The 71,422-nt window shown below is 40.2% G+C and overlaps 3 protein-coding genes across 3 annotated transcripts; all 3 read left to right on the forward strand.

Moving 5' to 3' along the window:
• The first annotated feature begins 3,744 nt into the window (after positions 1–3,744).
• SNX6 (sorting nexin 6) lies at positions 3,745–32,181 on the forward strand. Its single transcript, XM_084207132.1, has 14 exons — positions 3,745–3,817; positions 3,978–4,025; positions 9,401–9,505; positions 11,229–11,339; positions 12,883–13,004; positions 14,979–15,102; positions 16,273–16,368; positions 17,623–17,728; positions 20,101–20,176; positions 21,428–21,467; positions 22,587–22,673; positions 23,569–23,728; positions 24,769–24,854; positions 31,287–32,181. The coding sequence occupies exons 1-14, from the start codon at positions 3,812–3,814 to the stop codon at positions 31,338–31,340; spliced, it is 1,221 nt and encodes a 406-aa protein (XP_084063258.1). The 5' UTR covers positions 3,745–3,811; the 3' UTR covers positions 31,341–32,181.
• Positions 32,182–33,239: 1,058 nt separating this feature from the next.
• On the forward strand, positions 33,240–38,360 carry EAPP (E2F associated phosphoprotein). Its single transcript, XM_084207133.1, has 6 exons — positions 33,240–33,501; positions 33,960–34,141; positions 34,782–34,880; positions 35,208–35,331; positions 36,169–36,288; positions 37,765–38,360. The coding sequence occupies exons 1-6, from the start codon at positions 33,428–33,430 to the stop codon at positions 38,027–38,029; spliced, it is 864 nt and encodes a 287-aa protein (XP_084063259.1). The 5' UTR covers positions 33,240–33,427; the 3' UTR covers positions 38,030–38,360.
• Positions 38,361–43,181: 4,821 nt separating this feature from the next.
• SPTSSA (serine palmitoyltransferase small subunit A) lies at positions 43,182–48,721 on the forward strand. Its single transcript, XM_084207959.1, has 2 exons — positions 43,182–43,316; positions 46,617–48,721. Exons 1-2 carry the CDS (start codon positions 43,214–43,216, stop codon positions 46,718–46,720), a joined length of 207 nt encoding a protein of 68 aa, XP_084064085.1. The 5' UTR covers positions 43,182–43,213; the 3' UTR covers positions 46,721–48,721.
• Positions 48,722–71,422: the final 22,701 nt, after the last annotated feature.

Genomic DNA, 71,422 nt, shown 5'->3' on the forward strand with positions numbered 1-71,422 from the left:
GCAGTACTAAGCTATGTTTCTCTTTCTTCTCTATAATATTATACAATTTTCCCTGTCTGTTTGTTTAATCCTACATATCACATCCTCTTTGTATTTCTAAGGAAATATGATCCTTTTGATAGTAATTTTTTGTGATAAAGTTATCTATCTCCATAACAGGTAAAAAGCCTCTATTTCTAACTGAGCTTCTAGACAGATTTTATAATAAGGTTTTGAAACTTTTTTCTCATTCAGCCTTTAACTTCTGAGAACATTACACTTAAAAGCCTAGTTTTCCACAGAAATAAAAGGTAAATATTGATTAATATTTTACAAAATGTAATTATCTGGTCTGTCATTAAAAAAAAAAATTAAAAAGCACCACCATAAAGCGTTAATGATAAGGGGCCTTAATACAGTTTCAGTTAGTATCAGTAGAGAAAAATGGAATGAAGTATGTAAGGGAATAAAGTGCTTTTATCTCAAAGAAAAAACAAAAGAGGAATCAATCTGTTACTGAGATATGGGAAAGCTGGTCCTTACAGGCAGTTTGACTGCAAGATGCTGTGTTTGAGCTTCACATGAACAGTAGCACATGAGGTAGTTTAAAGGAAACTTTGAGTAATTAGATTTAGAAAGGGAAGTCGACAAACTTCTCAAAAAGAAAAATGTGCATGAAGAATGGTTCCTCACACTTAAAAAAACCCCCCAAACCCCAAACCATATCAGCCAATGAAATACCAGAACTACAGCCCTGGCCTATATAAAATGCTTGCATCCATTGAATTACCCCATGGTAAGCCATCCAGGGCAGACAGTACTATATGACATGATGCCATGGAGTGGGAAGACCGAAGATCTCCCCAGTGATTCTCTGATAAAAGCCAAATATTTCTTGAATTGTATGGCTTCTGATTTTCCAGGGATAACACGCTCAAACACAAAGGAAATGCTATTGGTTGAACAAACCTCGGTCGAAAAGAATTCCGAAAAATATGCATATAGCACCATCTACTGACATTATGGGTCTTTGCAGGTGGTTGTTTTTTAAAAATAGGACGGCATCGTTCCCCTAACTTGCACGCGTTCTGTTCCTCTTTGTGTTTACAGCTCTGTAAACTCGAGGTAATGCTGACCCTTGCCTCAAGGGTTTAACATCTGAAATGAGACTAAGAAAACATGGTATCTGAATAGAAAAAATGAGGAAAAAAGGGAGGAAAAAATGAGACCAAAAATGAGTAGCTGAGTGAGTCAAAGTGTGTCCTGGAGCTAAAGGAGGATGTTGCTAGTAAAGGGAGTAAGTTCTCAAGATGTCATTTGAAAGCCCCAACACTTTCCTTCCACTTGGTTTTGAACTGCATTCATATGGGCCATCCATACAGTTTAATAGAGTCAGTGGAACTCACTGTTAAAAGAGTTTCCCCCTTCTCTATCCCATGTAATTTTTCTGCTGGTGAGATAGGTTGACAGGGGTAAGGGCCTGCTTGGAGGCCAGAGTTGGTGTAGACAGCCTGATGTATGGAGGAGGGCAGGAATGCGGTCATACCAAAGGACTGTCAGATTGTCTCAGTTGCAACTTGTAATTTCATTCTTCCTGGGTTATATTTAGTTCATTGACTTGATTTATCATTGTTACATAGACATAGAAAAGAGTGTGCAAACAGCCAAGATGGAAACTCTTTAGGTAGGGTGAGCTCAGCTGTCAAAGGAAACTGCTCCTGGAGCTGCAGAGCAGGTTTATTAAGGTGTCTTGACAGAAGAGCAGTGAGAAGAGGTAATGCTCTTCTCCCCCCTCCTGGCCAGGGCGTCCCCATGGCATATAGCACCTGTGTTGGCTGCTGAAGCAGAAACAGCAGGCAGCATGCGGTGCTCGGCCAGCGGAGAGGAGCATGGGGAGGAAAGTAGGGCGAGACATGGACCTGGGATAAGTTGATCAGGACAGGATGAGAGATCAGTATTTTTTGTATCAAGTTTTAGAGCCATAGTACTGCTGCTGTTTTGGAATACTCTAGAATCACAGAAACATAGAATAGGCTAGGTTGGAAGGGACCTTAAAGATCACCTAGTCTGAATGCCTCTGCAGGCAGGGACACTTTTTACCAGACCAGGTCCCTTATGAGCCTCTGTGCCAAACAAAACATGACCAGCCCATGCTCCCAGAGCCACATTGGAAAGCTATATAACCTTATTTTTTTGTAGATGGAACTGAGATGGTCATCCTGCTAGATTCATACTGATCTACTGAGTAGATCAGTCAGCTGATCTATTCAGCTCTCCCCTGTAAGAAAAATTCATGTCATTGTTCCTCGTGAAGCACTTCCTCAATTTTTTGACCTGGATTCTTTGGTTCTAATAAAATGTGTCAGCAGTAAATAATAAATATTAAGAAAACAAACTCAATCTCTCACCAATTTTTTTTCCCATAAAAATAGATGTTTGCTGAGTGGAATGGTACATGATACTGAACCCAGAATAGGATACTAATACAGGTGAACCCCCAGAAACCAGTTTCCTCTGTGGCTTTGTCTTTAACCCTTTAGAATGACAAAGATCATTAACCAGAGGTCTTTCATACTTTTTCTGTACTTCAAAAAATATTTTTATTTCTCTCGACCTCAAAAGTAAGTCAGTATTTTGGATGATGTTGCACATGTCTGTACCAAGACTGAAACAGGCTGCATACTTGAAAATTGTTTCAAGAACAGCTTTTAAAATTATTTACAAAATACATACTCAAATACATTTCCCCATACTAAGAACAATTTTCAAGAGACAATTTCCTTTTCCGAGTCCTAAAGCAGCCTTCTAAGCCGTGTGGAGTTCCAAAAGCGTTATCTTCACTTATCTTGAGGCTACATAAACACCATTTCTCAAGGAGCAGTTTCCTGATGGGCTTAATTCCGCCTAAATACATGGTGCTGCTGTGGCACTCGCGCTTGTAACTAACGATGGACTTGGCTAGGGAGCCAGCTGGGATGGAAAATACGAATTTGTTGCAGTCTTAATTTGCAGGTGGGCTGGTGCCCTCCTCTGCGCGAGTGCAGGCCCACGGGAGCGCTGATGTCCGCACCTGCCCGCATCCCTCGGCAACATCGAGACCGGAGTACGCTCATCATGAAGCTCCACCCTGGGGCCATTTCTTGGCCGTTCTAGCTCTGATTCACACAGAAATGCAGTCTCAGGCATAGACTCCCTCCACGCTTACACCCGCTTTAGCTTGCGGATGCTGACCTTTTGCACTGTCATTAGACAAAGCGGGATTTAAAGGCTCCACTCCTTGGTGTGAGACAGGTAGTTGTCAATCTTAAATCACGTAACTGCCCAAAAATCAAAGCCATATTATAAGCCTCTGCATTTCTCGCGCTGTCATCGCACAGGCCTGCACAAACGGGCGAAGCCCGTCTCCCGCACGACCGCCGGGGAGCAGCGCAGGGCAGCGCGGAGGCCCCGGCCTGCGGCCGGCGCTGCGGAGCTCGGCGCTGCCCGCACCTCCGGAGGCCGGCGCGCCGCTCCCGCCGCGTTCCAGCGAACAGAGCCGCTCCCCCGCGCGGGGCACGCCCAGCGCCCTCAGCACCCGCGTCCCGGCAGTCGCCAGCCCCAGCAGCACCGCGCGGCTGCGACACAAGCAACCACCGCCCTGGCCGGGTCCAGCCCCGCTCCCCTCCCTCGCCCGCAGCCGCCGCCGAAGCGCCGCCCGGCGCCCTCCCTCCCTTCAGCGGCCGCTCCCTCGCGAGAGGCGCCGCTCGCCGCCGCCGCCCCGCCCCGCCCCGCCCCGCGCGCCGCAGCCCCGCCCGGCCGCGGCTCCGGCGGGCGCAGAGCGCCGCGAGCAGCCATGATGGTGGGTCCGGGGCGGCCGCGGAGCCGGGCCGGGGCGGGGCAGGGCGGGCGGCGCGGCCGGGCACTCGCTAACCTGTGCGCTTTGTCTCCCCTCACCCTCCCTGCCGCCGGCCGTGCCCCTCCGTGCCCCCTGCCTGCGCCGCCGCCTCGCCCCCAAGCAGGAAGGCTCGGACGACGGCCCAGATTTCCTCTCGGAGGAGGACCGAGGTGTAAGTGCCGCGGGGAGGCGTCGAGACCCGGCGCCTGGGGCTGGGCGTGGGGGAAGCGGGGTCGGCCCCTCTTCGGGGGCCTCCGGGCGCTGCTGGCCCGAGCCCGCCGCGTGGGTGTCGGACGGAGGCGGGATGCTGGGCTGCGAGCGTCCGGGCTGGCCGTCTGTCTGTCTGTCCGTCCGTCCGCCCGCCGGGATCTGCTCCTGGCACAGCCTCCCGCTGATACCGGCGTCTCTGTGCGTGTGCTCGTCGTTGTTCTGTCACCCAAGTTTTGGAAGGACAGTTCTTCCATGCCGCGGTTGGAATGGCTGGGGAGGGGGTTGTGGCCGGAGATGGATGCTCTCTCCGTGCGGCCCCCCTCTCCCGCTGCACACGCCCGGCGGGGCCGCTCCTGCCCAGGCTGAGCAGCCCTGGGGAGCGCCAGGTTCCATCGCCAGCCGCGATCTAGGGCCTGGGTGATGCAGTCCTGCCATCCCTTCAGGCCCAGGGGGCTCTCCCATAGATAACAATGGGACATTTACATTGCAGAGACATGCTACATAATAAACTCTTTATTGAAGAAAAGTTCTGTTGTTGGGACAGGATGCCACAATTGCGTTTCTTACTGAGAAAACCTTTTTCTCTGCCTGTTTCTGGCCTTAGTTTCTCTTCTGACCACTGCATCCATCTTTATTTAACTTGCCTGCCTCGCTTAAGCAACAAATCAGCTAACCCAGTATAATTTAGTGAGACTGATAATCCCTGTCACTTAGTATCTTGAGAAAGACCAACTGTGAGCAAGGTAGGAGAGCAGCGTCAGGGTCGCTTCGGTTCACTTGGCTGTTGGTGGTTATTGAAGTGACAGCATACTGTATATTAGTAAAAATACAAAAATCTGAGACACACTGTGTTGGTGTGATGTTTTATCCTGCACACCGTAGTGAGATATTAAATTCAGTGCATTTATGTTCCTGTTTATGGCCAGAAATTTAAAAAGGCATTCTAATATTGTATTATTACAGTGGCCAATTCTGGCTACTGTAAAGCTTTTGCTTTTATGGGTACAGCTACTTTACTAAGAATATCGGATAAAAAAGAGAGGAGGTTGTTGTTGTTGTCCTTTGAGTGTCTTCAGAGCAAGGATTGAAGAGCTTAATAACTGTGAAATTTCATTTATGTGGGTATTTTACATAGGGTTCTCCCTGGTACTTAGGAACAGCCTTTGATGTTAAGTTGTGCACAGTTAAGTTGCCTTTATCTGAAGGGCAGGTAGAACATAACAGTGTGGATCTGACCTCCTGTGAAACTTGTTTGTTTGGCTGGTTATTAGTTTTCCTCTAAGGCTACAGGTCGTTAGGAGTTCACAAGGTAATTTGAAAACCTTAAGAAATCTCTTAGCAGTCTTGTTTGTACTGTTGTAAGACTTACCATCTCAGTTGGCCAAATGCAGTAATTTTTTTTCTCTCCTGGTACATCTTCATCTGGTACTGAGGAATTAAACTAGAACAGTGGCCTTCTCATTTGCCTAATTTTTTTAGGGTTTCTTATTTTCAATCACAGATCACTGTGGGGGTTTAATTTTTTCTCTTCTGTCTAAATGCCTGGGGTTAAAACACAGGGTATCTGTATGATTTTGTGATATAGGAAGTTAATCAAAAGCAATATGGCAGTCTGTTCATGAATGGATTTGCTGTGCTTTAATCTTCAGAACTATAATACATTTTTCTGAGTAGAAGTAGTAAAAATAAGCATCTTTTCATCAAGTGATTCCTTAGCTCCGATTTGTTGCCTTTCTCTGCAGTTAAATAATGAGTAGGTCAAGCCTTTACTTGAAAGCATGGATGGCAACTTCTAGTTGGAGTAATCGAGCTTTTAGTTTTGAAAATCAATACTCTTGCCTCTGTTGAATTCAGATATTGCTGTGACAGCTGTACTTCTGCTGCAGGAACATGTTTGTTTGCTGCAGTTGTGTTAAGTTTAATCTTGGGGTGGTGGGATGAAAGAGGGCTGGAATTTATGCTGATGCCACACAGAAGAGTAATTCTCAGACAATGGTGTTGCACCATATGGAGCCTTTTCTGGAGAACTGTAAAACAGAGCACTGAGAATCATCTTTGAGGAAGTAGCAGTGGGTGGTCTGTAGAAGGAACTTATTATAAATGGTCTGCATAAAATGAACTTGTGGGAATTGCTTTTCTGAATTTCACTTAAAAAAAAGGATAGGAATGAATTTCCTTGGTGTAACTTGGGTGCTGTTGAGATTTTGGTACTCTCTCTAACATAAACAATACATGCTTTGTAAAGTGGTGTAGTATTGCTCCATTAGTACTGCCTTGTGTATTTTATATCTATACGATCTTTAGGTAACACTCATTCAGTGGAAATGAGCTATCCTTTAGAACAGGTCTGCTGGAAGCTTAATGCCGTGAAAACACTTCAAAAGCATTTGTTGTAAAGGTATTCTTTGTCCTCTTGTTTTGTGTATTTGTCTGCCTGTAAAGAACCAGCTGAAGATAGGGTCCTTTTTATTCTAACTTAGAGCAGGGAAGTTGCTGTTAATGGATGACATTACCTAGGAATGTAACACTTGGTTGTCTCCCTTGTCTGTACCAGATTCCTTCCATTATCATTTGAAGTATAATTGATCCTTAAGGAAGAGCTTAGATGTTAAATCCTCTCCTTGCATTGAGTTCTCAGTACTGTAACATCGCTTGGCCTGGCTTTTGGCTTCCCGTGTTAGACCCTTTGAACAGAACAGGGACTTTCTCAGTATAGCATAGGAAACTGTAAAGTAATTAAATCAGGTTTGTTTTGCAAGTTGTTCAGTATGGATGTAGATAACATATGTAAGCATAAAATTATTATGCAATGTTGTATATATTAGACTTGCAGGGGGGCAAGATAAAGATTGCCCTATCTCTATTTTTTCCATACTTTAAGGTACTTTCATTTCAGTTTTCATCTCTATCAGACTTATTTTATTTTTTTCATTTTCTGCTTCCTTTGTCACTAGAAAACCATCCATGGGTGGCAGTTTTATTTTGGAAGTAGTGATGCGGAGTTTGTTTAAGTTTGTGGTGTGGTGATGTTGTTTGTGAATTAAATTTCCAGTAATGCAGTGTGATTCGTTGTGTCACATGAATACATTTAAAGTCCTTCAACTTTCTGATTGTCTTTGACACCTTTCATAAATGCTTCATTACCATTGCAGATGAAAACATTCCCTGTTGGCAGTCAGGCTACATGGCATAACTTAACATATGATTAAACTCTTCAAAACTGTTACAAACTTAACTCAGTATAAATCAAACAAATTGTCCTTTACAGCTGTATATCATGGGTGAAGTTGTCATATTTAGTTCTTAATTTTCTCAGCACAGATAGGACTTTTGTATCTGAAGTTGAGAATAGTGCATATGATCAGGCTGCACTGCACTGATGATATGCTCTAATGCCAAACTTCATCAGCTGTTACACTGAATTCTAGAATTTGTATAGTACCACTTTGAAGGGAAAAAAAAAAAAGAGGTGCAAAAGTATTTTGGTAGAAATATTTGTGACCTGTGAAAGATTACAAAAATACCATTTAGATAATTGAGATTATTTGCTGAGAGTACTCTGTCTGTTAATGTATTCTGGGGGGACTGGAGAAAAACAAGCAGTACCCCAGACAGTGTAACCACAAAAACCTTTTTACACACTGAAAAATGTGGTGTCATGACATAAGAGAGACATTGGTATGTCATTATATTTTTCTTTCCTAAATTAGATGCTAAGCACTTTGGAAGCTCAGTAGGAGCTAGGAGATTCTGCCTCCGAGAAGTGATCTGCAAGAAACCCTTGCATGATAATACGCCTTTGTGTGAGGCAGTGACCCTCTAAACCTTGGGAAAACAAAACAAAAGGCAATGCCTGGATCACGTGTGTGAATATGTTACTGTGCAGTCATTTTAATGATTTCCAACTTCACTGTAAGGAAAAGCTATGTGTAAGAGCTTTTGAACAGTTACATTTTGCTAGCCTTAGCAGAATATGCTAGACTGCACGATTCTGGTTTGCTTCAACACACTAATTCTAAGATCCATGAGTCTGGTTGCTGTTACACAGGCAAGAGTTGTGCATGCATCAAGGTTAACAGCAAGACTGGAGTGAGATCTGACCACTGTGATTTAATATAAAGGTAACTTATGGAAAACAAGATGTGGCAGTTGATGCTTCTGTCCTAGAGCTTTTCTAGTACCTCACAGTGTTACCTTCAAAATCTGCTCGTGTGTAACTTCCCTACTAAGTTGAGAATTCTTAAAGCATTTTTGTATATAAGTATTGACTTAAAAATGCAATCCTGAAAAAATTTATGGAGAAAAGTCCAAATCTCTGTATAATAAAACATTTTTTGACTGTTGAATGGGATATTTGTAGAAAAAAATGCAGCATCAGAGAAAACACCATGTCTCAGTAAAAAGTATGCCTTGTGAGCGTGATGTTGAAATATTTTTTGACAATGTGATTGGAAAAGATTTCAGGGTTAGCATTAGTGCTTGTAAAAACATTCCAAATGTCTGTTGGCCATGATGATGAAATTGTCATGGGACAAATTCCTCTAGAACAACAAGGGTACAAGGGTGAGGGGACTTGAATTTCCAGTTGGGCTCTAGATGAGGTTACACCAAGTACTGAAGCCTTTGGTCCAGTTACTGCCAAATATTGTGGTGCTCAGATAACATTTCAGTTTTGCTATATTTGATTGATGTCTCTTTTTTTTTTTTCAATGTGACTGGAATTATTTTGTGAAAGAGTTCAGGTTTCATGTCTTGTAGAAAAAAATGCATGTATTCCTTGCACTTTTGCCATTTCTCATGCTCATTTTGAAGATGTCAAAGTCTTGGGTTTGAGTGTTTTGCTTTGGGGTTTTTCAGAAAAACAATACTTCCAAGAAGACTTAGCTCTGTGAAGTTCAGGATATTCTTTTAAGCTTTTTCATTATATGATGAGATATGTTGAACAGAATAGTGTAAGACAGCGTGAGTAAATCAGATCTATAACTGCTCTTGCTTCTTTGAAATATAGAACCACTTTTCCCCTTAAAAGTACTTTTCCAATTGTTACTATCTTTATAATTACCTTTACAAGTATATTTAGAGCAGCTTGTCAGTTCAGAGGAATGGGGACAATAAAAGAGAAAAACCTACCAAACTTGTTGCTATCTGTAAATGTACTTTGTCTAAGGAGTACTACTGGAATTTCGTTTTCTGCCAGAATTAATCTTTTAAAGTTGGGGGGTTTTGTGATCTGTCTTCAGCATTGCAGGATCAGGGTTCATTTCAAAGGAAGAATAATGGAAATATAGTTTGCTTTTTTTTTTTTTTAAATTTTAAGCTAAATATATTTTTCTTCAGCTTAGAGCAATAAATGTAGATCTCCAGACTGATGCTGCTCTGCAAGTGGATATCTCAGATGCACTGAGTGAGAGGGATAAAGTGAAATTCACAGTCCATACAAAGGTAAAACCTGGGTTTGTACACACAACAGTTCTTAATTATATACAAAAGAGTGTGCTTAAACTGTTTGTTGAAACAAAGTGTAACACAACACAATCCAGAGGAAATGAGAAAGTAGAATTATCTCATGTTTATGAGACTGTATAGCTGCAGTGCATAAGAAAAAGTTGACTAAGAGTTAAAAAACTTTAGAAGAAAGTTATGTTCATTTTTTTTAATTGATGTGTTGTTATGCCATTTCCATGCCTATTAATTAGCCTGTTGGCAGGTAGAATCTTTAATATACATAAATATACTTCAGTATAGTTTTTTAATTTGATTAGATTGTATTATACTTTCAGGTTCCAAAAGCATATTTTGTAATTGTATTACATTCAGGGATCATTTTTAATTACTGTTGTGTATGGCTTTTTTTTAGATTTGAATGTTTATTGATTGCAGAGTGACAGAGTAATTGAAGTTGAATAAAATATCTGGACATCATTTATCCTATCTCCTCCTTCACTCTCACCATTAAATTAGAGTGCACAAGAGCACATTGCTCAGTATTTGTCCATTTGGGTTTCGATTACAGATTCATAGAATCACTTAGGTTGGAAAAGACCTCTAAGATTGAATCCAACCATTAATCCAGCACTGCTGAGTCCGCCATTAAACCATGTCCCCAAGTGCCACACCTACATGTTTTTTAAGTACCTCCAGGGATGGTTGCTCAACCATTTCCCTGGGCAGCCCCTTCTAAAACTTGACAGCCCTTTTGGTGAAGAAATTTTTTAAATATCCAATCTAAACCTCCCCTGGTGCAACTTGAGGCCATTTCCTCTTGTCATCTCACCTATTACTTGAGAGAGGAGACCAACCCCCACCTGGCTTTAGCCTCATATCAGAAACTTGTGATAAGGTCAACCCCTGATTTTTCTTCAGCCAAAACACCTCCAGCTCCCTCAGCCACTCCTCATCAGATTTGTGCTCCAGAGCCGCCACCAACTCTCTTGCCCTTCTCTGGACACACTCCAGCACCTCAGGGTCTTTCCTGTCAGGAGGGGCCAGAACTGACCACAGCACTGAGGTGTGGCATTTCCAGTGTCCAGTACAGAGGAACAGTCACTTTCTTGGTCCTGGTGGCCACATTATTTCTGATACAAGTCAGAATGTCACTGGCCTTCTTGGCCACCTGGGAACATGCTGGGTCATGTCCAGCCACTGTTGACCAGGTTCTTTTCCACTGGGCAGCTTTGCAGCTGCTCTGCCCCCAGCCTGTAGCACTGTCTGGGGTTGTGACCCAAGTGCAGACCTGGCTCCTCACCTTGTTGAACCTCCTACAGTTGGCCTCAGCCCATGGATCCAGCTGGTCCTGATCCCTCTGCAGATCCTTCCTGCACACCTCCACCCAACTTGGTGTCATCCACAAACTAAGGGACACTTGGTCCCCTCATCCAGATCATCAATAAAGATACTAAATGGAACTCCAGGATTAAATTGATAAAGATAGTAGACATGTCAATGAGAGCAGACACTCCACAACCTGTTATGGCAACCCATGCCAGTTGATTGCTGCACTAATTAAGACAAGGGTAATTACTGTGGTATGAACTTTTGGGGACATTTTTGTTGTTCCCTTAAGGTTTTTTCTCATGTAGTAATGAAAAACCTTGTTTTTTGTTGAGCTTTTCTTCCTCCATATCTCCTTCCCCCCCCATAATTCTACCTCCTTTTACCCTTTTAGAGTTCCTTACCAAATTTCAAACAAAACGAATTTTCTGTTGTCCGGCAACACGAAGAGTTTATTTGGCTTCATGACTCTTTTGTTGAGAACGAGGACTATGCTGGCTATATTGTAAGTACTGGCATTCTTTTGGTTTATATGTGCCATTTTCTATGGGCTGGATCAAAATGACTTGAGACTGCTTTTAAATGCAGTGGAAACAGCAGGTGTTCATTCCATATAAAATCAGATAAGCTTCTCTAATACTTCGTTTTATGCAATTCCACAAAATTAATGGTTGAAGCAAGCTTGGAAGAAAGCTACAGTAGCAGTCATACTTTCTTGCCCTTTACTCTGAAGTGAGTAGTTCAATTTGTCTCCAAGTGTATTTTTATGCCACTGTGTTAGAAGTGTGGGAGAGGGTTGAACTGTACAACTTGGTGGTATTGTTTCTGCAAGCTAATGTTTAACTGAGTTACAAGTTTCATGTTGCCTTTGTTTTAGCTGGAATGGTAGACTTTTCGAGTTCTCATTATAAAGATCAGAATCATTTTTCCATAAATAAGAGGAAGGAAAAACCAATTTAAATACCATGTAGAACAACAGGGAACCTCAATATATAATAACTTACAGTTTGAAGTTAATTTCAGGAATTCCAGGAACAGAGGTCTCAAAACAGGCACCATATGATACTGCATCTTAAAAATGGTGCTGTTTTTCATAAGTTAATTGCAAATAGGAATATTTGTCATTTTGGTATGAAAGTTTGGTTTGGTATTTTGTTTTGTGTTTGAGGGGTGTTTGCTGATTCAGAGGGTAAACAGATATTTCTAATTGATTAGTGGGTAAACTATCATGAGTATAATCTGTGATGATCATACCATTCTTGAGCTAGTTTTTTCTTAGTCAGAAAAGCTATTTGAAGTGGTTAGACCTTCAGTGTGGTAATAACTAGTTTCAGATGGTGTACTGTCTAGATGCTGGATTTTTCATTGTTTTTTGTAATTTGTTAATGTAATGGGCCAATATCAGTAAATTAAAATTTAAACATATTTGGTTTTGTGTTCCTTTCCTGGCACCAATTCAGGTTTAGTTTGACTCTGGTGTTTTCTCTTTCAGTGTTAATATACTGTATTACAAAATTAACCTAGAGCCTTGTTTACTGGGGGCTTTGTTACTTCAACACGTCTTTAATGTCAATAGTGCTGCAAGAAAGCGCTAGTGCCTGCAAACAACAGGGAATGGTTTTCTCAGTTTAAAGTTTTGGGGAGTTAGAAATGGATGGTGTGAGAACAATTGTGGAATTCTTTTTTCTTCTTTCTTTAAATAAGAAATAATCCTTACCAAATAAGCTAAACCAAAACTAATTAAAAAGAATTTTTTCAAGTTTTAAGTAATTGTCATGGGAAATGAAGTATTATTTGGCTTCTGTTGTAATTAAACTGAAGCCATTAGTTAATACTTTAGTAGTCTTCAAGGACACTTGACTGAAATTGGTGTAGTAATGCAGCACGAATAACTCATGAATGAGAGACTTTATCCAGAAATGCTGTAATGAATGATGAAAGAGAGAAACGTATTAAAAAGCTGCAGGCAGTCTACAGTTCCTGTACTGTGAATGGGTGTTGTTTCACTGAGAAAATGAGAACTTAAAAAAAATTGGATTAAATTCCAGATTCCACCAGCACCACCCAGGCCTGACTTTGATGCCTCCAGGGAGAAACTGCAGAAACTTGGAGAAGGGGAAGGATCAATGACTAAAGAAGAATTCACCAAGATGAAACAAGAACTGGAAGCGTATGTAGACTTGATTACTACTTTATTAATTTGTTTATATTCCAAAACTTTTAATGCTGTTTGCTCTCCTATGTTTCCGATCTCACTCTAATGGTTCTCTGTGAAACACAAGACTTGAGAATCCAGTTGTTATATAACCAAGGTTAATCTTAGTGATCATGATCAGTGCCATTAGGAAAATTGTAGAAATAATTTCATGGAAGATCTTCTGAAATAGGAAATGAAATAGCTTGTTCTTGAGCGTTCTTTCATGAGAAAGAAAGAACTTAGATCCTGTTCTTCACAGAACATCTGCAAAGGGAGGAGATAACCTCTATTTTTTTTAGTTCTGGTATTCCACATTTGATAAGTGTAATTAGACTTTAGGGTAATACACGCAGTGATTGAGAGCAGGGAGTTGTGCACGTGGTTGGTACTGTAAACATAGATGCCAACCTTCTATTCCCCAAGAAATACAAAGATTACTAGAAAATTCCTTTTTTGACACTCTTTTTTCTTTTTTAATTTTTGCACAAGGAGAATATACTTCCTGAAAATACTATTTTCCCTTACTATGAATTTAATTTATATTGAAATAACTGCTCTGAAGCTTCTTGTTCCATATTGAGTTACACAGTGAAGTTTCTCCTTGCTTCGTCCATTTTCTTTATCATGCATTCACTTCTTTGATCTTTTTCCTGTCATTGGTTTCAGTTTTCAAGTGTATATTTACGCTGCTTCTAGACTGCTTCTATCAAGAGCTCTGAATTGGCAAGAAAAGTACATAGAACTCTTACAACTGCTGCTTTCTCTCCGAACTTCAGCTGCTGTGAGCAAATGTCTTAAAAAGCTCTGTATTAGTGATATGTACAGCATAATTTATAGCAGAGTAGATATACACTTCATGTGCAGAAAACTGGAAATTAGCAGAACACTATAGATTTTAAAGAATCTGGTTTTCCAGCGGCCCTGATCATGATTCTCTTGTGGTCTGGTTAGGGGTTGGATAACACAGAAAACTTTGGGTTTCTTCTACTGCCACCTCCATCCTCTGCATCCTCCTTTTTTGTCTTCACTGAATGACTACTACTCTCACTGAGATCAAACATCTCCCAACACTGGCCCTGCTGGTTTGCTGGTATGTAAATCTTACCTCCTTGCACATAGTGGAAGGAAAAGCACTGATTATAATTTCACTGTTTGACCTCAGAATGGGAAAAAGAGCCCTTTCTTCATTTTTAGATGAGTTGCATCTTACTCACTGAATTTGCAAAGCACAATGAATTCTAGCAAACTTGTATTGATAATAGTGCCTTCCTCTTAATTAAATTGCAAGTGAGTGATTGCTTTGAAGTTGAGTTGGCTGAACTGGGCAAATACGTGATTGTTATGGTTAAATGTCGATTTTTGTTGTACGCCTACCAAATGCAGCTCTTAATTTCACTTTCAGATCCACTGTGAAGCAAGACATCAATGTAAGCTTTGGCTGAAAAAGGCTAGGTGCTTTAACATGAAATAAAAGACTGTCTAAACAGCTAACAAAAACTACATAAACATATAAATAAGTAAGGAGGGTGCAAATGGGCAAGGGGATGGAGATGGGGAGGAAGGAATTTGCACATCAATACACAGTGCAGAAGGACTGTAGTCTGTACCCTAGTTTCTTGAATTTTGGGGTGCTGGGGAAAGGACAATGAAATGAGGTTACACTTTCAGCAAACCAGTGTCTGTTAGCTAACCATAAAAATTAAGGTGTATTTGTTGACTCTTCATTAAAAGTCTCTCTGTAATGTATTTGGGCTTCAAATTTCTCCCTAGTATTAACATTGCAATATTTATTTATGTCTATATCAAACATTGGAGTGATAAACTCCAATATATCGGCTTGTTATTTTGTACCCTTATTGAGGATCTCTTAAAGCTGCTCACTAGGTTTATCTCAAACTTAACTGCTTCATATGAAATTCTTATGTCTGTCTTATTTCTTGTTTTTAGTGAATATTTGGCAATATTCAAGAAGACAGTTGCAATGCATGAAGTGTTTTTGTGTCGCGTGGCAGCACATCCTATTTTGAGAAAGGACTTAAATTTCCATGTATTCTTGGAATATAATCAAGATGTGAGTATTGAAAACTGAATTGCTGGCAAGAGAAATCAAGATGTGCTTTTATGGTAGGATGGAAAACTGATTAAGAGGGAATTACCTCCTGGAGCAAATTACATAAGTTCCTTCATGCCAGACGTACTTGTGTCGTAAAAGTTAGAAATTCGTTTAGTCTGTAGGAGTTATTTTCTGCCACCTGGGTAACCAAATGCACTCTATGCTTTAACCTCAGCACCAAAAATATTACTGGAAATCCAGTATATTTTGAATTAAAAAGATGAGCTTTTGGTGGTGATTTCACTTGACAGTGTACTTTTCCACTCTTTGAATTATTTTTATTTGCTGCGGGGAAGAATGATGCAGCAAAATGGAACACTAATATTTTAGGATTTGGAACTTTGGCTAACAAAACTAGAGAGAATTTCTGATTAAATATTCTGATAATGTTAATGATGTGAGTGAAATTTTTTTTCTGAATATTGGACTAGTGTGGCTATCCACATGTAACATACTGAATTGAGATAATGGAGAGTACTTTTGGATTCATAACTCTTTCAGTTACTTTTTAAAATTGCAGGAATCAACACTGAGTGGAAGAAATTATTACACAGACTGGCACAACTGTGTACATACTTAATTCAAAATGTGTTACAGAGGATCCTCTGTATATGTCGAAATGCTTACAGGTTCAGGGACTCAGTTTACTTAAAATGGAAGTAGTTAGATGGACAGGAAGAGTGTGAAGAGGCTAACCAGTATAATCCTCTGGAAGTCAAAGATCTGCCATTCACCAGAGAGTGAAACATTGTTGTATTAACTCAACTATTGTTACATCAACTCAGCTATACTGTGCATGATAAATACTGTGTTATTGGTAACTGAAATGTACACTCTCTATATTTGGTACATATGGTATCTGCAGGTGCTAGAATGGTGCTGATCTCTTTTATTTTCCTTTTTTTTTTCCCTAGAATGTTTGTCACCTAAAATACCAATCTGGTAAATGAGGTAGTCTTCATTCTGTATGCAAGGTGCCCTGTCCCCATTAGTGCAGAATATAAGAATAAACAGAGAACAGGAGTTTTAAGTATAGCTAGTAGGGGTATGTAGTTCTATTTAATTTTTTTTAAAGCTTGTATTACCTCCAGAAAATTAATTAACATAATAAATTAATTTGTTTTTCAGTTGAGTGTTCGTGGGAAAAATAAGAAAGAGAAACTTGAAGACTTCTTCAAAAATATGGTTAAATCAGCAGATGGTGTCATTGTTTCAGGAGTAAAGGTGATTACTGCTTCACATAGCAAGATTTAAAATGTATTAACATTTGTCGCCTTTTTTAATGAAGCAGAATTTTACACAGGTACAAAAATGGATTTTTATAGTGATATCTAACTTAAGAATTAGTGGCAGACCATGGGTGAGAACTTGTGGCCTGGATACAAATTAACTGAGAGCTTTCTTGTGGCCTTTCAGAACTCTATGAAATTAAGCACCTTTTTTTATACATAGATAATTGATAATCTTGTTGGGGTTTTTTTGTTCAGGCCTGCCATTTTATATAGTGGAAAGGAGAACTAGGTCTGACAACTGCTTCTATTCAGAAGTTACTAATAGAGTGAATTTTCCCAGTCTTTTAGAATCTGTCTGCTCTTTCAAGGAGCAGCAGTAAAAGTTATATAATTTTTCCCATCTCCTAGATGTAAGAATGTAACTGAGGAAAAAAAAAAGTAATGAAAATTCAGTTTAATTTTGGCTTTTCCAAAAGCTTCAAGATCACTTTATAGCAAGCAGAAATTCTGCAGAGGATGATTTTTAATCTCTTTTCTTTCTAGTGGTGACCTTCCATTTGGTAGCAATTTTTACAAGAGTTAAAAGTTTCTAGGTTTAAAAACTTTTTTTTTTTGAAACTGCTGGAAAGTGGATATAACCATGGATTAATTATGACTTGGAGAAAAATATGAAGTCCAAATAACTTCCAGTTTCGTAATATTGTTCAAAGCCTATGTTGTAGGCTATTCCATGGTATTGAGCATCTGTGTTATTTTAGAGGGTTTTTTAAAAAATGTGTAAACCAGTTATCTCAAATTATAATACAGACAATATTAACATTTACCTCTGTTTACCACATTGAAAGAAGTCTGTCATTAGGATCAGTGTTCTGAGCTAGGAGTTCAAATGATCTTGTCTAAGACCACAGCCTCTGTGGTGTGACTTTGATCCCTTCTCCCCTTTTTCTAAGTGGATTACATGTATTCTATTTTTCTGTCACTCTTGGTGATCCTTTGCTATTCCATCATGTTATATAGACCTTTAGGATACTTGTTGCAAATTCTTAATTCCAACTAAATTCTTAACAAAACTTAAGGTCATAATATAAGTCGGGAAGAAATCAGTTCATATAAATTGTGGTTTAGAGAATAAAACCAGATGCATTTCCTGTCACAGCAGCAGTGAAATGTGCAGCTTTACTCTGCAATTTCTCTGTGGAGAGTGGGTGAAATCATGTTTTTTTTTAATTGTTCCTTTTTTTTGTAGGATGTGGATGACTTCTTTGAACATGAAAGAACATTCCTTGTAGAATATCACAACCGAGTCAAAGATGCCTCTGCCAAATCTGATAAAATGACAAGATCACATAAAAGTGAGGTTTTTTTTCAGGGTGAAAATAGTACTGGTTAAAATGTACAGAAGTTGTTAGTGAGGAGAAGTAATTTTTAGTTTACTTTTTGCATGTAAAAAGTGAATTAATTTCTCCAAGTGTAGCCTTCCAAGTCTAAAGAAGTTCAGTCTGACTTTCTAAGTTTAGGCTTTGCTGTAGTAGACTAGATGGAGTAAGAAGAGCCTGGTCCAACACTGAGGATACATTTATTCTTCATGCTGTCAGCTTGAAAAGAAATACACTTTAATTATAAATATTTTTTTGAAGTCTGACTTAGTCATTTATGTGTAGAGGTGGGTAATATGACAGTACAGGTGATTTTACTCCTGGTGCAGTTGTTCTGGATTGGATGTGGTTGATTCCATCGATTACCTTGCTAACAAAGTTACTTTGCTCGTAGCAAACTCCTGTTTGGGCCATTGGTTCTAGACTAGGTTTCCATTTTTTAGCCATTTAGAGTAGAGACAGCAACATGTACATTGAGTAGTCTGGTTGGCAGGATCCCTTTTCTTACTGAGACAAGATTTACCAGTTGCCTGTTATTTGTCTTCATGAGTTTAGTGCTAGCCATTGTGATTTCTGAAAGCTCTAGAGGGTCTTCTCAAATGCAGTTCATTTATTTGAGAAAATGAAAAATCTTTGGGTTAGGACTATTGTGTTTGATTTAGGATTACTGTGTTTTGAGAAGCTCAGAAGAAATTGGCCTGTGTTGCCTTTGCTTTTAAGTTTTCCTGCCTAGATAAATCAAAATTGATTTTCCAGATTCTGTCTAATCCTTGAAGTCTGGGTCTGATTTACAGATACTGTCTTTGCTGTCTACAGTAATATAGTTCATACAAAACCGGGTCACAAACCTTTCACAAATCTCCATTGATAAGATCTCTAAAATGGATATTGGATGAGATGTTAAACCAAGAATTTACTGAGTTCTTCAGATGCTTCTCTTGCTGTTGCATGAACTCAGAGTCTTTTGTAGTTTTAGTATCTGTGCTAGAAGATGGAAAGAGTCAGTTACGGCTCAATGAGCTCAGGGCCCTGTCTCTGCATTCAGTTCCCACCTGAAGTGGTTTCTGGTGGTTTTGGTTGGTTTCTTAAAATGAGAACTGAACTTCATTCATGGTAATGAAGTGCCAAGATTTATTTACAGAGTGAGAAAAGCTTTAACATTAGCTGTAGAAATGGGAAAATCCTTTGAAATTAGGTTGTAGAGGATCTGATGGGGAAGGATTGGTCAAACTCATGACAAAGCTTCATTGGTTTCCAGGCTCAAATCACTTACAATGTTTACTGACAACTTCTGCCAAACTGTGAAATGGGACAAATGGCACCTTTTGAAATGCTGGCTAGAGGAGTAGAGCAATGACCTGGGAAACCTGTTTTGGAAATAGGCAATCTGTAGTTTATGGATAACATGATCAAGAGAGAGTTGCAGGTCTTGCAAAGACACCAACTTGCTATTTCCAGCAGAAAATCAATTTTTATGTTGAAATTGGAGGAATAGAAGGGGAGATTAATTGCTTCCTAATACCGTTCTTCATTGTAACCAGCTGCATTGATAATGTATGGAGTAATGAATTATGTGGAAGCTGACCCACTCAATCTCTTAAGGTTGTGTTATTAGGAAAAAATAATTCTGCTTAAAGACATGTAAACTTCAGAAATAACAAACAAATGTGCTTTCCTGTTCATTGCTTGGATCTGTTAGTTTTCATCATCCATTGACTTAATACTTAAAGCTTTTTAAAAAAGCTCTGTGTGCAAAGATTTGTTTTTTATGTTTTTTATATTATGTAGCAATACCTCACTAGTGAAATTATGCAGCCTTCTTACAAATGTTGCTTCTAATTTATTGTTTAAAGTGATTTAACACTAATGCTACTTTAACCAGTGACTGCTTGTTGAAGAGGTAAGGGTTTTCTAAAAACAGAAAATGTGTTGGGTATTTTTTGTAGTTTGGGGCTTGTAGTCAATTAACTGCTCTCAAGCACACAGGCTTTGTTACTGTTAAACTGTGATTTTTTTTTTCCAAATACTTTTAAAATAAAATTTAAATTCAGACTTTAACCATTAAGTTTGTACGTCTTCCACCAAAATAAAACCAAAAAACCTGTACAATTAATTCACGTAGCAGGTTGTAATTGCATAAAATACTCCTAGATAAATTACAGACTGTGCATTTTGGTGAAACCACTGTTTTTATTGTGTGAAGTTATCCTTCCTATTAAGTGATGAGATTGCAATTTTATTTCTACTTCTGTGTTAAAGCATGTCCTTATTTTTGAAGAAAGGAATTTCAAAATTTTCAGAAAGAAGAGGAATGAGGTAGTAAAATAAGTGCTTGTTTGTTTTTCTAGATGTGGCGGATGACTATAATAGAATTGGTTCTTCATTATATGCATTAGGAACGCAGGACTCCACAGATATATGCAAGTAAGATATTGTTAATAACCTATGGGGTAATTTGCTGTGTAGCAGTCTTAATGGTGGCCTGCTGAGATTGGTAGCTCTTGTTAGGAGAAAACCAGAATTTATTACATCTGTATGACATGAAAACATTTTCTCCTCTAGTATTTCATTGCTTTATCGGGCTGCATTTAATATTTGTCTGTTAAAAATGCTAATTTCTAAAGTCTATAGAAAATTGCACAGTTGAGATGGAAAAGTCCTCATCAAATAAGGAAAAAAAACCCCAATTCTTTCACCATTGTTCCAAATGCTTTGATATATGCAGCAAGCACAGGTCCCAGTCTGAGTATATGGATTTTTTTTTTTTTTAGTGTGCCAACATTCTGAAAAATCGTTCTGCTGTTCTGGCAAGTTTACTGCCCTTAGGAAAAGAAAGGAATCTTCAGGGATCCCCAGAACTTTAGAAGGGTGTCTCTATGTATAGGTGTTTGTCCTTTAATCTTTCAATGATTTGCTCGAAGATGAAGTCGGGTATATCTGACAGTAAAATTTAGTTTCTAGTTTAAAGAAGTCATTGCTTGTCAACATACACACGTAGTTAGTGTGGTGATGGTGTCAGTGTGATGATAGGTAGGACATGAAAGTTAACTTTCTAATACACCTGAATTACAGTGATATACTTCCAGATATGGTGATAGCTTATATACCAAATACTTTGATGATGGTATTGATATTTGTTGTAGCCCGTTAGGGTGCGTCAGAAATCACACCTGTCTTCTGTCAAAATGGTATCATTTGACTGTAATTCAGTCTGCTCTAGGACTGAAGCCCTGTATTGTGTCCTGCAGTGGAGATGTTGCCACACTATTGCTCAGCATCCCTGAATTCCAAGTAGGACCTATGTCCTGTTTACTGGGTGAAGAAAAGTACATTCAAATTTGTGTAAAGGACACTTGATAATAGTGTAAGACCATTGACCATGGTGCTGGTGTTAGGGATTTAATTCACAGAAGCCTAAAGAATCCTTGAGGAGCTGAGCAATTATTCTTTACTTAAAAATATCCATCTGTTATGCTTTGTTTGTCCTTTGCCTTTCTTACATTGCACAGTTCCCACACGTTTGAAGTTTGAAGCTAGTTCTTTGAGTTCTGTGAATTACAACTGTAAGCAATGCCTCTGCAATCTTTATTGCCAGACAAGACTATAGTGTGAGTTCTAGAAAGTAATTAGACTGTTCAAAACAATGTTGTAATATGAGCTGTTTCCTTTGCACAGGTTTTTTCTGAAGGTGTCAGAGTTATTTGACAAAACAAGGGTATGTACTATGAAACGGACATCATGTGTCAACAAGGCATTAATATATGGATTAAGATGGGTGCTGCTAGATGGAGCATTTAAGCAATGTGTAGTATGGAATGAGAAAGTGTAAGATTTCAGTTGTGTTTTGTAAAATGAACCTTTGGACTCCCCAGTCGACTAAACATTTCTAGGCAGTCTGCTGTAATACCCTTCTGTCCTCTAAAATGCATTGAGGTCTTCCATACTTGTTACTGGGAATCACAGAACTGTTATGGATAAAAGAAATGAAGACATTGAATCCTTAATCCAAAAAAATGGTGGTCATGCTGCTTTTTTTCTGGAGCCAAGATGTGTTTCTGCAATTATTTGACTCAAAACTAATATTGCTTATGCTTGTAACCAGTTTTTCATATATCTTTTCTTTTGCCTTACTTGTTTGTCTTAGTAGAGCGTAGATGTATGCCATGTATTAGGAAAACTTCCAAATGAAAAATGTGTGCATTTCCTAAACTGTCAATTGTATCTGCATAAACACATATTTCAAAGAAAATTGACAGAATTACTTGCTTTGACTCAAAATGTTGCATTTCAGAAATTATATTTTTTAAATTAGGGTTTAAAAATGCACTTTTGGATTCTATTTCTAATCTGTTTCAAATGCAAGCAAATTAGTTTATTGGTTTTTAGACCATTTAGTGCATGCAGCTACACAATTATTCTGCAAAGGTGCCTTAAAAATTTGTTTTCCTTTGATTCCAACAACATAAAACTGCTTGTGCAACTCTTAATATAAGTTTGTTTCTCTACATTTTTTCTAGCATGTGATAAATATAATTGCTATTGGGAAAAAAAAAGCAGTTTTCAATATAGAAAACCAGTTGTCAATTACTGCTCACAGATCAGCTTGTTCCTTACATTTTAATACAAAATCTTAATACTGCTTCTCATTTTGCATATTTAAGTATCCTGTCATTAATGCCTGATCTTAGTTTTTGAAAAAGACCATCTGTTGTCTACTGCATCTTGTACATTTAATTTGTATCATACAGATGAATACCCAAAGTCTGGTTGTTTTAATTCGATCCTTTTGCTTACTGTTTTTTTTGTTTTATGGTGGTTTGTTTTGTTTTTCCAGAAAATAGAGGCTCGAGTATCTGCTGATGAAGATCTTAAGCTTTCTGATCTTCTGAAATATTACCTTAGGGAATCTCAAGCTGCTAAGGTGAATCTATGGGTTTTTGTTCAGTGAAACTGTGGTTTTTTAACATAAAAAAAAAAGGAGAGAAAGTGATACAGGCTCATCAACTCACAATATAGATAGGTTAAAATGCTGCCTCCTCTAGCCTTCAGTTTTTCCCTTAGCTGTAAAACCTGTTTCTGTTGAATATAAGGAGTAACAAAGTAGTTGCTGATGTGGGACTGACTGTGTGGAACTGAGTATGCCACTTGTCAAGGCCAAATCAGGCAGTAATGAGAAACACGGAAGGGCTGTTCTCGTGTTTGCAGTGTATTTGGTGATTGCAATTGCAAGCAATTCTGCTTTTTTTTAAATATTAAAATTGGATATTCCATATAATCTATTAGTGCTGATACAAAAACACATGGGCTGAATTAGATATTCTGTGCTTACAGAAAATTTCATTCTTACTATTGTTTGATGTGAGATGGTTTAATAACATGACAGAATGAGCGAACATTTGACAGTAAACTTTTGTAGTTAGATGATCATGAACTGTTGCACAAAAAATGTTACTGCTGCCTCTTGGGCTCTGTGTGTATTTCAGATACATAATCTAAAAGTAGTTTGTTTCTAATCTAAGAAGCTGTGAAAATTCCCATGGTTTGCCTTCTTTGGCTTTTTGGAGTTTGATCTAAGCCATCTGTTGCTAGCCTCTGTCAGACAAGATGCAGACTAAACAGTATTATGTTGTGGATCTGATCTAGTATGGACATTCCTGTGACTTGGAGGATAAAGTAAAGTGAATGCAAATTTACTAAGACCTGAAATACAGCAACAAGGACTAAAATTAATTTGATTTTTTTAAAATTACTTGGAATATAATAATATCCTTGGGTAGAGTCTTATAAACTCCATACAACCTTTGTTTTTTTAATAGGATCTCCTATATAGAAGATCTAGGTCACTAGTGGATTATGAAAATGCTAATAAGGCATTGGATAAAGCAAGAGCAAAAAATAAAGATGTGCTGCAAGCTGAAACTACTCAGCAAATATGCTGTCAGAAATTTGAGAAAATTTCTGAATCAGCAAAACAAGGTATTTGGATGGTCCTTGATCCTATGTTACTGCTTGAAAATTAACATTTTAGTATGTTATTAATGAGAATTAATGTAATTAATAAGAATTGATTTTTGTACTTTTTCTTAAGCAGGAATATTATCTTTTAATTATTATTTATTTATTTTAGAATGTTCAAATTATATTTTACTTTGGCTTCTTATACCTCTGATAGGTAGAGCAAAGTCTAGGTGCAAATTACTTGTTAAGCTTTCTTTTTCCACATACATAAGCTAGGATATGAAATGATAACTGTTAGCAGTAATAGCAAACAAATGTTTTAGTATTGTTTAAAATTCCCCTTTTGGTTTTGTGCTTGTGAAGGCATCAGTCTGTCACAGATACGATACTACATTAGAGAAGGGAGAAATAATGAAATGAGATTTCACTGAATTACAGAGTTAATAGAGAAAAGGAACCTTATTTACGTGTTGCTTTTCTTCTGGAAACTTACAGTCTTTTTTAGGTTAAACTTTAGTGAGTTAGTAGGTATCTGAGTCATCATTTGTGGCAGATCTGTTCAAGGTTTAAACACCATGCTCTCCTGTTTTTATCACTGAAGAGTTGTTTGAGCCTGTAAATCTGGTTAATGATTCCTGTAAATGAGACAATGGAGAATGAGTGATCCTGTTAGCTACAATGGTCTATGCAGAAGGCATACTGTTGTTCACCCTAGTTTTAGCTTAGTATATTCCCTGAAGACTTTCAAGTATCAACCTTGAAAGAACAGTGCAGATGGAATAAGAGAAATAAATGTTAAAAGCATCCACTTGGCAGTCTTTTTCAAAAGAGCTTAGTGTCCACAAAAGGTTACCTAGAGGTGAGGAACTGCAGGGATGGTTTGCTGTCTTCCAACTGAGTCGCAGTATTTTTGAGCCCAGAATGTGCTGAAACTAAATGTGAGGTTTTTCTTTTCTCCCTCTCTCACCCTTTACCTCTTCCATCCTGAAGGAATGTCTTTTAATAGCTGAGGTCACTAGCAGGGATGCTGTTAATGAGTTCATTTTTATTTTCTTTAGAACTGATAGACTTTAAGACAAGAAGAGTTGCAGCATTCAGAAAAAATCTGGTGGAACTAGCAGAACTGGAATTAAAGCATGCTAAGGTAACTGTGATCCTTTTTGGCCTATATTTCAAGAGATTTTGAATATTATATGCTTGATTAACCAAAATGGCTGCAGTTGTTGGATGATACACACTTCACATTCAGGAAGGTGAATTTCAAGTTTTGTCCAGAAAGGTTAAATTTCTTTAATAAAGAGAAAATGAAGTATGGGTGAAGTGTCTCTGAGAGATTGGTATGCTTGAAGTGCCTTTGAAAAACTCATATCCTGGAAGACAATTTTGCCTTCAGTTTTATGTTTATTTGGCTGTTTGATATTTACATCTACAGAGTTTGAAAACTTACCTATTTTTAAAACTTCATCTCTCCATTTCACAGTGAGATAGGAAGTGGTTTCTCCTGTTAGCCGGATTTTGGGACTTGATGTATAGGATATTAAGCATGAGATCACAATGGCCTGTCTGGTATGATGAGTATGCTTTTTGAACCTTTTTGCCTTTAAACCCTAATCCATTAACAAAAGAGGCATGTTGCAGATAGCCTTTTCAGGAAAATAAATTTTTGTGGGTAAAGAACTTTAGGAGGCCTGTACTGTCCTTAAATTTCACAATGTATTTGATTTTATGGATGACTACAACAGTCTCTTATTTGAAGAATCTTATACCTGGAGGCAGCTTTCTTTTAAAAATCAGTTCTTTAGGATTTCTCTTCAAATCTAAAACTGCATTGGTTAGGAAGCTGTGAATTAACTCAGAATATATCTGTTGAAAGGACTTGTTGAGAGGCGTATTGCTACTTTACTTTCTTTTCAGTAGTGTTGGTGTCATTCTTTCTTCTGCTAAACCCATTGCTTGTAAAACCCGTGTGCAGTAATAAGGGTTGTTTGGGGAACTTTTTTTTAAAAGATCTTTGTAGGTGTAAGTTCAGCTTCATGAGATATTTATGTATTGCTGGTAAAGCAATCAGTAATATATGGAACACATGACTCTTTTTTCAGATGAACAGTCCTTACTTTAAATAGTCCTCACAATCTTACTTGAACATTTTTTATTGATTTGCCATATTGTACTTCAGTAAGGGAATGCTTGTGTCCTGCTTCAATCATTGACTCTTCATCATCTCTTGTAACTGACTCTTGCTGAAGTCTCCACATGCCTTGAAGTGGAATGCTTAGACAATGTCTCTGTCTTCTATTAAAGAATCCCTTCTTTTAACTATGGAAATCACAATGTTGGAATAATACTCTCTTTAGTTTTGACAGTTAATAACTGTGGAATGCAGGGGGAAGATGCTTAAATTCTGTAGCTTTCAACTTGATTCGTGTTTCCTGTGTCCTCAGTACCTGGAAGTGCTTGAAGTTTTTTAGCTTTATTTTGTTGCCACAGCTTGTGTTTAACACTAATTTCTTTGAATAGTATGTGACTTACCTTGTCTTAGTAAATTTAATAACAAGGAGTTCATGAAGCTGTAATAGAAGCTTTGAATTGTAGTTCTGCTTTTGAAGATGAATTTTTTTTGCTGACCCTTTTCACCTACTTCATCATGGAGCACAACATTCACCAGACAGTTTTGAATCTTTAAAGCTTTACAATAATAAAAGGTCATTTTGACTAAGAATGATAAACCTTGAAACATTAACAAATACTATAACTTGTTGAATGAAAGATGTTTCATTTCTCACTAGGTTTGAAAAATCTTTTTTTCAATGCCACTGTTTAATATTTAAAAACAAGCTAAGCTACTGATGGATCAGTTTAGTTGCTGTGTTTTTCTTTCTGTGAATTCTGGGTTTGATTATTACAAAATTTACAAGTACAGTAGGTTATATTTTTCAACATTATATAATGGGAAATGTTCTTATTAATGCAGTAACCAAGGTATTTGAAGAGAGTCTTATGGATAGGTTTGGTTTAGTTTTTTTTTGATGTAGTATTGTGCCTTGATGTGGGAAGAACAGTGCTAGAGGAATATGACTGAAAGGACTAGGTAGTCCTAATTTTGACTGGGCTAAGCTGGGCTGTTTCTAGACACCTAATTCTTCCTGAAGACTAGTGGAAGCATAAAAGAAAGCTGTGTTTTTCACGCAGGCAGTCAGTTAATTACGTCAGATCAAAAGCCCCCTGCTTCTAGGTTTTTGGCAAAATACTTTGCCTGATGCTGGCAGTGTCTGTCTCTGGTTTTTTTGCACTTAGTGGAGGCAGGCATGTGAAGTTTTAGTACCAACAAAAGGGCAATTGCATGGTAAATCGAGTGTGGAGCATGGCACTGACAAACTCTGCAACATGACCTATTACCCAAGTGTACGTGTTTGCTTCCAGCAAAAATGCTAAGTAGGGAAGAGGTCTGGGGACAGTGGATACCCACTGCTGCAGCCTTTTGTCTGGGGACAATGGATACCCACTGCTGCAGCCTTTGCTAGAATAGAAGTCTTCTATTATGGTTTTCTTTTTCAGTAGTGAGTGCCTCCAGACTAGATGGCATGCAGATGCATCTGTTTCTGAATCAGTCTACCCATGTATCTTCTGGACTTGGAGCTGCCTCACAAAAAACATAGAGCTGAAATAGGATGTAGTGGTGGGCACTGAACGCACCTGAGAGGCTCTTCTGGAGGAATTCAGACACAGTGAAGGCTGCTGCTTGACTTGCAGTTTAAACTTCCATGCTCTGTGTGGAAAGAAAAACACAAATCCTGAAATACAGAGGTTGCCGCACAGAAGAAGTCAGAGTGACCAAAGAACTGAGAGAAGGTTCTGAGGCACAGTTTGCATTTTGTGAGCTCTACCTGCCTGTAGCTCTAGAAGACTTGAGGGCCATAGGGAAATAAACTCAGTAAAGCAGGGACACTGTACATACAAATTCTGAGTAAACCTTCTCTGCCCAGTTATGTTCATACTACTTCCCTATAACATACTTCTTGGAAGTATTGTTAATATCGTCTTATCCTTTTGAATTACAACTCAAGACTTCTGAAAAAGCTAAAAATCAGACTGTGGGTTGGGTTTGCTTTAAGTTGATGAAAGGGCAGACTGCTGCCAGGAAGGATGATGATGCACGATTCTTCCTTTCCCTTATGTTGGCACAATTATGTGTGCAGCTGCATAGTAAGAAGGTGCTGAAAGTTGCTCTGGGTTTTCCTAAGCTTACTTTGTCTTGTTTTTGCAACATGTATCAAAACACACAGTTTTGTCTGGGAGGGTCTGGTAATAAAATAGAGCTGCCTTCTTAGCAGCAGCATGTACCCTAGGTTTATTTAGAATAGCTGCCAAACTGAAGCTTAGATTATCATTGGTCTGTGACCTACTCTAAACATACTGTTGTTTCTTTTTTCTGTGGCCATTCTGGCTGATTATCCCCCTAGGTAGTGCTTAGCTTCTGTTTTGCTAGTTCTGTGGTTCTTCATGACTTAATGCAGCTGTAGCTAATGTAAGACCTGAGTAAGTGTTTGGCCATTTTGATGCAAAAGCTGCATGTGGTGTACTGTTCAGTATTTTAAATGGTTGGGTTTTGAGGTATTCCTGTGTTGGACTTCATGTTCAGGAAGGGAGGTTTGATAGCTGGTGAAACTGCTACAGTTATAATCATGTAGCGTTCATAGCCTTGGCTGTACATTTGGAGTCTTTTGACATTGAATTGTACCTGAGTAAGACAGCCACTTCCTTTACATAAATAAACAGAAACATATATTTTCCACAAATACTAACATATACACTCTTGCCTCTCTGGGTTTTTTGGAAAAAGAATTTCTTGTGTACTAGTAACAGATGTCTGTTTGGAATTGCTAGAAGAAGGAAGTAAGCAAAATGCAGTGCTAAGGGATTTGCTGAAATGTTTTGTCAGTAATTCTTTCTTTCCTGAAAAGGATGTTTCTTCACTGTGGTTCTGCCAATAATTTTAATATCTACAGCTTAGGAGTGTGAGCTGGCAAGAAACACTTTTCTGAATATGAATGTATTGGACTTTCTCAGGCTGTGGTGATGTAAGTCAAGTATGTCAGATACTACAGCCACAAGGAGTAATGGCTCACAGTTTCTATTGTCCCTGATTTATTATAATTTAAGTAAGGTGGTTCTTGTGAACTTTGTAAATTTGACCTAATGAAAATGAATTATGTGCCTATTTGGAAAATTTGAGTAGACTGGCTGGCTTAGTCTGGAAATGACTGAAGTGTAAACGATGTTGTGATGGTTTAACCTCAGCTGGCAACTAAAACTCAGAAAAGTGAGAAAACTGGTGGGTTGAGTTTAAGACAGTTTAACAGGGAAAGCAAAAGCTGTGCAAGCAAGCTAAGCAAGGACTTCATTCACTGCTTCCCATGGGCAGGCAGATGTTAATCCATTTCCAGGAGAGCAGGGCCCCATTTTGTGTGACAGTGACTTGAGAAGACAACAGTCTGAATGCCCCCCTCTTCCTTCTTATTTCCTCCACCTGATATACTGAACATGGTGTCATATGGTCTGGAATATCCCTTTGGTCACTTGGGGTCAGCTGTCCTAGCTGTGTCCCCTCCCATCTCCTGTACACCCCCAGCCACTTCTCCAGCATGCCAGTACAGGAAGCAGGAAAGTCAGAGCTGCTTGGCAGTGATTGCCATCTCTATGTTATCAACATAATTTTCAGCACAAATCCAAAATATATCCCCATGTTAGCCACTGAGAAGAAAATTAATCCTACCCAAGTCAAAACCAGCACAGATGTTTTGGTAACTTTCTTTTTTTTCTTCTTAGAGTGCTACATAATGGTCTGTAAATTACAAATATACTTCATGCTTCTGTAATAAGATGGCCAAAAGATTATTGTCACACTTTAGTTACAGGTAATGTGTGCAGTCCATAAGTGTACTTCAGATTGAATTCCATTTGAAGACTGAAGACTTCAGACTGAAGTATTCCTTTCAATTTATTAGATCATTACAGTCACGAATCAGCTTTTCAGTAGACTGTAAATTTATGAATCCTGTACACCACAAAGATGGGCCACCAAGTCTTCATGTATCTTGCTTATAATAGAATTTATTCATGTCACTGAATTACAAGCCTTGTAAAAAATAGCTTGTGACTGTCCTCTGTCACTATAAACATAAAGAGACAAAAAAGCTGTTGAAGCTGTAACTGATATTGCTGCCTTCTTGATAAGACTGAGAAGGATTTAGTAGGCATAACTGGGAATCTGCTTTCAAGCCTTTAAATCAGTTAATTGCTTAATCTGGATTATAAGAACCTGAAGGGGGCATAGAATTATGATTTTAGCTTTTGGGGCTGAGGGATGAATGTCCTGCTTATCTATCACAAGTCATTGGAGGGCTTTTAACTGAAGGAGTATTTACAAATTCTTAAGGACTTCTGTGGACTGTGTATGAAAGGCATGGAAATCACAGATACTTACTTACATGCTTTTGTTTGTCTGAATTTTTTATACATTTCTTTTTTGATCCAAATATTTTTTTAGAAGTCAGCAGTTTCTTCCATGTTCGTAACTGGGCATTCAGACTGCTTTGTTCCTGCATTTTATCTGAGCCTGATAAACACTGTCAACAGCCTGACATTTTTTTCTTACATAGAGATTTCAGATTTGGGAGCAAATGTAGTACAGCTATTTCATAGTGAATAGCTAGTAGTTTAAAGTGATGTAAGCATACATAAATGAACATATGAATACTAAGTTGTGTTGGTGGTGTTTTTTTCCTGCAAAGTAAATTCTGGCTTATCAATCACATTTGCTTCATTCACAGCAGTATCAGTTCTCTAAATTCATTCAGATACCTGAAAACTTGTCTGTATATTTTTATGGTAGAGCCAGACTGCTTTAAATAAGATGAAAACTGTGTTTGGAAAGGCTACCAGAGCTTGGCTTAGAGTTGAGTTAATGTTCTGATAATCACTTCTGTAGCTCCAGCTGTAATGGCTAAACTCAATTTGATGGCTAAATCACCTGGCTAAGCATGTGAATCAGTCTGCTGTCTTTCTAACACGGCCTCCTCCTTGAACAAAGCTGTCGGCTCGAATGGCTGCTATAAGTGAGGAGATCCTGAGTGCCATGAATTGTTTAATATTTGCTGATGAATACAGTATTCACAGTATTCAGTAACACATGAATACTTACACTTTGGGGATCTCATTCTAGAGACAGAGCAATCGCCCTGCTATATAAAATATTTTAAACTTTTCGACTGTGAATTTCATTGCTGAGAGTGCTCTGCAGTAAATAGTTTTTGTGGCCAGACTAGACCTCTAGAAAGAAACATGAGAGGGTATTAAGTGCTTATTTTTGAATCTCAGATTGGCTCTCTCTATTTCCATGACACTCTATTCTTACATTCAAAAAAATTTTTAATACAAAAGTTAAACATATTTTTCCATTAGTTCAAAACCTGTCTCTTCTTCTTTAGTTGTGTCACTGCTATTTAAAAAACATTGTTCTGTCACAAGCGTAAAAGAAGGAAGACAAATGTGGTGATATTTTTCTTTATTTTTACAGGGTAACTTACAGCTTCTGCAGAGCTGCCTGGCAGTGTTAAATGGTGACACATAAGCTACGTTCCGTCCTCCCACTAACAAGGGCTGCCCTCCTCTGGATTTTGTTTTCATGACTTTAAATAGGCATTTACAATTCCCTGGAGAAAACATTTGACAAAGTGCACATAAGCAAGCTTCTTCTTTCAAAAGAATTAAACATGTGAAAGTAGCTCCAGACTATATGAACAGCATACTTGTTATACATACATATTCATGTTTATTTAATCATTATACGCTTTCATTGTTCAGAAACCAAATGCTCGGGTTTTGTGAAAATAGCCAATATAATAATGTTCATGTTATGAATACTATGATACAGCTGCAATCTTATTTACCTTTGTAAGTAATTTCTGAAGATCACCATTTGAAGCACATTGTTCAAATGGCCTAAATATTACCATTAGATATTTGAATATTGTTACTATAATGGCATTGTATACACTGTCTTAGTTTTTTTTCCATGTACTTATATCAAAAAACTTATCTTTTTTTCAATTGTGAACATTTCTTAGAAATTTTGGAGAACTTTGTGTAACCTTTATAACTATGATTTAAAAAGAAAAGCAGATGCATTAGTATGTTTGCCTTAACTTGTAGACTAATCCAATTATTGTAAAATAAACCATGAAATCAGTGATTTTTCTAAAATGATGCAGACACTGTATCATCTATAAGCTTAGTATTTTCTAGTAAATTAGATTAATTTGTTTTTTTCTCTATTCATTGTGTAATAACCATTGACTAAGTATTGGATTGGTCTGACACTACTCGCCCAGTACTTTTCACTTGCATTCTCAGGTTTTATCTGTTTGTCTGTGACTTTCCTATCCAGTGTACTTAAATTGTTTTGAGCTTGGTGGCTGACTCTGCAATTTCTTTGGCAGAAATACATTTGAGAGAACTTCCTGGGTTTCTTCTGAGAGAGGGGAAATAAAGTAGCAGAAGAGAGTTTAGAAGGTGCATAAAATATCAGTGAAAAGTAATACTGCCCCATTGTCATAGAGATAAATGTTTTGCTTCAGGTAGAAAGTGAAGGTATTCCCAAAAAAGGAGTGTGTTAAGAGGATCTCATTCTGCTCACTGGACTTAAGACTTAGAGCTATGAATCAAACATTGTTAGTTGTATTGATTGGCCTCCCTTCCTTGAACTATGACTCTTTTCCAAGAGGTGCTGCTATGTTGTGTAATTTCACGATGTCATAAAATGAGGCTTTACTTGATGAACTGCTCTTCACAGTGAGATTGCCGCTTTATAAGCAATATATGTTGTTTGCAGGCCTTCAGGGGAGCAGCAAAGTTTGAGTGAATGGTATGGTTGGAAATGCAGATCAGTGTAAGTCAATGTCTGATTACAGATGCCCTGTACTGCCACACAGAGGTGTGTGGTTTGTTTTGTTTTTTTCAGATAGGGTAAATTGCACAGTGTTGTATACTTACCCTGCTGCCTTGCACATCAAAACATTGCAAAGGCAGAGAAGTTTGCATTGTGCTTTGATTCATGTGCCCATCATCTCAGGCTTCGATGCCCAGTGCCCAGTGGGTCTTGGCAACTTACCTAGTTCAGAGTATTCCCAGCAATGCCTACTACACTAATACTGTGCTGTTCATCTTCTAGATATAACAGGTATAATTCCTAAGGAACTCATCTATAAATAGACTACGAGGGATAACGCTGACAATGTAAATATAGTTAACAATATTGTAAATATTTTAAGTAGGAGGTGGGAACAGTTTTTAGATTAGTCCTCGCTGTTGAGTGTTACTAGCTCATTAAATTTTTTCCAAGCCTCTTGGTATTGGGTGTGTCTCTTAAAGCTCTAACTCTGGCTCGATAACTCTGGGAAAAAAAGTGCTTAAAACGTGACCCGAGGACCTGCAGCTCCGAGGAGAAAAGGGAAAAGACCCGCCTGCCCGTTCCTCGCTGCCGGGGCCCCGCTCTGCCCCGGGCCTTGGCGGCGGGGGCGCCTGCCTTTCCCCGGCGGGGCGGGACCGGGGCGCGGCCGGGCCGGGCGGGGCTCGGCCGCCGGAAGCTGCGGGGCGCCCGGAAGGGGCCGGGCCGGGCCGGGCCTGGCTGCGGCAGCGGGCGAGCGCAGCGGTACCGCCATGAGCCGCCTGCGGGAGGAGGATGATCCGTACGTGGTGGAGGAGCCCAGCGACGAGGAGCGAGCGCTCAGCAGGTGCCTGGAGCTGCCGGCCGGGGGGTGGGCTCGGGCCGGTGGCGGGCCCCGCTCCCCGCCTGCCTTGTGCTGGCCCGGGCGCGCAGCGACGCTGGCGCTGCCAAGACGGGGGCATCGACCCCGGGCTGCCCCCGGAGTGCAGGAGGATCGGCCTCGGCCTTGCCCACATCAGCCGCGGCGATTTCCTTGAAAGCGGCGTTTTTCTACTTCTGACCGCGGAGTGAGAGCTGCCGGGCGCGTTGTGGCAGGCCGCACGCAGTCGGCTGAAGCTCCTTTGCGTTTAAATCAGATATTTATAGTCCTAAGCTAATAAAGTGTTTTAATATGCACATTGCCCATAAACATAGGAGTAAGGGCTCTCCCGTGCACCCCCAGGATTCAGATGTTCATTCTCCAAGTGACTATGTGCACGTTTTAGGCTGTTTGTAATTAGGTGTGTACCACTTCGATGTTTGTAGCTCAGAGGATGAGGTGGACGTGCTCCTGCATGGCACTCCTGACCAGAAGCGGAAGCTGATACGGGAGTGCCTGACTGGCGAGAGCGAGTCTTCCAGCGACGATGAGTTCCAAAAGGAGATGGAAGCAGAACTAAACACCACCATGAAGACTATGGAAGGCACATGGAAATCACCTGAAATGGGTAAATCAAGCTTAACATCTGCTGGCATATGAAATACTGAATTACGTGTTACTGGCCAAATAATCCTTAGGTTTTGGTTGTATAGTTAAGAATATGCAGCAGTATTTGCATCACCACATCTATACAGCACAGAATAGGAATTATGATGCAGAGTGGCTGTGACTGCTTGGCAGTTCATGTAGGCATTTTTGAACTTCTGTGGCCCTGAAATTTTGGGGGGCTTTTTTAGTGAATTTTATTGTAATCAAAGTTTGTGAAACAATGTGCCACACATGTATTTCTTTCACATTACTAGGGATGTCTTGTGTATTCTGTAGGGCACAGATGGGCCCTACAGAATGATGGTGGTGTCCTCTGTGTCTAAAGGGAATGTTGGGAGAAACTGTCCTTCCAATGGTACCCGAGCATCATCTTCGAGGGAGAAGGGAGCAGCTTTGCTCTGAGAATGCCTGTAAATGAAGTAACACAAGTGATGTGAATGATATGGGTGTGGGAATAAACTGGGAGAGCTGTTATTTAACACACCCAGGTATAACAGAGCACTCTGAACAGAGTAACTTGAAAGTAAAGGTTTGTTGTGGGCTGTATACTTGCTGTCCTTTTAGCGGGATGTTCTTAACACTTCTAATTTCACCTGTAGGTACTTCCTCGAGTACTGGGCTGACTGGATCTGCCAGCACTTCAAAATACTATGATGACATTTACTTTGATTCCGATTCAGAGGATGAAGATAAAATAGGTAAATACAGAGACAAGGGGAGGGCATCTTTATAGTACCAGTCACTCTCTCAGATCCTGTAAAATCCTCTGGGGGGGTCAAGAGGCTGTTTTTGAAGGCAGCATTTTTGAGAGGAATTATCAGCCCATATCAGCTCAGCGTAGCTCCTGCAATTTTATGATATATCCCAATGTAAGGCTTTGGGGTTATGCACTTGGAGGAGAGATAAGCCAGGCACGTAAGTGTCAGTTTAGATTTATTGCAAGGATGATAAATAAAAATTGGAAATGTATATTTTGATAATTTGTGTCTGATGGATGTAATATGTTCTTGCACAATTTTTTCCAGATACACAGGATGTCCGGAAAAACAGAAAACATCAGCAACGTCGGATTCTCTCCAATGATGAGCTGCTCTATGACCCAGAAGAAGACAGTAGAGACCAAGAGTGGGTAGACTCACAGAGGAGAGGGTAAGCAACCATAAATATTTTTGAATTGTAAGATGCTTAACATCAACTGAAAATTTTAAGTGAAAATGATAAATGTAGAGAAAAAGCCAATGCTGCCAAATCCATTATATGAAACTTATTTTTTCTATATAAACTTAAGGCATAAGAAACTTAAAAGCCTGTAAAATGTTTTGGGTGTATGTAATAGAACTTGAGTCTTCAAAACGACACAGACCTTTAAAATTTTTAAAATCAAGATTTCAAAATAAGCCGGTTTCATCTGTAGATCTCATCTAAACAACCATGCTATGAATTAAAATGTTGCAAGATAATTTGATTGCTGATTAATATTTGTTCCTGATAAATAGCGACTTTCTGGTTTTGGAAAACTTTGAACTTAGCAAGCCACAAAATGTGCAGAGAAAACAGGAACAATACAAAGGTACTTCAATGAGGGATTTTTGAAGGTTGAAGTAGAAAAATGGTTGTTGCAGCAGAAGTAAAATTTTCCACCTAAATTTATTGAATAAGATAATGAATGTTGCCTGCAGAGATGGTACTTGAGATAGCTGCTTTGTCAGAGGAGAGGGTTGTTAGACACAAATTCTCATGCCAGATGTATTTTCATATGTCTCACCAAATGAAAATACTCTGCCAATCAAAAGATACTGGTATGTGTTTTCCCCTCACCTTCTCATTCACGTTCTTTGAGTTAATGCAAAAGGTGTCCAGAATGAGCCAGGTATTAATTGGTGTATTTTAATGCAAAGAGAGGTTTGACATTGAATTGATATGACCAACAGCAAGAACATGTTATTTCACTTTTTGTCTCTGCTTCCTCTTCTTTGGAATTGGTAGGTACCGGAACCAGAGAAGAGCACCACAGCAGCGGCAGACAAAACCTGCAGCTGTTCCAAATAGTGATGCTGTTCTGAACTGCCCTGCCTGCATGACAACATTATGCCTGGACTGCCAGAGGTAACAACAGTGAACAATAAGGGGTCTTTTTGTAATTTCTTTTTCTTTTGCTCAGTAGTATTGTTAGTATATTCAGTTTGATCTATGGATTTTTTCATCTGTCTCGCAAGGTGGCCCGAATAATGAGAAGGCAGGTAGATGTGAGTCAGATTTAGGGTTAGATGCTGGTTTGTAAGAGTGATGATCAGTTTGATCTGCAGTGTGGAGATGGAGAAGAATAGGGTAGAATGTTAGCACAGCAGAGTAGGTAAATTTTTTTAAAAAATAATAATTGTGAAGATCAACAGGCATTTCAGGCAGAATTGGGGATTTTAGAGATACCTATATATATATATTGGCTTCATGTTTAGAGGCATAAAACTATTCTAGGTTATTTTTGTCTAAAAATGTCTTGTTAAAGGAGGATTAAGCAAAATACAGATAGTGTATTCTTGCTTGGTTTGAGTCTCAGCAGTTAAGGTTTTGAGTGCAGTTACATTTAAAAGTGCCAGGAATGTATTTAGGTGAGAGTCCAGAGTGTGTTTTGCTACTCTTCAGTATCTGACTGTATTGCAGGCCTAGTTTGTGTTCCTAACCTGTGCTAAGGAAAGGACTCTAGAACTGTGAGTAAAGTAGAACGAAATCTTCTGAAATGAGGAATAAAATACCTGTCATTTATTGAGTATTTTTGTTGATAGAGGATGAAATTGCTCAGCAGCCTGAAATCATCTAAGTACTGGGAGATGTTTTTCTCTGTTTTCACTTTGCTGGCTCTGGTACTCCTTGACCTTTTTCTGTAGTTAAGTATTTCAGCTTGCTAAGCTAACAGAAAACTATATTTTTATGGTCTTTCCTGGGTTTAATCCACTGCAATAGCTCAGCACAGTGTCACACAAGCAATAAACTAGCAGAATTCGAGATTGGACTTCTGCAGCCGCTGTTGTATTCATTCAGGCTGCTGTAAAATTGCAGCCTGAGGGACCTTGTGTTAAATTGAACTGCAGTACTGAATTTTGCTACATACTCCAGATATACAGTTGTTAAGACTGATGACACAGAATTATTATAGATATGCTGCTTCTAGCATGATATGATATTATTTATAAATAAGGAATTTCAGACTTGCATGACATTGTAGGATGTCAGTGCCAGTAGATAAGTCATTTACACTCACAGCTTCCTGATCTTTTACTATTATGAGGTATATGTAGCAGTGCATAATTCTGCAGTACCAATACCATTGTAGTCCAGGGCATTTCTTTCAGTAACAGACAGTATTTTTAAAAAATGCCTTAAAAAACAACAGATGGCTGCAATTCTATGTTTTTATTATTTTTGTAGCTGTGACTTCTGTTTATAAAATTCCTGCTTATTTGGCTTTCAGCCCTTTGGCATGTTACTTCCTATCTTTAATCCCATACTCAGTGATGGTAACAGATTTCTTGGAGGCAGAGTTGTATGAATGGTATGACTTGCATTTTCTCTCCTTCTCCATAGACATGAATCTTACAAAACACAGTACAGAGCAATGTTTGTGATGAACTGCATTGTTAACAAAGAGGAAATACTGAAATACAGAAAGAAGGAAAAGAGAAGAAGTAAGAAAATGAAGCACAGCAAAGAAATTGGCTCTATACAATCAAATCAAGAAGAAGAGGAAATATATCATCCAGTATTATGTACTGAATGCTCAACTGAAGTAGCAGTAATGGATAAAGATGAAGTTTTTCACTTCTTCAATGTTCTGGCCAGCCACTCCTAATGTGGAAGTGCAGGGGGAAAAATCCTATGCTGTTTTTCAGAGCGTGGGAAGTGTTAGACATGCAGGCACACTTGCCTTTTTGAAAATGTGGTCTTAAAAATGCGCATTTTCATCTGAGAACTTTATAATGGTTGGACTACTTGCAAAGTTTATAAAAGGCCTACAGTTAACTGCGTGTATATGAGAGCAGTATTTGTTCCCACCATTGGGCAGTTGTATAATTGGGATTAAATATTTTGTAAATACCATGTAAGATCTGTATATGACGATCATTCCCTGTATATATACTATCCATTCATTATCTCAGTGTGTATTAGAATGGCTTCTTGGAATAAATACTTTCTAGTAACTGATTTTCCATAGCTGCATTGGTTATTTTCTAGCAAGGGATAAACAACATTCAGTCAGAATGTTTGAGGTCATTAGGCTGTTGCTCTTGGTAGGTTTGCACATGTGGTCTGTGTTATGGTTTTATTTACCCTGGCTGGCAACTAGGCCACACAACTGCTTGCTCACTCCCCCCCACCCCCTCCCCCAGCGGGGAGGAAAATTTGGACCTGCAAACCCAGGGCAAGAGGAACCCACACTAAAGCAGGTATTCTGAGAAACCTTGTAACCCCTTGGCAGGCCCATGTTGGAGCAGGCTGTGCCTCAAGGACTGCACTCTGGAAAAATGACCCACAAAGGAACAGTTTTGGAAGAAGTGTTGCCTGTGGGACAGACTCATGTTAAAGAAGTTAGTGGAGTACTGTCTCGTCTGGGAGGTACCCCACACTGGAGCAGGGGAAGGACTTCTCCTGGACCAGTGGCAGGAGCAATGGGTGATGAACTGACCAAAACCCTCATTCCCTGTCTCCTTGCACTTCTGGTGGGGAAGGAAGTAGACCCAAGAAGCAGGGTGAGTTGGGGGAAAGTAAGATTTTGTACTTCTCATTATCCTGCTCTGGTTTTGTTAGTAATAAATTCAGTTAATATCCCCAAGTTCAGTGTGATTTGCCCATGATGGTAGTTGGTGAGTGAGCTCTCCCAATACTTAGGGCGTGGACCTTTGTGTGTGTTTCCTCTGTCCATTTGCAGAGGGGAGAGAGAGAGCAGCTTTGCTGGGTATCTGGTGTCCAGCCAGGGTCAATCCACCATAACAACACAACTGCTTACTACCTGCTGACCCAGAGCCAGCTTGTGTTTGAACAGTGACCATCTGCCTTCCAGGTACCTCCCCCAGTTTATATACTGGGCATGATATTGTAGGGTATGGAATATTCCTTTGGCCAGTTTGGTCACTTGTCCTGGCCAGGCTCCCTCCCAGTTGTTTGTGGTGCTCCTCACTGGCAGAGCATGAGACACTGAAAAGCCCTTGACTTATCCTAAGTGCCACTTAGTGTTTTCCCAGTGAGCAAGGTCAGAAACACAGACACGGACACACCAATTTAAGGAACAGTGTAATTTACTGTAATGCAAAACTGCAAAGAGTCACAAAAGGATAGCCTGTACAATGCACATAATTCTTAGCAAAGAATTCCAAAGGATAAGATAAGCAATGCACTGAATTGTTACTATGGAAGAATGCCTACAGTGATTAAGACACCTACATCACTAGTTACCCTATTACTTGACCATCATCCAGGTCCTCAAAAGATCAGCTGTGGGGAGAAGCTGTCACAGCCAAGGACTGGAGAACCATGCCCAGTAACAGAACTCCAGTGGTGTGTCCACCTTGCAGGCCTCCAGGCTCCCCGACTTTGCTGTGAAAGTAGCCCAGATTTCATACTGTTAAACAAACAAGCTGACATAATTTCAAATTTCATTCTTCTATTGGCTTTTCCCTAAAGCCTCACCAAGGCTCCAGGAGGGAACCAATGGAGTTGTCTTTGATCCTATACACCCCTAGTAAGGCATTCCCAGGTTTCTAGATATGGAAAGGTTTGCAAATAAATGAATATATATAACAATACTTTATTAATGAGTGAATACACACATAACTTTTGGCTGGAATATTCACCTAAAAGTTAACTTTGGCTCAGGGGCTGTTGTTTGGGCCTTAGTAGTTAACATAGCAACAACCAAAACATCATGGTGTTCATGAGAACATTATTCTCAGACTGAATCCAAATTACTGACAAGAATATGAACTCCATCCCAGCCAAAACCAGGACACTCTGATAAAGAAATAATTGTCATGATATTTGGATTTTTGGTTCATCATGATCTCAAAAAATTGAAACTTTATACAGGGTGGAAGATGAGCTTATTTTGCTGGCATGGACTGTTCTGCCACTGATCATGTAAATCAACATGCCTAGTAATACAGCTAAATGTTGTACATGTAAATATGTCTATTTACATATACATAGTAGAAGAAAGTACAGGACTTTATTGTTTTTCCTTATGATGATACATATTAAGAAGAAATTTATAGTCAGATCTATTACCATAGAACTAGTTTGCTTTTTCTGTTTCTTTAGTACATCTACAGCCTCTTTATGGAAACACAAAGAGCTTCTGTACTTGGTATTTATGTCTATGAAGCTACTGAATTGTTAATTCTGGATCCTTCTCTGTCTTCATTCAGGTGTGTGCCCTAGAAGCACACTCTTTATTTGTAACATCTCTTATAGCCTGATAGTTTTTAACTGTACCTTGAACAAAGGTCTGTCTAAAAAAAAAAATCTCATCTTTTTGTTTTTTCTCATAACAGTACTAGGAGGCAGAAACCTGAATAACATCTTTTGTGCCTTAGATTATAATAAAATCTTGTAACTCTTTGATTACCTTTTGTAGTACCTGGTGTGGTATTTTACTGATCTGCACACACTCATTCTATGCTGTTACATGAGATTAGGAAGAAATAAACATGCTGGTTCTTCTGTCAGGATTACATAAGGAAAACATGGAATAACTATTTTCAAATCAGCAGAAACTGAACCTCTGCTTGATGAAGTAGAGAACTGTTGCTGCAGCTGCTGAAGGCGTGATTGGTCAGGATGCTGTGCCTTCCTCTGCATATGTAACCTAGGAACAAAATGGAGGTCTACTGGTTCTGAGGCTTGGGGTATGCGTGAGACAAGATTTCAATCTCATCTTTGCTACTACCTACATTCAGACTCAAGAATGAAGTATCTAACTTGCAGTATCAGGTAGCTGTGGGATCATGTGAAGTGGGATAAATTCTTTGTGCCACAAGCTAAGAGGTGTACACAGGAAATTTTGAATATATGAAGAACTGTTTCTTGGTAGAAGTGTGGAGGAATACATGTAATAGGGAATATGGTCTGTGCTCTGGAGCGTGCTGGCCTTGATTTACTTCTCTTTACATTCCAGATGAAACAGAAAGGCTCTCTGTGTCAGGTTAAGGATGTTTGCACTGACCTGCTGGAAACATGAGCATGTGAGAATGTAGTTCAAGGGCTAAAGTGTTGATGCAGGTGGTATCAGGAGAAACAATTACATGATGACAGTCCCTAAGCAGGGGTAGAATGGAGCTGGAAAAGGAGGGAAAACTGTACAAAGGAATAATGTCCATTTCCATAAGGGGCTAACTAGCAAAAAAACTCTCATGAGTATGCACCATACCAAAAAAGCGTAAGGGGCCACCTACCTGGTGGGTTAGGGCAGATGTATGAGATTGTGAAGCTGGCACGCCTCTAGGCATTACCTTTCCTCTCATCCCAGATCCTTAATTGATGCTGCATTTTGCTTCCCTTACCACTTGAATTGCAGAGTGTTTTGTTAGGAATCACAGGAACAGAGAGGACTGGATCCATTTGCTCCATGTTGATACCCTTCCTGCAACTTTGAAGGGGAATAATGCTGTAGTTGTGCTGAATACCCCACTTGTCCTTGAACTTTGGACATGTTTATACAGAAAAGCACCTTTCATGATTACAACTGTTTACTCAAGCAGCAACACCAACACAGGACTCCTCCAGCAGAGACTGCAACAAGCAACAGCAGACTTGATAGTGGCAACAGCTCCCATAGGCAGTTATGTCAGGGTATTAATTCTCCTGCTGTTCAAATAAATCTGCATAGATATGGTGTGTCTAAATGTCTTCAGGGTGAATCAAATCCCATTTCAAACTCCTGCCACACAAAATAGTATACTCTTAAGTTTTCTTTGCCAGCTGCTTTTCTTTTTTGCAGTTATCTCCTGGTCCTGTAGTTGTATTTTGCAGCTGTATCAGTAACTCAAATGTGCATTCTCCTGTGGTTGTACCTCCTTATTTTTCATTGTATAAATAGCACAGGTGAAGACAGGGGTGGTACGGCTACAAGGACAGAATCACATTGCTCAGTGACATAATTGCAAATTGATTTACTAAACAGAGTAAGTATAGTGGGTCAGTTCCAGTTTCTTACCTATGCTGTGCACACTTGGAATGTGTGGTCTGGACTACTGGCCTGGACCCAGGGCCTGGAAGTTGCAACACACGCTCAGCTCATGTAAGGTGCCTGATGATTGTGCCCATCCCCTTCCAGCGGGTTTTCAACCCGTGCCTTCTACAGTGCCAGCATCAACTGCCAAGGGCCCAAACCAGTCTCTGGGAGTCTCTGGTTTCTGGCTCCGAGTGCCTTAGGGTAGTGCAGCTTAGAACAGTCACAGTAAACAGCTGATTCATCACCTCTTTGTTTTTCCTATTCATATGGATTAATCTCGCCAAAGCTGGCCTATCTTAAGGTCGCATTTATCTGAGCCACGTTTTTGGGTGGGCTTTACCCTCCAACAACTGAACGAAGCTGAAGACTCGTGCAGATTATTTTGAACATGTCTCCCTTAGGCCCGGCCAAGCACAGGCTTTGGCCCTTCCGTGATTCCCAGAACGTCAATTCAAACTAAACAGGATGAGAGAAAGCAGGTTGCAGCACCATCACCTCGGTGTGACTCGGGCCGGGAGGTTACCAGGTTCAGGGGAAACCGTATAATTTAATCAGATCGGGCCCGATGTCGGCGTTCAGCGGGGAGAACCGGGGAAGCGGTGTGCGTCCCTGCCGCGCCCGCCGTTCTCCCCCGCTCCGGGAGCGCCAACAGCGCCCCGTACCAGCCCCGCAGGCCGCGGCGCCTCCTTGCCGGTGGCCGCGGCCGGCCGGGCCCAGGGCGGGGCCGGGGGAGGGCGGTCCCGGCTGCACCGCCCCCGTCTCCGCTCGGCCTGAGCCCGGCGTGGGGCCGCTGGCGGGCGGGGGAGCGCCATGGCGCTGGGCTCGGCGTGGAAGCAGATGTCGTGGCTGTACTACCAGTACCTGCTGGTCACTGCGCTCTACATGCTGGAGCCCTGGGAGCGCACCGTCTTCAGTATCCTTCTGCCGGCCGGGCCTGGCGGGGAGGTGGGTGGGTGTGAGTGCGGGGCCGGGGCTGCCCCGCTCCCTTTCGCGCTGTGTCCGGCGGCGGCTCCGGGGCTGCCCCGAGGCCGCTGGGCGGGTATGGCGGCTCCGCCGGCCCTGCGCGGTGCTCGGGGAGCGCCCGGGCCGTGGTCGTGCTGAGAGCGCTGCCGCCGGCCGTGGTCGTGCTGGGGGCGGGGGAGAGTCGGGCCGGGAGGGGAGCGGGGCCGGGCCGGGCCGGGTTGGGCCGGGGATCGCCGACCTGAGGCGCCGAGCGCGGCCGGAGGCCCGCGGCCGCCGGAGGAGCGGCAGTCTCCGCCTGGGACCGAGGCTTGACCTCTCCTTGCTAGCGGGGACTCAGCTCCTCACCCTTCCAAACTAACATCCTGCCCGGGCTGGGAATGAACCTCGCTGTGCTGTTTCGCATGCCGTATCCGGGCGTCTGGCAGCCTAGTCCGTTTCTCCTCCGGCATAAGTTTATATCTTTGGAGTTATGGTAGTTGGGTCTTTTGCACTGAAATCCCGACCTTTCTGTTTAGTATAAGTGTCTTTAATGATTTCTTTTGTATTTTGCCAAGAGGAAAGTAAATGTACACGCTGCAAAACCTTGCAAACCTAGGCTTTCATGCTGCTTTGTCACATGGCTTTTATTACATGGGTATTTAAATCCTCGAGCTGGTAAGTTTGCTCGGCTGTTTTAGGGTGGAAGAGCTTGACAGATGTTCATGTAAAGGCATCTCTATAAAGACTGTTTATAGGCTTGCTTCTTTACCTGGCCCTTTAGTACAGGCAGTGCATTTTACAAAGTATTGCTGTGGCATCACAAGTATTTTTCTCTGATTTTTTGATCTTGACTTAAAATGATGTCTCAATATGAGTGACCCTGAGCCATCTCCAGTTAATGCTGAGCGGTAGAGAGAGAGAAATTAACTAAGGCATTAACACAGAGAAGGGTATAAGCAGTAGCAAGAAGCTGCTTTTATTGAGATTCTGCTTAGTTTTGTAAAGAAATTCACAGTTGTTATGTAAAAGTGGTTGCCCAAGTTACAGCAGTGTGATCAGTCTTTTTTTTCTTCCTGTGTCAAGTCAGTATAAATGGAGATTACTGAAAAAGAGAAGTAGTAAGTTTTATAGCCTTATTGCTCACAGTTGTTCAGGTTAGGGTTGTTTTGTTGTATGGTGTTAACGTACCTTTTTTCTTTTATGCCATGCCTGTATCACTGAGGAAGCCTAATTTTTGTTTCCCTGCAATTATATTTAGTCACGAGTACTTTTTTTCCTTTTTGCCTTGTGCAAAATATTTAAGTAAATAAAAGTGTGTGCACGTTTACTTTCATAAAATGTTCATATTGTAATTGCCACGTGATGTACAAATGTAAAGAGTGGCACAAGTATCACTTCTGATCTCAGATCAGCAAAAATGTTTTTTGTCCCCAAACTGGGTGCTTTTTCTGTAGGTGGGTCATGTCTGCCCGGTGCTGTATGGATGCAGTGCGGGCACAGTGGCCTTGGGAACTAATGGCGTGTGGCTGTGCTCCAGTATCAGAAGCGAGCACTGATATGGAAATGTGGATTTATGAGCTGACCTTCATTTTAGTATCTCTTACTGCATAATCCTCTGGGACTATAAATACACCAAGCAGCTCTGATAGGCGCACCTCGTAGCCCTGCTGTGCCGTGGGTGAGTGGGGCGTGGAGCGCTTGTTAGGCCTGTGCTGTGCAGACTTGAGCTCAGGAGAGCGCAGAGCACGCACAGCTCCTCCGGTTTCACCTGTGGAAACTGAGTGCTGCTGTCGGGCCTTATCACGCTTGTTAATCTCCAGTGTGTTTTACAGTGTTTCGGGCTAAGTTTACTGAATCTCTGCAGGTAGTTGGATGAAATCAACGGCTTTTTTTATTCATTCTGTGTACTTTGAATTTCTGAAGACTTAAGCTTTCTGAAACCATAATCTTGTAGTAATCTTGATGCCTTTTCAAGGCTGACCTAGAACAGAGGCTAGACGGAGTTAAAGAATAAAGCAGATATTTATTAAAAGGCCTCAGTGGATACACCTTGGGCAGTACAAGAGCCCAGCCAGGGCTACACCCAAGATGAACCCAAAATGGCCACAAAATGGACAGCTGTTCAAAAGCGAGGTCTCTCACTTTTATAAGTTCTGCTCCATTAGCATATTGGAGTTAATTGTCCAATTATAGCTTTAGTTTATGAAGACCCATCCTTCCTGTTTTCTGTCTTCAGTCCACATTGTTTATGCTCTTGGTCCTGAAATTTGGATCAGTTGTCCTTGTCCCAAGCTAGAAAAGGAATTGTTTTCTCTAGCTACTCTGTGAAGAGACCTTACCATCCCTTATTATGACGCTCTACACACTAAGGCAGTGTAGAATCTAAAAAATATAAAAACTAAGGGATCATTTCCCCCCTTCTTTTTTTTGGGGGGTGGGGGGGGCATTCCTGTCTCCCGTGATGCTAGAATTTGTTTAGATAAAGCTTCAAAAGCCCTAGAGGTTGACAGAAGTCCAACTGTACATGTACTTTATAAGCTATTGTCTCAGTTCTCTATATAAGTTTTACAAAAGCTCCGTGATAGGAGTTCAGCTAATAAAGTAGTAGTCATCTGCAGATTTTTTAGCAGATAGCTTTGCATGAAGTTTATTTTGCAGGGCAATTTCCTATAGTAAAGTACTAATGAGTGTGTTTATTTAAGTACACACCTTGGCTCAAAACTATGCTGATGCTTTGAGGTATTGTGAGTGAAGTAGTTAGAAAACATCTAATGCTGTCTGCTTAAAAAGGCAGTTGTCCACAAATAAGAATGGCATTGCTCTTATTCAGTAAAGCTGCTCATATTGTAGTTTTGTTTTCTTTTGTATTTTTGTGGTGGTTGACTTTTTTCTGCTTGACTGAATGGGGCTGGCTTCTGTGAGACTTGCTCAACATCTGAGAAGATCAATGTGAAAACGTGTGTTTTCTCAGGGCCCATTTTCTGTTCTCCATCACACTTCCCATGCTCTCACCTGTCCTTCTGTGTCACTGACAAGGCAGTGGATAACTTGCAAGGCATCTTTTGTGGTTCAGCTGATTGCTTCTACTGGCATTGTGGTTTTCAGTGTTCAGTAGGTTCTTCTCTGGCTTATAATTGCTGAATGCAGTTGATTGTGTCTGTTTCAGAAACATAATGTTCTAAGATAGTAACCACTAAAGTTTTAATGCTGTAGTTTGTGATGTCTTCTGTGGTTTCTATTTCAAATGCTTTTTTCCTCAACTGTAGTTCAGATTCCATGCTAGTTTCCATTGTTGGAATGGCACTGTACACAGGCTATGTGTTCATGCCTCAGCACATCATGGCAATATTGCACTACTTTGAAATTGTGCAGTGATGAAGAACATGTTTTCAAGAAGTAACCGGGCTTTGAAATCTGGTCTACAAAGAAGAATGAACCTCTTAGTTTTACCAGGATTTCTGCTGATGTCCGGAAGACACAATTATGACTCTGAAGACTAGGAAACGAGATATGTAGAGCAGGGACGTGAGATGTTCCCTATGTTGTGTTCATTCCCTTTAATTTTACAAGATATGCCCTTGTATAGTAGTTTTGTCTACTTTAACATTGTGATTGTACTTTGATATCAGTATTTTCTTAACTTTGTGACAGTTTCAATATTGCACTGTGAAAGCTTTTCTTAATTGTAATTTTGAGTAAATCTTAATTGCCTTCTATTTTTAATCAGAAAGTCATCTTATTAAATGGGGCTTAAAGCTTTTGCTATTGTATGGTATGTATTTGCCTGGATATTTCTATTAATGCGTTTTGTAAGAAAATACATCTAGATTCATATTAGAGACATGGATATATTAGTCTAATGCTATTTACAAAAGTTAGTTTGTATGACTGAACTCAGGTGTACTGTTCGCTGTCCAAACTTTGTTCAACAGTATATTTGTGCATATCACCTAAATTTGGAATTAGCAATTATTTCAAGTTTCTGTATTCTACCTGTGGGAGGAGGGAGGGGGAGATGAGGCATTGAAGACTGCATTCATTATGTTTTTTAGTAGTGCTGTGGTTCTGGACTCTGTCTGGGTGGGGGGGAAATGAACTTTTCTTTAAGTGGCATTGGCCCACATACGGCTTTGGGATAGCACTTTAAATCAGCCGTTTTTCTAGCTACCAATTCACTTTTACAGGATGCTTTATTATGTTCCAGTGGTTATGGTTTCTGCTGATTTTCACTCAACAGTGTAACTACGTCTAGGTTTTCAAAGGGTTTTCTATTGCTGCTAGTGTTCCAAACATGTTTTCGCTACAAACAACCAAAACATAGGGGTTTCAAGGGACTTGAGTTACAACTACAGCAATAAGTAGCTGAATACTTGGCTGAAGTCCTGTCTTTTTTTTAATAGGGATTTTTTTCAGTTTTGTATTCTGAAATGTAAGAGGGTGACAACTTTCCTAAGTGGACAATTTTTTTGTTGTTGTTGTTGTTTAAAAAATAAAAGTTAAAAAGCAGAGCTTTGATGCAGAACTTTCTTGGAGAAGTTAATGTGTTACTGAGTGCTGCTTGCTTTTCTCAGAACTTCCCAAAAGTGATACTTGACCAAAGAACTGTGATTTTAATGTCCCAATAATCAGTACTGTTACATCTTTTATGCAACGTCTGTTGACATCAGAAATTGTAGATTTACAGTATCTGTAGAGATATTGTCTTTCAGATTATTTCATTTTCTCAAATATGTACTCATGAGAAGAGAGTGCTTTTCCCTGTATTTAAAAACTTCGTATGTATTTGATTAAAAACCCTGTTGTTTTGGGAACTAAAAATAGTGAGCCTTAAACTTCTTAGAGGAACCTGAGCTTTCCTGAAGTTGGTAGGAGTCTCCTTCTAATTCAGTGCTTTCACTTCTTAATAACTGGCCAACAAAACACGGGTAGTGTTCTGGGATCATGTTTTTTGTTATTCTTTTTGTGGTGTTTTATTGTGGTTTTATTTAAATGTATCCAGAGTTGTATGTGAGCATTTCAAGTGTATACATGAAGATAATGATAAGTTAATGTACTCTTTTTGAAGTAACATAGCATAAATCCAATCTCTCTGTGAATTAAATCAGTACTTGATTGTGATGTTTCTTTGCAAACTACTGCCATGATTGATAACCTCTTTTTCAGCAGTAGATAATGTTATTTGTATGAGGGTGAGAAAATCCCTTCTGTGTGGTGGCATTAGGAATGTTAAGCATGATTTTTAATTGTGAAATGTTTTATAAAAGGCCTTTGATATATTGACTTTATTAGCTGTCTGCTTTTTGTTGAGAAAAAGAAGAGTAACCATTAATTCCCAGTTACTTGCCTTATGTTGGCTTGATTGATACCATACTTGAATTCAATTTGCTAATTTGAGTACAGTCTTTTTCAGTATTTCTTTTAGTATAAATCAAGAATCTATTAGTCTTGGACAGTTCTTTTTAGATTCTGAATACTTTGTTAAAGATGGCGTAATTTCATTAATAAAATATGATGTGTTTACTGAAGTTTAAATTTCTAGAAGAAAGTTTTTGCAGTGTGTCCTTTTGTTTAAGTTGAGGTAGTGAAGAAACGATTCAAGTGGTGATAATTGCAAAGCAGAGATTTCTTTTTCAAAGTAGGGATATTGGTAGGGATTTAATTAATTATTGCATTTGAATAATAATAAATGAATCAGAAGGTTACCAAGTTTTTTCCCCACTGCAGTCTGCCTTATTGTCTTATCAGCTATCGTATCCTCTATGATAGAAACATAAGCTTTTTTTTTTTGTGCAAGCTAGAGGACAAAGGCAGTTTGAATATCATTTAGAGGAAGCTGGTCAATCATGCTTTTGTTCAAACATGTTGATAAAAATTGAGGCAATAGTAATTTAGGTAAAATTGAAAAAAAAAATTGTGAGAAATGAGAAAAAATAGTTACCTGAGAGACATGCAAGTGGCTGTATGTTAATCTTTAAATAGTAGTAGCTCTTGGGGTTTAGATTGCATCATTAGAAATAAGCATTTAAAAATGCATTAGGTGTGTCATATAGCAGAACTGATAATTCCAGTTCGTGAGGCAGCAGACTGAGCTGGGGCGACTCGTTGTGCTGGAGGCCCTGGGGCTCCCAGAGCCAGCTCTGCAGAGGCTCCTCGGCTGCCTCCAGGGCTGGGTACTGTACAATTATTTATTAAAAACCTTTGCAGGAGGAGCTGCTCTAACCAAAACAGGCATTGTATTGCAGAATGTCAGGCTGGAACCAGAAACAGATCCAGGACCTGTGAAGTGTATGTATGGCTTGAATCAGTTATATCTTTTTATATACATATATATGCACAAACTCTGTTTTTTCAGTATATGTGTGTGTGTATGTGTGTATGTGTATATATATACACACATACTGCTTATTTCTTGTCAAAAATTATTATTACAAGAGAGTGAGACTTCTTTACAAAATTTTGTAAGAAATATATTTTGTATATCCATCAATATTAAAAAGAAGTAGGTGTGAAAGGAGCATAGCGCTGCAAAGGGGAATCTTGGGTGATAGATGGGCATTGTGTTCCTGCAGACTGGTGTGATGTGAAGCATTTCCTTGTTCCATTGAGGTGAAGAAATGAAGTGTGCATTATAAATGCTGAAGAAGGGGTATTTGCTGTTGAGTAACAATAAATAAAGGTTATATTGAGGTGAAGAGTCACAACCTGAAGAGAATTGGGTACCTTAGGCTGTGCACAAAGGTGTGGACAGAGCAGCCATCCTGCTCCAGTAAAACACCAGAGCTATGGACTCTGGAATTGGCACCCCAATAAAGGTTTTCTGTGCCAGAAGTTCCTTGCACCTGCTTGTTTGCTCATGTCTTCTATAACTGCTGTTGTAGAAAGGCAGTTTTTCCCCACTTGCTGACTTGTTATCCTGTTACCAGTGTGGTGCTTTTGTCTTTTTTTTTTTTTTTTTCAGACAAAAGGAAACCAAAACCTTTATGCGTTGTTTCTCTGTTTGATCTGCTAGGTCAGCCTTAAACAGTAGTCATCACTGATCACAATGACTGCTGTCTTTTCTGCCTTTTGTTTGTGTAGTGATGACTTAAGAAGAAAATCTGTCATCATAGCCGAGAGCTGGATCTGCCCTCTCCTTGTAATGGAGAGAGATGAATGTCTAGGTCTGATCTAGATTCCGGTGTAGGATTTGGGCAGAAATCCCTCTGCTTTTCATAGCCTTCAGTGCATCACCACATCAATCCATCTTAACTAGCACTGCGTGATGGAACACAAAGAAGTTATGGAGGTATGAAGAACCCTTTCTGAGAGTTTAGCTGGATAGGAGTTGAACAGACCTTGATGTAAACCTTAGTCAAACAGTGATCCAATTTCTAAAGTAAAAGATCTATCACATCGTTGGAACTAACAGGGGATCAGCACTTTGATCACCTATTGTATGAAGTATCTGTTTTTTATTTATGCCTGTATCTGCTGGTGGAATTGTTTCAGCATGTCTTGCATTTTGTGTTCTCTGCAATTTGAGATGGATAGCATATCTCAGGCCCAGATTTTAAGATTTTACAGTGACAAGAAGATGCACTATAGAACCCCCAAAAGAACTTCTTTGGGGAAAAAATAGCCATGGCAATGATATTATTTGTCTTTTCTGTGAAATTTGTTTTTGTCTACTGAGGCAGAAAAATCATGTAGCTATGATCACGTTGGCATTTAAACCTTGGCCAGAAGACTTCTGGTTTATGTTCCTTTCTTGCCTCTGTAATGATTGGCTGTTGTCCTCTCTTCCAAGAAAATCTTCAAGGTGTTCTTGCTGCATACTTCAAAAAGGAAGAAATGAATGCCTCAGAACACATATCTCTGTGTTGCTATTTAATACACACTGGTAAGGTTGTGAAATTCTGGAAGATGTCTTTGAATAATATTTTTGCTGGAATAATAGGATTATCCTGTTAGCTCATCTGAGGAGTGATCCACCGGCATCCATGCACTCTGAAGTTGAATACCTAGTTAAGACTCCTGACTAGTGGTAGACTGCTCACAGTTTATTATTTTTGCTCATGTTACCAGTTCAAAGTAAGCGTTTTTGAGAGAAAGCCTCCTGTGTCACATCCCAGGATCCAAGAAATTTATATACTTAGGTAATACTGCCTGAATTTTAATCAGAATTAGCAAACTCAGGGTAGAATTAGTGGATGTTTTTTTGTTAGAGTTGTTTTAAAAAAAAATCTTCAAAACCCTTTCTGTGTTGTAGAGTATTTCAGTAGGTTGAGCAAAAAAGTAGTGCTCAGCTCAGTGTGACTGAGGATAAAATCTGCAGTCTGTCTTAGACCACAAAGGGACCGTTGAACTCTTGATTTTCTAATCAAATGGAAAGGTTGACTTCACTGGAGGGGGATCAAGGGACTATCTGTACCCAGAGAACAAGTGACAACTTCTGTGGACGTGAGGCTTTCTGGGTCAGGACACAGCTGCAGGGTCTGCCTGCACAATGTGATGGTGCCCTGCAGAAGGACTTGTGCCACTTCTCTAGATTTCCTTGAAGAGAGAGTTATATTAAGGCATGCTTACATTGAAAAAAATTTCAAGTGTTTGTGAGGAATCATGAAGAAGTTGAAGTAAAGCATGGCAGCTCTGGTCTCTGCTCTGTGCTGTGTGGTGTGAGGCAGACAGCCTGTAGGTATCTGCATGATATCTTGCGTTTCCATACTGCCTCTGACAATGTCACGTGCACGCGTGAGCACAAATGTCCTGTCTTGTGCCTTTTGAAAAATCTTAAGGTTTGTTCAAAAGGGTGGCAGGTGTACTTCAAGTCTTTTTTTCCTCCTTTGCCTGGTGACTGCAATCTGGGGAGCAGGTGCAATTACACTGATTGGTAATCTCTAATTTGACAGATGATGACTCGTTCCATTTGAAACCAGTTATGTGTATACAACCTATGATATACCAATGATATGGATATCTCTACTTGCTGCAAGAAGCAGTCTTGCTGGAAAATCCGCTTTTGTCTGACGTTTCAGCAACACTGGAACTCCATAAAACTACTGATAAACCCTTTGCATTGTGCATTAAACTGGTTTCAACCACTGCATGCTTTCTTAAATAGTTTCAGGCCTAGACAGGACAGCAGACATGCCCAGGAGACAGGGATGAGAAACAGAAAAATAGAAATCCATATCCATCCGTGTCCATTTTATTTCACCTGCTGAGTTACCAGGTGTGTTTTGACTGTTGGAGACTGGAGTTACCAAGGGTAAAGCATTGAATTACATAAATGAAGGAAGACAAGACCTGGAAGGTATCAGTTGTGATACTGTGGTGAGGGTCTGCTCTGTGAGGGTGAATTTTTTTTTTTTAATATAAGCAAGGTGCTTGTTAGTGAACTAGAAGACCAAAAAAGAAATGGAAATAAGCAGGGACAGGCTATAAATGTGTAAAAACATTGCTTAGGCAACCAGATGGCCTTATAAGATTAAATGACTTGTTACATCAGCAAGGTGGATGTTCTCATGCTCATACACTGCCTTTGGAATGGCTTCTGGCACACTCTCCCACAGTGTTTGCATTTGGACCAGAGGAACCATGAGTAACACGAAGGGACTGTTTGCTGGTTTGAACTGGATGGATCACTGTACTCAGAGCAGTTACTCAATGTTAATTTGTAAAGTGGCTATAAGTGGAGTACCCTGTAAGGTGATATTGGGGCTGATGTTCAGTATCTTCATAGCTGACCCTAATTATTAGTCAGTGTTCCTCTATGGGGGAAAGAATTAAAATGCTGCAAGATAGATAGAGCCTGGGTTCAGAATCTGGCTGACAGAAACCTCAAGCTCTTTGACAAGGACAAATGCAAAATTCTCAGCTTTGCTGAGAGAGATCCTTGGAATCAGTGATGTGTGAACATGAGCCAGCAGTGAATTCACAATACAATCATGGCAGCTTGCATGCTAGACTATGGTAGAAGAATGTGGCCACCAAACTGAGGAAAATTTTTAGTCCTCATCATGTGCTAAAGCAGCTGCTGCAATAGTGTGTCTGATTTTCAGAATGATGGTAAGAGAAGAGACTGTAAAGAAAATGAGGAGTTAGGAACATGTTTCCTAGAGCAGTTGTGATATACTTTCTCCTTGAAAGTATTCAAGACTTCCTCTGGACAAAGCTATGACTAACCTGATTAGAACTAGTGTTGCTATTAGTCCTGCTTTCAGTGGGAGGCTGGACTAGGTGATCTCAGGAAGCACTTTTAAAACAGCTTTTCTATGGTTCTTTAAAGTCAATAAAGAAGTCAGGTGAAGGAGTGTGAGAAAAGTATTTACGTGGCTCATAACAGCAACTGAAGGAGTTGGCATTAGGAGAATGATGCAGAATCCAGTGTTAGAAACTCATAGGGTGTCAGAGTGAAGGTATTGGGAACATGCTGAGGTGACATGATTCCAACTTGATCTTTACAGCAACACTGCCTTTCTCTCAATGCTATTTTTAGTCAGTAAAACATAATAAGACTGAAACCAACAGAATAAGCCCCACTATTTTCTGAGCTTGAAATGAGGGGGAAAAAATCCAGACAGGCATCTGCTGCAATATTTTGCAAGTATGTTTCCTGTAAAACTGAGCAGCTTGCAAGCTGAGCAGTTACTTACCTTCTCATGAGCTCTGTTTCCAGAACAGGTGTCTCATGGACTTGCCCTGTACTCTGTTGTTATTTTTGCCTTGGAATATGTGTCCTGAGTTGTCTTCTGGGCTTGAACATTGATTCATTCTTACTCATGTTTGAGGACTTTTATATATCATAGTCTTGAATGACTCTGCTGCTGAGAAATCAAAATATTTCCTCTCATTTTCTGTAAAGGATTGTTTCTGGAAGAGAACAAAAAGAAGAATCTAATTCCCACTCATTCAGTTTGAGGCTGTTCCATGTGGAACTTGAAAATAGCTTATTTTTGGGAGTTTGTTCTTCTCATGAAAGGTTGAAAACTGCAAACCAGGGACAACAAGCTTGTTTTTGCAGTAAATATTTATGGACTAATTTTTCTTCTTTCCTTTTGGTTATTATAGAATTGCTGTTAATGTTCTTTTGTGAATCTCCAAATGATATGTGGTTAAGAATTGCTTAAAAAGAATGCTCTGTTGTCTCCCAAGCCTGGATCTTCCTTAGCAAGAAAAAAAGCACCTTGTAAACAACTCTTTTATTGTATGGGTCAGAACACTTTAAAAATGCCACCTAGATGCCCTCTGTCAGAGAGCAGCCTTTTATTTTTTGGCCTTTTGCAGTAGTTGAAAAGAGAGAGAGCTTTTCTTCTTGCTAGAACTTATTTTTATCTTCTTTGGACTATAAGGTCTCTGAGATCTTGGCAAACATGGGGATCCCTGTAACCTGAATTCCTCTTGTCTTTATGTCCAGTTTAATGGGCATGGGATGTGGTTACCCTTTCTAGCTGAAGTTAATGTCAGCTTTAACTTAGGTAGCTAAAATGCAGCAGTATGGTCACTCACCTGGGGGAAACCCAGCTTCCAGTCATTGCTTCCAAATAATTTTAGGAGAGTATCAGGGAGACTGTAGCATCTGTCTTAGCATGTGTCCAGGCTAGGTATCCCTCGACCACACTTTGTGTTTGGCCTCAAGTACATTAGCTTCCAGTTTTTCTTTACACCTTCATTGGAAATTTTACTCTGGGAATGAGACAGATTTTCCACTGACAACTCTATTGATACACCTCAGGGCACCTTCACCTGATCCCTGTGATTCTCCTGGCAACAACTCTAAATTCAGTGACTTGATTTGAATGACAGCACTCAAGGAATCAGAGCTCACCTCTACAGTGTGGGGTGAAGCTGGTGAAAATTGTCCCTGCTCTCAATTTAATTAACTTGTTTGTCATACCATCTTGATGTACTGGTATAACAAGCCAGGATGTCAAGTGGATTAAAAACATCAAATAACTGCTACGCTTCTAAATGAGCCGTAAGTCTAAGGTTTCTAGTCAAAACAACCTTCTCTCAAAGCCATCAGAAAACGACAACCCTGCAAGAATTACTCTTTAACAAAGATGCTGTCAAGTGAGCCATGGAGTTTACACTAGTGAAAAGGAAATGGCACCTGTCTGTCTGCAAGTGGTTGATTCTCCAGTTGCTCCCAGCAGTGTGCTTTTGCAGAGCTCTGTTCCAATTAGAGATTCATTTTGGGGACTGCCAGCACAGCAACATGCAGTGCATGGTTTTGAAGAGAAAGGAGGCTATTTTCATGATCAGCGGGATCTTCTGTAGTTTTGGAAGCTAAAAAGTGGTCTGATTGTTCTTGTCCCTACATGTCTTTTCAGGATGCTTTTTGTATGTGTCATATGCTTGTACAAATAAAGAAATAAACCAGGTAATCTCTAGTGGGGTGGGGCTCCTACCCTTCCAGTTATAATAATTGTCCTTATTTCTAACCATAATCCTGCTTTTCTTTAAGCCTGTCCTGTATGCCATGTGCAAAGATGACTGATTTTTCTTTTGTAACAAGTTTTTATAGACTTCAGGACAGGAGGGACAAGGCAGGAAATTAATGATTTTCCATAAACTAAATTGCCTCAAGTATTTTCTGCAACTGGATGTTACCTCATCTGAGACCTTATCAGTGCCAACTGAAATAGACAAATTGTATCCTGAAACCCAAATGAAATAATCCTCTTCATACATCCCTGACCAATGTTTCTCTTTTCACAATGGCATTATATTGACTTGCCTTTTGCTTGGTATCTGCTGCCTTCCCCTCTCCTAAGAGCTGTTACCTTGCTAGCCATTCCCTGTCCCAAAGTCATTAAATTGGACATTATTATGAAAATACAGTGCTTGACATAAGTTCCTGCTTGGTTTGTGTCCTTTTACCTTGTCCCAACTGCTTTCCAGTTTGCTTATGTTGAATTCTGTTTGCTATCCAGTATACTTGCAGTTCTTCCTGCTTTCTCATGTGCAGACTTAATAAGGTTCTTTATTCCATTGTCCAAATGATTAGTGAAAGCCCTGAATGAAGTTGAAGTGGTGCAGTTATCCATGAAATATCCACCTCAATGTGTTTTCCTTTTTTGAAAGGGAACCACAGATAATTTGTCCTTAGGAATAGTGTCTGATGACTTTTGCAGGCATCCTGTGGTGGTTTGATTTAATCTCTTCTTCTGCAGCTTGCTTACCTACAAGTTTGTCATACTGGGCAATGTCAAAGGCCTTTACTAAAACTGAGCTTTGACACTGATTTCTTCTTCCCTGTCCACAAGGCCTCTTGGTCTGCTGTGGAAGGAAATTAGATTGGTTTGGTATGATTTGTCCCCTACCATTCATCTGCTTTAGTACCTTTGGTGGGTTTACAGATGGTATGATTTATTCTAATAGTTTTCTGATAATTGAACATGATAGGTTTTTGATTTCCACCTCCTCTTCTTTTCTCCCCTTGTGCTGTAGATCTTCTGCCTTCTAGAAACTGCCTATGGGTTCTTCAGGATGACTGCTGACTTCCTCTGGGTTGTATTTGGTGTTTGTTTTTTGGTTTGTAGTTTTGTTTGTGTGTCCGTGTGATTTTAATTTTTTTTTATTATTATTATCCTAGAACAGAAAACATCATGCTTTACCAATATCAAAAAGGATGGCTGAGTTACCATAAAGTATTGTTCTTACTGGGGATTTTGGGTTAAAACTGCAAGCAATCTGTGAATCTTTTTTGATTTTATTTCTTTATTTTAAAGTGTTTTATTTGGAAATACTTAATCAACAGTGCCATATGTAATCTTTTACCTTTTTTGGTTTTGATATGAATTCTATTAACCATCTGCATACTGCTGATGTTTGTAGTGAAGACTCTTCTGTGATGATATTAAGTGTTGTGGACTTGTGCCATTTTTTAATATTTTTCTTTTTTGAATTCTTAAGCTCAATTTCCTATTCTTCTAGCTGCCAAAGCGTATATGTTAATGTTCCCTCTTAGTTACATCTCACTTTGTCTTACTGTTCCTGATTTTGTCTCTAGGCTCTCCTACTATTCTTCTACATTCATCTTTAATAGCAAAACCTAGATTGTTTTCTATATACTTCCCTGATTTTATCTGAGGTGAATAAAGAGCTTTTATGTAATTTCTTTGAGGAATTGGCACCCAAATTTCTCAGGTTTTTTTTTTTTTTAATTTCCTAAGTATAGAATGAGTTTGTAACTGTCATCCTTCTTTACATTTACCTTGTACTGAAGGTAATTTTCTTAATCCCTTTTACTCAGCCTTCCAAAGGCTCTGTCAGTCTGTCATTCCTTGGTTGCTGTCACCTTTGCTGTCCCAAGTGATCCCTTCTTACATGTTAGCCCCAAATCTAGCAAGGCTTCCTCATGTTCCTGTACTTCCACGTCAGAAAGGATGTTTGTTATCAGCCTCACAGGTGATGTCCTGCTGGACAGGGACAGGGCTGTGTCCTGCTGTGCTCCCCTCCCATGCTGATATGGCTGGTTCTCCATTCTCTGAAATGGAGAGCAGGGCTTTGTGTACTGAGGCAGGCAAAATCATCAGATTGTCATCAAAACTGGACAACCCTACCAATTCCACAGAAACCCTGGGTGGTTTTCTGATGTTCACTGCTGAAAGTCCCCCTTTTGGTGCCTAAAAGGAAACTGAGTAGAGACAGAGCAAACGCTACTGTAGGATATACAGATATAGCAGCAGAAAATAATTTAGTGACTCTTCTTTTTCTTTAGGTTTTATTTATATTCTATCTGGGCCAAACACGTCGTAGCTTGTTTTGAAGCTCTGCTGAAGCCAGTAGGGGTACAGGCTGTCACTTGGGGTGTTTGTGAGAGAGCGTGGAGCCGAGGCCGCCCTGGGCTCCCGTGTGGTGTTCCCGGTGTTCCCGGTGTTCCCGGTGCGGTGCCGTGGCCGCGGGCTCCGCTGTGCTCTGCTCTGGGCCTCGGCCAGCCCATGCCCTCCTGGGGATGGCACAGCACCCACTGCAAGCAGAGCCTGGCTGGCCTGAGCCAATGCTCTTACTGCTCTTTTCTGCCCAGTTTCCCAGGTGTGCTCAGGGAGAGCAGGGCGTAGGTAACTGCGCTGTTAGGGTAGCTTGGCCGAAATGCCGAGTTATCCCAGCCTGTTCAAGTCAGTGGGAATGGCATCGCTGATGTGCCAAGGGCCAGGATTTGATCTCAGTGAGTCTGGAGATACCAGATACTGGTTGGAGATATTGTGCTACCTTGCTGTATTGAATGCGGAGTATTTAGCACTTATTCTCTCTTTGTAAGTGGTTACTTAATATTCAAACTTTTAGCCAACTAAATCCATTGTAGTGAAGCTGAATATTTGTGAGAAATCAGTGAAAGTCTATTCTCAAAGCATTAACACTTACATTTGCTTTGCACTCAGTGTTACTGCATCTGATGCTTCTGTAAAATGAAGGTGGCACTGGTGAAGGGTGCCAATTTGAAGGCTTTAAAGCTGGAGATATCTATCCTTAGGGCAACTCAACTGGGAACTTCTGATGCAAGGTCCTTGGCTTAAGAGTTCAGCTCTGCACAGTGCTCAGAACTTCAGGTAGCTTGACCTGACTACAGTAGAGTAAGTAGTTCAGTCTATGGCAGCACAGAGCAGTTCCATAAGATTTTTTTACCTTATTTCTTATAGTTAGGTGCACTGAACTTAAGTGAAGAATAAAATTAAAATATGCTTTCTGGTGAGAGCCCATTTGCTGTACTTCATAAAGAGTATATCTCTGGCAAACTGCCTAAAAAGCTGGTATCAATTTAGATTGCACTTCAGGCTGCGCTTAGGGAGTTGTGTGGAAAAGGCTTCTTGCTTTCCCTGGGATGATGTTCAAATAGGGCTTACTCCCATAAGCTTTATGATACTGTTTGAGACCTCTCAAAGTCAGATGAAACTCCATCTTATCCTTACTTAATGCCTCACCCTTTCTTGGACATTTATTGCACTGCCTTCTCCGTGCTGCACCACAGGTGATGGTGCTACCCCGTGCACACCCTGCAGCACAACCCAAATGTAAGGGGTGGGACTGGGGCATGCCCTGCAAAACTGGGGACAAAGATTCCTACTGCTCATCTTCTGCACATTGATTTCCACGGTTTGAACACAGAGCTTGGCAGCAGCTGAAGAAGTGGAAGGTAATCAGGGATAACTGAGAAGAGAAAAATATCAGATTTTTAATTCCTGAAGACCTGTAGTGGTGCTAAACACAATCTGTTATGACACAATGAAGGGCCAAAAATTGGGTAATCCAAATTAAGTCCATACCTTTTTCCCTGCTTCTGGCTGGGTAATAGGATGATTCAATCCTGATTTGAAGTATGGGCCATTTTATTTGATATGATATTGAAAAACTGGTGATTATCTGAAAGATGGGATTACCTGGTATTGAATGTTTCTGTCTTCCTGAATGGAAGCTCATAATTATGACAGTACCACTGGAAATTGTTTTGAAATTTTGGTCATTAAATACTGTTTTCATTGTGAGCCACTATATTTGTATACCACTGATAATTGCAATGATTATCTGTGTCTGAGGTCAACAGTTCCTGTTCACAAACTGCTTCTGAGGGGAGATGGAGCCCTCCAGAAGGCATTACTGATTCCTTTTTCCTAGAATCCCCTTCTGAAGGCTGTGACCAATGGGCAGCTGGGAAAATTGGTTAACTGGGTGTGCTGAGTTAGAGCCAGCCCTGTGCTGGCCAGTTTCTGCTGAAGGATTTGTGGATTGTTCACAGTGGTCTGATTTGCTTTGGGAACAGAAGGGACTGACATTCTGTTTTATATTGGCTTGTCCCAGACTGTGTCTATTTTGTTTTTCACTGTGGTAATTAATTTTTGCATTCTGTGAGCATACTATTTCTATGCTGTATCCTACTGTACACACATTTGCTGCCACATGCTGGCTGCCTGGGGTCTCTTCTTAAGCACAAGAAGCTGAAATAGCCCTTTTTCTACAGGATCTTCTTGGTTAGCCACCACCACCTTGCTGTCCCTGGCCAGCCTCAACTCCTGGTTTGTTTTCTAGAATTGCTTCAGAGGATCTTTGGGGACTGGGGAGCGTGGGGTTGGTGACTGTGCCAGCATTGCAGGTGAGAATTGATGGGCCTCAGAGCCAGACCTGTTGAGGTGTGTTCCTGATACCTGTGGAGGGTGGGAGGTGTGTAACATGACAGAATACTGACTTAAGGTTCTTTTTGTTATGGATCTATGTATTTGTGGTCAAGCCTGAGCAAGCAGGCAGTAATGAAAACCTAGGTGGTGGCACAAAAGCATGGAAGTGTGTAGCATTGCTTGATAAGGAGGGGTGTTGATGTGAGGAGTAAAAACCCTGGCTGCTGGACTGTAAGTTCAGGCAGATAGTATTTGTATAGAGCCTTTAATTGTGCTTTCACCACAGCCAGGGAAACCTCAACAGGAGAATATGGAGCCAAGGTCTGTGCTCTGAGGATGGTGCACCTGAGTGAGGATCACCTGTGCCCACAGATGCACTCAGCTTTTGAGCAGCGGCAGAAGCACACTCTGTGTGTGTTTTCTTCTTTGTGATGCACAGAGACCAGAAAGGTTATGATTATTTTATGGCTTGTGGGTTTAATGAAAGCTTTGATAAAGCTGGTCTTTTTTATCCTGACTTAAAGCTGACTTTCAGTCATTTTTTGTGGGAAAAGCAGATTGGCACTGAAAACCTGTTCCAAGGGAACAAACCCATTCTTTCAGGTGGTTTGTTTCAAGTCAAATCTGGACATAGCTGCAGTGCTTAAAGGGTAGGTCTGAAACTAAGTTAAACATGATATTCTTTCACATCTTTCTCTTTTTCTTGACCTGGCACGCAGTAAAAGGGAGACACAAGCATGTCGATGCCTAGGCACAGCACAGCAGAAAATACTCTGATCTCATCCCCATCTCCATTTTGCAAAATATATCCAGGGCACAGCAGTTACAAACTCTTATTTATCTGGTTCCTAATTCCCCTTTAAAATGTGTTACATGCCAAAGTTTATCTGGAGTCTCCAATGCCTCATTTTAGGTCCAAACAGACATTAATTAGAGACATTAAGCTCTCTGCTGCTCCTAAGCTTTTCATGCATCACAGCTGGAGTTTGTTTGTATTGCAGCTCGGTGCCAAACAAGGCACACCCAAGTGCAGGCTCTGCACAGTCAAAATCTTTAATAAACAAAGTGAGGTTAAGCCGTTCTTAATTAAAAAAAAAAAAGGAAGAAAAAGAAGGAGGAGGGGAAAAATATTTTCAGTCTTGAAATCCTGCAGGTTTTTTTTGTTTGTTTGTTTGTTGGAGTTTTGTTTTGTGTTTAATTTAATGATGTTTTGGAGACAGAATTGATATTTTTATAAAGACTGCTCTTTCTGTTGTCCTCCTGCTTTTGTTCTGCTGTTGGCACTCTTTCCCCTCTTTGCTCACCATTTTCACTTTCAGTTTCCATGCTGTTTTAAATTTGTGCTCTTTCTGATTGTATTGAAAGTCTGTTTCCTAATTCATCCCATTTTCTAAGTCTTGGTTATACTCTTCCTTGGTTTAAGGCTATTAATAACCAAGGATAGTAATACTTATGGATATCCTCTCCATATTTATTATCCTACTGTTCTGGTTTTATTTGGTCTGATTTTTAGCATACTCTGTAACAAGTAAAGCCCAGAATTTTTAGCTTTCTCAACATTTTGATTTACACTTGTGTTGTGTTTGTTTGCTGAAGTCATTTTCATACAGTAGCTGTGGATATTTTGGTTAGGAAAGAACTGTGGAGTGCTAGTTGCAGATTATTTAGGAGCTCCTCTGATGAGCCAGGGTCCATATGTTGTTTTGGCTTGGTCTGCCATAAAATTGCTCCTCATTATTACCTAGTGCCGCCTTCCAGCCACAGCTTCTGGGTATTAACAGAGGTCTAATTATTAATAATTGTCATTATTAATTATAATTATTAATTGTGAGGGGAATTTGAATTAATAATTGGGAATTGTCAGGGAATGCTTGTACGACCAGGTTGCTGGCTAATTTTATCAGAAGTGTTTGGTGTGGGGAAGGAACAAATACCTGCTTTTGGAGTTTTCAAAGGTCCATATAAATCTTGCCTCCATGGTGAAATGTGGCAGAAGTAGGTTGTTTTACTGCATCAGATGTGTTTGCTGGACACCCACAGTGTTCCCTGGGTATGCTCCTAACCACGCCTCTGATTGCACTGTGGTTATGTCTAATCTGGAAGGTATTTTACCTGCTTGATCTGAAGTGTTTCAGCTACTCTTGGGCAATACTCCCACACTATTTATTGCAGACAGGACCAGTGTGTGACACTGTTCCAGCCTGTGCTTCCAGTGCTGAGGTGACCTTGAGCAGACTGGCCCGTGCAGTCCCCTTTAATTACCTTTCTTCAGACAGTGTAATGATGGTCTAAGTTAGTCTGTGAAAGGGGAGGCAGCTCTCACTGCTCTGCACGTTTATGGGTTTTAAAGTCAATAAGTGGTTTGTTTTGATGAACAGACAAATGAAAAATGGCAATGTTAGGAGAGCAAAATCTGAGTTCCACAGAAAAAAATTACACTGGACGTGGCTTTGCTCTCGTCTCATCCAAGTGCAGAACCAGCTGTGCAGATCAGCAGCATCTGCTTTGTTGAACTAGACTCTAACCTATCTAACCTGTGCCTATCTAACCTGAGATATCAGCAGTGCTGGTGATTTCATAACATCCCTGCTCCATCTATTCCCCTGCACAGGGGAAGGTGCATTTATCAAATTAATGAGTGGTGATTGATCAATAACAGAGGTGACTCCACTGTCACCTCCTCTTGGATTTGTGAAGGACTTGGAGAAGCGAAGCAAATGTGGGTGGTGCTGTGCCAGGGCAGTCAGTGCTTATCTCCTGTTGCTGCACCCTGCAATCCCCAGGGATGGGTGCTGATGCTGCATGCAGGTGGCCTGAAAGTGGTGCTCACAGATGTCAGCACTGAAAAGAGGAGGTTGAATCTGCACTGGCCCGTGATTTTAGATGCTTACTGCTTTCTGAATGTAATATTGAGGCATGGTCAGCTCAGTAATGATGAACCTTGCAGCCTGTCACGGAGCCTGTGTTCTGGAGGCAGATAGACCACATGTGCAAACACTTGTTCCTTGCCAGCATAATAGCAATAATGTCAGCAATGCTAATTGAAATTAAAACAAAGCTAGGTGTACAAAATACAATGCAATAATCTAGAACCAATTAAGCTTCATTGTAAACTGTCAATGAATTTAGCTGCAAATTATTCAAAACCTCAAATGATGTGACAGTGGGATTAGTTTGTTTCCATTAGTATATCACTGTGTGTATCAGGCTGGCATGAGCAGACTAGTTTTGTCTGAAAAAACAAGCAGCACTTTGCTAAATTTGCCTTTGATTGTTGATTTGTATCTCTTAAATGAGACCCACTCTTTTTACAAGATGGTTGAAAAATATGTATCACCACCTTGTGAATTTCTCACACCGCCTAATTTTTGCTTTGTTAGATTGTTTATATTCAGACTAATCCCCATTCCTAGGTTATACTAGATGTATAGGAAAATAAAAAGGGAGACAGTAATCCACAACCTCTAAATGAGATTTATCTCGTATAAGACTTGAAATATACTGCTGCTGTAGGATGCTGAGTTTCTGACAGTTCTTGCTCTTTCCTATTTATATAAATGTTCACCTTTTTGGTCCAGTTGCTAGCTCAGACACCTGAAATAGTGCTATAGTACAGACCCTTGGAAATGCTTAATTTCAGTGGTTCAAGTTTAGCAGCATCATGTCTCAGTCTCAATGACAGTTCATAAGGACTCAAACCTTTCAGAACAGAAGGGAGGATGACAGCTGTGACTCATGGCCGGTGTATCTTGACATTTACCCTTGTGAAGAAATTTTTGTGATTCATTTGGGAACGGCCTGAGTTGCCTGATGTGCAATCACTGTACCTCTGAGAGTGAACCTTACCCTTCTCAAAATAGGTTTCTATACAAATTGTTCCTGTGAGAAGTGCCTCAGTGCTTGGGTGACTCAACAGTGAAAATAGCAGTGGGGTACAGAGCCCGCTCAACAGGAAGTGCCATAAAGCCTGAACATCTCTCTGCTGATCTCCTGCCTCATGTTATTGCTGGGAAAGAGCTCCCTTGATAAAACTCCAGGAGACACCAGAACTATTACTTCTCAAAAATACATGAGAGGCAGCTGCTCACCAATAGATTTATTTAGACCGCAATACTTGTCATTTCTTCAGAGTATTGACATGTCACAGTGAGCAAAATAAGATGAAACTCATCTTTCCAAAGATACGCCAGGAACAGAAGAGCTCACCCTTAAATGAGCACCTCTTACACTGAAGGTGAGCCTCATGTGCATAAGTCATACAAGAGGTGAAACAGAGCTCTTCCTCATGATGACATGGGACACTTTTTGACATTACAGCAAAATCAACCTGTTATGATGAAGCAGTGTTGGTGCTAGGCAGTTGTTTGGGCTGAGTGGTCATTGCAACCACCTAATGCTGGTTTTGCCTTGTTCAGTTCCTGCAGTTCTATTTCCCCCTCCTCCCCTAAACATATTTGATCTGACCTCAGGCTTCTGCTCATTACAGCCTTCTCGGCTTCTGTCTCTTTGCTTATGAATCAAGCTCCATGACAAATATCTGCAGTTTTAATGCTGTGATGGCAGCACTCCTGACATGTTGTTATAGCAACAGGGCATACTGTATATCTTAGAATGTCCCACCTTATATCACCGAAATGAAATATTTCATGTTCTATCAGGTACATAGAATCTGCGGTGCTTGAAAGGATGTGTTATCGCACCCATCTCCTTTCTTAGATAACAGCTCCATTTCCTTGCACTTGCTCTACACTTCCTGGGTTTCTAATCATCCATAGCATTTGTCCCAGAAACACTGTCAGTGCTGATGTATCCCTTTTGCACTGGAGCGAGCAGAAATGCGTGTGTGCCTGTGGCAAAGGGCGGACAATCGATTTCTACAGTGGCAGCAAAGGAGCCACTCTCTCCTGGAATAAATGTGTGTAACAAAATAAATTAATGTTTGGAATTGAAAATGGGTGAGACCACAGGAAAAGTAAGCTTATTTCAGGGGAGGATGGGTTGCATGGCCCAGAGTTCACAATGTACTGTGAATTGCTGGGATGGAGCAGAAGCGATGGCAGGACCTCCAGTGCTCTGAGGGGGAAGATGAGAGGAGATCCTACCGGTCCTTCCTGATTCTTCCCTGTCCTACCGTGAGCGACCTGAGGATTTGTTTCTGCTTGAAACCTCTTTTTTCCCCTGCAGCTGTCTCAGTCTCCCGGCTCTGCTCAGCCCAACACAGCCCTCTGCTGTGAGCGGCTGGGAAGCCGCACAGCCTGGCTCCAGCTCAGCTGCATGAGCCCGACTTGCAGGCAGTTTTTAGGGATGTTGCCCACGTTCTTTTCTTTCTTTACTGCAGGGCTGGTATATTGTGTTTACATATTAGTTCAACGCTATAAATGTTTATCTTCGTTTGAAAATTAAAAAAAAAAAAAAAATACATCAATTCTCTCAAAAATTTCACAGGTAAATATTGTCCCTGCTTCACCCCACCAAGAAGCTGCTCAAGGAGAGCCTCAGCCCACGCTCGTGTGAGCACATGTAAGGACAGCTCTTACGTGCGGCTGTTTTTACAGCTCCTAGCCAAGGGCTCTCAGGGAAAGGAGCGGGAGCTGCAAATGGTGTATTCCCATTTACAGATGAAGTGACTTGAATTGCTGCAGTTTCTGGCGGATGACACCTAGTGGCAGTACGACCTTCTCAACAGTTTCACCATTGACAATAGACAGTGCTAAGTATGTGAATTTACAAAGCCTTCATTTGTGCCTGCCTCTGCATGCTCATTGTCGAGGGGTGGTCCCCGCTGTGTGTTTATGGGGGTTTGCTGGAGCTTGTTTCTCATGGTGCCATATGGAGACACCTTTTTTTCTCTCTGGTGGAAAAATATGATGTCTGGATAAGTTAATAAGCTAGAAGGCTTTTGGGTCCTTTGAAAAGTTCATGGATGAATACCTCCTCCATATGTTCTGCTTTTACATGCTTGTAACAGAGAGATTAGAAATCTGTAGCAGAGCAGGGGACAGACGAGATGACCCACAAAGGGTCCCAATCAACCTCAGCACCTCTTTGTGTGAGGCATATTGCTAAAATCAACTTAAAGTGATTGATGAGGGGGAGGGAAATCTCATATACACACAGGGCTGGGGGATGAGGGTGAAATAAAAGAGTGAAAGTTCCCTTTTTTTTTGATGTTGCTTACATTGATATTAAACCAACCAATGTGTGCTCCTTGCAGAAATGAGTACAGAATGGGAGACCCTGTTGTTAGAAAGAAATGAAGAGCTGGTTTCCAGCAAGGCACATGCATAATAGTGCTTTCCCCTCTCCTGAACAACACATACTACTGTGCTTTCTTCCCAGTGTCTGTTTGAGGTGTACTGAACGATTCTGTAATTCCCTTCAACTTGACATCTTTGAAAGGTCACATCAACAGCAGGCAGTTGTGTGAAAGTGGAAGGTTTTGCATAGGATCAGCAGGGGTATTTCAGGCTGGGCTGAAGAACTGTTTGTAGGAATCTGCTTATAAGTTTATATGGAATTTATTTATGTCATTCCAGTGTTAGTATTTTTACTTTCACAAGCATTGCAATTAAAAAAAAAGAAAAGAAAAAAAAAGGCATAAGTTAAAAAAAGACTGTCACAAAAGCTTCTGTTAAATAGGGGATATCAAAACCTTGAATAATTTGCTACCTGGGTAGTCAGTATTTACTTTCCTCACCATGGGCTTTGTTAGATAGAAGGCTGTAATAGCATGCAGTGTCTTCTCTCTGAACGGTGCATGACAGTGTGGCGTGCAGCAGTGTGCAGGCTGCATGGGGCCAAGCACATTCTGCCTGTTCTGTCACTCAGACACTGCCCACAAAGCCAGACTCCTCCTCTGGCACACACCCCGGCTAGAGCTTCATCTGCCACCTCTCCCAGTGTAGGTGGTCAGGAGGTGGATGCTTCCACCTCATCTTCCAAGTGCTGTTGGTGCATTTCCCCGTGGTGGGGCAGATGCTGGAGCATCTTGGCAGGCTCTGTGAGGCTGTGTCTGGGGAAGGGAGAAGGTGCAGTGTTTGCATGGTGCTTGTGGCTGTAGGTTGTGAGTCATGAAGACATGTTTGTGTCTGAGAAAGGAATTGTGGTTACAAGATCATTGTAGGGACGGCCTGGAGCCACGTCTGCAGTGAAAGAACTTGGCAGAGGTGGTACCCTGAGTATTCCAGCAGTGTAGCAGAGCTCTGGGACTAGAAAAAACTGGGTAACCACAGAGCTGCAAAGACAGTGAAAGTAAGCTGTTAAATGTAAGGTTCCTGTGATCAGCATTAGTACTAACACATGACTGGTGGCACCTTTGAATTTACATTGGAGATGGATGCTGGGTTTAAGTCCTGCTCTGTGGATAAATCCCTCCTGCTTTTCAGCATGACCTCTACTTGTGCCTCTTGTTGCCTGCAAGGGCTGGAAGGGCTCTGTAAGATCTTCAGGCCTCCTCACTGATCTCAGTGGCACTGTACACTTGTATAATAGATGCCATTAGCATGATTCATAAACAGACTTTGCGGACCCTTGAGCTTATGAATTTATCTAATCTAAATTAGAACTCGGACTTTTAGTCCCTCTAAATTTGGGGGAAGTTTGAATTTTGGCCTGAACTCTGTGGTGATGTGGTCTCTTTTCCAATCCCATGATTTAGGGGGCTGGGAGTGCTAATTCTCTATCTCTCAAACCTTTGATTTGCTTTGTGTGCCTGGCAATCTGGGCAATCACTGGATCTATTTGTTTCAGAGTCCTTCAAGATGGTCAGTAATAGATGCTTTGGGCTGGATGTAAGAAGCTCTGTAATGAATGGCTGGCTAAGGCTCTTTTTGACCTTTGATTTAAAAGTTTGGATGTGGAGACCACATAGCTACATAGCCCTTGCTGCTCAGGGTTTTCTTCATGGGAGTCAGTGGGGCCTTGATGGGTCTGTGGCTGTGCTCGCTCTGCAGTTCATCCCCAGGATGTGCTTTGCTTGTTCTCTGCCTAAATTATTTCTGCAGCCTGCTGTTAAACATCTAGCATCAGTTTGCTCCAGCAACAAGAGAGAAAAAAATGTCTGAAAGGTAGTTTATGGAGAGAATGAATCTCAGGCATTGTTGTTTTTATTGCACATCTCTGTTCTGCATATGATTTTCAGCATCTTTATTGGTTTGTTATGTGGAGTAAGTTTCTATGTGCAAAACACCTGGGGCTCTTGACCCAATAATTGGACAGAGTTGTCTTGCGCATAACAAGAAAACTAAAAAGAGTAATGATTTATTAGTTGCTCTACCACAATTTCATTTTTTATAATGATGATAGGAAATGTTCTGATTCTCTAAAACAAGAACTGAGAGCAGTTTTAGAATACATCAGACTGCAGTCAACAGATGCAATTGTTTCTGCTTTCCTCCCCAAAAAAGAGCAATTCAGCTTCATGCACATTGTAACAGGACAACTGCTTATATAAATAGAGCAGGCTAACAGCTGAACAATTTCTGGAAAGATTTAGCAAGTAAGATAAACACAAACCACTGATATTAACTCTCTGAATAACCTTATCCTAAGATCTGAATGACTTATGTTTCTGCTGTGTTATTTGATTTAGGTGAGATCCACTTTTAATGCTTTGTTTAGAAAGTATATTGTCAAAAATTCTACTTATTGTTAATAAATACATGGAAAAAATGTTTCAGCCAAAACCAGATTAAGCCCAGTTTCTTGAGAAATGCTATTAACTCCTGTCAACAACTGCTGTCTGTTCATGCAAGATAATAGGTACCCTCCCTGGATTGTTTTTAACTTGCTTTTGATGTACATTTTGTGAAATAAGATGGAATTTCAGCTTGTGGCTGTAGGACATTATCTTGGTCTTTTTCAGCCCTTTTTTGCATCAGTTATCATATTTTTTGTTGCTTTTATTAGGAGAACGATCAGACCCCTGGTTAAAACCAGACATGTGTTCCTGAATACCCGCTCGCAGCTTGAGGGGAATCTAGCAGTGGTTTTGACAAGAAAAACCATTATTCATCATGCCTCATTTAGCAGGCATCAAATTTTACATTTTCCCTCTGCCAGCTATTCACTCTTCTGCCCCTTCTCATCAGTCAAGTACAATTAATATCACCTTAACTGACTGTTAACTTTGATTATCCAGTCTAGTACTATTACTAGCTTTGTTTCTTGACATTAGCAAACCATGAGTAATGATTTATAAGCCAGTTAAAATGGTATTGCTGGCATGTCCATTTACCTGAGTTTATATTTCTTTTTTTTTAATGCCAAATGCCTTCCAGACTAATTTCATATTACTGTGCTGTTTTCTTATGCTTTGGCTCCCTACCAGCCTTAGTATTTCTGACTGTCTTTCACTGTGAATTCTTTTCTGCCATCAACTCTTCTGCACAACTGCACAACCTCTTGCTGACTGCTCTTCAGGGAAAGTGTTTTAATGGTTTTATTTGTTTGTTTGTATGATTTGGTTTTTTTTTCCTTAAAAAAAATTTCGTTATCCTTGCTCATGCAAGTAGACTGGTACCTCTAAAATAACATAATCTTTCACATTTAGTCAACATCCTGTATTATCTTAGTTTAACAGAGCCCTTCAGCCAGTGTTCCCCCTGCTCAGAAGCACCAAGGAAGGAGAGCTGTCAGTCTCAAGTAGACTGTTGCTGAGATTAAATTATTTTATTTGCTGGATCACCTGCTGGTAGCTGTTACTCTTCAAAAATACATTTTTGTTGTATTTACTCTGATTGGTGCAAATACTCCTGAGGTATTTGAGTAGCTGTTTGGCACAAATTGGCTCTGTGTGTTACGTGTGTTTTCAAAGCAATGATTCTTGCTATAATATGTCAATACTCAAAATAATCAAAATATCCAAACCTTTACCTTTTGTTGCAAATCTAGGAAGAGCATTGAACTATCTCTGTTTGAATCAGCATAGTCATCCAGCCCTCCTGGAATGAGTTTGTGTAGTTGTCATGGAGGATTCCCATCAGGGCACTGGAGCTTTGTGTAGATTTATTTGTCTGATACTTCTTCATCTAAACTCTACTTTGGCTTGCTGTGGGCTTGCAGAGTTTTATTTTCCACTGTAGCCCAGGTGGGAGCCCAGCAGGCAGGAGTCCTCTGGCTCAAACCTTTCTGTCCTCCATAGTTTTGGTGGCTGACCAACTGGCAGAAGTCACCTCCCTGCATTTTTATTTGTTTTTTTGTCTCTTAAAAAAAAAAATTACTTTTTCATTTTTAATTTTTTCTATCAGGTATCTTCTTGTGATCTAATAATCACATGTTACCACATACTAATGTGTGAAGAAGGCAAATTTCATTTCCTGCATGAAAGTGGTGTGCTGCTATACTCATAAAACATGGGAGTGGCAATATATTGCCCTCAAAGAAATGCATGTTCTAGAAACTTAAAAAGAAAGTTATGCTCCTGTGTCTGGTTTGAACATGATTTAAACTCTCTACAATGCATCTTGCACTAAATGACTATTTAATCATTCCCAAAATGTTTATGACAGTAGTTTTTTACTTACAGGGGAAAGCAATAGTCAGAAAGGCTTCTAAGATAGTTGGCTTTAAACACAACAATTAATATTAATGAATCCCTACAACTGAGCATCAGAGTATTTATTAGAAGAAGAATTTGTTCTTTTCTCTTGAGTTTAAGCTTTAAGCATGTAGCTGGACTTTCTTTTGTTCTTGTGGCCAAAGGAATATGTAAGTATTCCTTGAAAAAACCAGAACAGCGTCAGTCTGGTGGTTTTGACACCATCCTGGCCCTGGATGCTGCACAGCTGTTATGTGAGCTTGAATTCCCAAGGGACATGAGGCAAGTTGCACCAAAATCTCTCTTTGGTAGGTGTGACTTGTGACCAGGTTCCATCATAAAGGATGGAATGAGATTAATTAATGCAGGGGAGAGCCGAAGGTTGTGCATCCAGACCAGCCGGGGCAATGCTCCTTACAGCAGGTCTCTGGTTTTACACCTGCAGTT

The sequence above is a fragment of the Fringilla coelebs genome (genome assembly GCF_963513975.1).
Source record: "Fringilla coelebs genome assembly, chromosome: 6".
NCBI lineage: Eukaryota > Metazoa > Chordata > Aves > Passeriformes > Fringillidae > Fringilla > Fringilla coelebs.

Excerpts from the sequence above, each read along its gene's own strand:
- SPTSSA (XM_084207959.1), top strand. The coding sequence starts at position 43,214 with ATGGCGCTGGGCTCGGCGTGGAAGCAGATGTCGTGGCTGTACTACCAG. Across the intron at positions 43,317-46,616 it reads CTGGGAGCGCACCGTCTTCA|ATTCCATGCTAGTTTCCATT; the intron begins GTATCCTTCTGC and ends ACTGTAGTTCAG.
- SNX6 (XM_084207132.1), top strand. Across the intron at positions 9,506-11,228 it reads AATTCACAGTCCATACAAAG|AGTTCCTTACCAAATTTCAA; the intron begins GTAAAACCTGGG and ends TTACCCTTTTAG. Across the intron at positions 16,369-17,622 it reads TCATTGTTTCAGGAGTAAAG|GATGTGGATGACTTCTTTGA; the intron begins GTGATTACTGCT and ends TTTTTTTTGTAG.
- EAPP (XM_084207133.1), top strand. The coding sequence starts at position 33,428 with ATGAGCCGCCTGCGGGAGGAGGATGATCCGTACGTGGTGGAGGAGCCC. Across the intron at positions 33,502-33,959 it reads GAGGAGCGAGCGCTCAGCAG|CTCAGAGGATGAGGTGGACG; the intron begins GTGCCTGGAGCT and ends CGATGTTTGTAG. Across the intron at positions 35,332-36,168 it reads GTAGACTCACAGAGGAGAGG|GTACCGGAACCAGAGAAGAG; the intron begins GTAAGCAACCAT and ends TGGAATTGGTAG.